The sequence below is a fragment of the Thamnophis sirtalis genome, unplaced genomic scaffold, assembly GCF_051295495.1.
Source record: "Thamnophis sirtalis isolate CommonGarterSnake01/CBP01778 unplaced genomic scaffold, rThaSir2_p1.2 scaffold_9, whole genome shotgun sequence".
Taxonomy (NCBI): domain Eukaryota; kingdom Metazoa; phylum Chordata; class Lepidosauria; order Squamata; family Natricidae; genus Thamnophis; species Thamnophis sirtalis.
Genome location: NW_028261389.1, coordinates 27,030,162 through 27,102,250, shown reverse-complemented (window position 1 = coordinate 27,102,250; position 72,089 = coordinate 27,030,162). Strand labels below are relative to the sequence as shown.

At 39.5% G+C, this 72,089-nt stretch overlaps 2 protein-coding genes across 2 annotated transcripts; both read right to left on the bottom strand.

The window, feature by feature from the left end:
* Nucleotides 1-16,340: 16,340 nt before the first annotated feature.
* Nucleotides 16,341-37,676, bottom strand: MCM5 (minichromosome maintenance complex component 5). The gene is made up of 17 exons (XM_087723129.1): nucleotides 37,570-37,676; nucleotides 36,116-36,291; nucleotides 33,789-33,915; nucleotides 32,652-32,780; nucleotides 31,060-31,232; nucleotides 30,061-30,216; nucleotides 29,549-29,715; nucleotides 28,409-28,580; nucleotides 27,207-27,318; nucleotides 25,685-25,828; nucleotides 23,230-23,295; nucleotides 22,127-22,303; nucleotides 21,282-21,394; nucleotides 20,534-20,662; nucleotides 18,812-18,954; nucleotides 18,026-18,153; nucleotides 16,341-16,502 (listed from the first exon to the last, which is right to left on the bottom strand). Exons 2-17 carry the CDS (start codon nucleotides 36,280-36,282, stop codon nucleotides 16,401-16,403), a joined length of 2,205 nt encoding a protein of 734 aa, XP_087579255.1. The 5' UTR covers nucleotides 36,283-36,291; nucleotides 37,570-37,676; the 3' UTR covers nucleotides 16,341-16,400.
* A 3,827-nt stretch (nucleotides 37,677-41,503) lies between these two features.
* Nucleotides 41,504-50,008, bottom strand: HMOX1 (heme oxygenase 1). Its single transcript, XM_014053000.2, has 5 exons — nucleotides 49,861-50,008; nucleotides 49,299-49,419; nucleotides 44,493-44,984; nucleotides 42,938-43,046; nucleotides 41,504-42,176 (listed from the first exon to the last, which is right to left on the bottom strand). Exons 1-5 carry the CDS (start codon nucleotides 49,878-49,880, stop codon nucleotides 42,049-42,051), a joined length of 870 nt encoding a protein of 289 aa, XP_013908475.2. The 5' UTR covers nucleotides 49,881-50,008; the 3' UTR covers nucleotides 41,504-42,048.
* Nucleotides 50,009-72,089: the final 22,081 nt, after the last annotated feature.

Sequence of the window (72,089 nt, the reverse complement as noted above, 5' to 3'; positions counted from 1 at the left end):
GGTTAGAGTATCAGTAACTTGCATATATGTGAGGCCCTGATTAGTAGTAAGCAGATTCATAAAATCTTCCCAAACTGAAGCTGGAATAGGAATATTGAATGGGAGTTTATGTTTTTCAGTAAATTTGATACAATATTCCAAAAGAAAATTAAATTTGTCCATTTCACTGAAAATTCCAGATCTGGCTTTGACAGTTCTGTGACAGTTTCCCAGCCACTCTCACAATTCTTTACCCCATCCCACACTTAGCAATACTAACCAGGGCCTCCCATATATGCAAGTTACTTGCATGCCCAGAAGGGAAGGGAAGGGAAGGGAAGGGAAGGGAAGGGAAGGGAAGGGAAGGGAAAGGGAAGGGAAGGTATTTAAATCTCTCTGAATTTTTTTCATTCTGGAACAGTTTACATTGGTTAGATTTTATAGTTTACCTTTGATCACCACATTTGTTCAAACTATAATGGATTATTCTAGTTTTCTATGACTGCTGAGAAATGATAGGGTTTTACTTCCATCCTAGGTTGTATGTGTTTCTTGAGTTGTTAGAGAAACAGTGTGTTACATAAATGCTCACTATGGTCTGTCCATATAATACTGTTCTCTGCCCAAGGAACAACTGCTGCCATGGAAGCAGGACTGGGCTTGTGAGTGAGTTAAATTCTGCACCAGCACCAGATGCTCACGTCAGTCTCAGCTGAATAGCAGCTGGGTATAGAAAGGATATTAAGACTACCTTAGATTATTAAAGGCAGTTTGCTTCTGGATTTCTTGTTGTATAATATGGAGATTGATAGCTGGTTAGTCAATTCTTTGGCAAGGCTGAAGGCTGAATAAACATTATGTTATTTTGGGCTAATTTTTTTCAGCCCATCTGGCAATTTTCAGATATATGAAGACCAGAAAGGGATTCTGGCTGGATCACACCTGTCTATGGGACCAGAAGTTTCAATGTTTCCCCCATCTGAGCTTGAGGAGAGCTGTAGCATTTTATTTGTCTTTAAAATTGTGCTATGCTTGCTTGAAGGTAGTTTTGGAGTTTTCCCTACCTCTAAATTTGGAGGCGCAATGTAGAGCTGGAACTATTGTTTGTCTAGCTATGATACAAATACTCAAATACTTGTAGGTCTGGAATATATGATCAGCTTGTGTCATTTTGATAATATTTGTTAGCATTAGAATTATCCATTGACAATTGGCAATATAAATAAATTCTATAAATAAATAGCTGCAACTTTTAGATAATTATATAAAATATAAAGCTGTTATAGTATTAAACTTTCCAGTGGGAGAAGATAGAAGAATTAAAATCCTACCCACATACTGCTATTCAATTCCAAATCTCCCACTCACCCCCAGTTACTACTTCATCTTTTGATAAAAATAATAAGATATGAAATTCATTCATAAATATATTACCTACATTGGGCTGGAACAGGGGTGGGTTACGGCAATTGCTCAGGGATGCGCTTGATGTTAGCTATGTGTGTGTGCTTGAGGCATGCCATGCGTGCATGCACAGTATGGGGAAAAGCTCCTGCGCATGCACAGAAGCAAAAAAGAAGATGGTGGCACCTATGGCACTACCAAGAGCACCGGTTTGGGGCAGGGCAGGCCAAGTTACTACCTACTTGGCCAAATGGGTCCAAACCAGTAGGAACCCACCTCTGGGCTGGAGAGATTTAATGGCCTTCTCCTTGCTGTCTTCCAAGGTGTGGGGGAGGTTGTAACACCCCTTGGAATCTGAGTTTGAGGAGGGTTAGGATCAAATAACCCAAATCAGCATGGCTGTTGGCTTTTTCTGTTGGGAATTCTGGGAGTTACACTTCCAATATATCTTAAAAACATCAGGATTGGGTTATTTATGACATTGTCTGCTGTCTTGTGGTGATTGAGGGGAAATTTCACATGTTCAATACATTATAAAAAGATCTGGCTGTCTTGAGAATTCTCTGATGCTGGGAAAGAAAACCTAGCAGTGAGATGGATGAGCTCACCACAGTGATGAATGTAGTGTTAGAAGACCTAAAGCCGGGATGGTGAACCTATGGCACATGAGGAGTTGCTCTGTCAGCTGGCCAGCACGCATGCATTCGCTGGCCAGCTGAGTTCAGCCTTTTTTAAAGTCATTTTTCACCTTCTCCAGGTTCCAGAGGCTTTATAGGAGCCTGGGAAAGGCAAAAACAGCTCCCTCAACCCAGGAGGCCCTCCGGAGGCTTCAGCAGCTTCCCTGAAGCCTCCAGAGCACAAAAAAATGGCCCGAGAAGGGACTTCCAGTTTGCTCGAAGGGACGTTTTAAGCCCTCTGGAGCCTTCAGGGGCCTTCCGAAGGCTTCCCTGAAAGCTCCGGAGGACGAAAAATGACCCAACAGACAAACCAGAAGTGACTGAAGCTTCTGGAGAGCCTCCTGGGGGGAGGCTGTTTTCACCCTCCCCAGACTCCTATAAAGCTCTGGAGCCTGGGGAGGGGGGGGGAAAGCATGCAAAAAATGGGGGGTTGCACCTGTCATGCGTGCACGCACGCTGGTGTGTATGTGTCACGCATTGTATTATGGATGCAGCATGCCTACGCACGCCTTCCCTGCGCTCTCCCCGCTTATGGCATGCGGGCCAAAAAAGGTTTGCCATCGCTGGTCTAGCAGGTATTGGGCACTTGCTGTGACAAAAGAGGGAAATAATTACCTAATTGGGGTTACAGCAGAAAGCTTGTCATCTCACAACTGTAAGAGTAAATAGGAAGAGCTAGCTTATTTAAGCCAGCGGTCACCAACTGGTGGTCCGTGAGAAAATTTTGGTAGTCCACAGAAAAATTATTTGCATTTTTTATATTGCACTAAATCAGGGGTCCTCAAACTACGCCCCCTAGGCCAGATATGTGCAATGAACATTTGTGTTGCTGCAGAGAGTCTCCCCGTCTCTCCCTGCAGGGTCGGAGAGGGGGCAGAAATTCCGACTTGAGCTCTGTTTCAGCCTCTTGGTGTGGGGCTTTGGCGAAGGCTGGAGGCAAGCGCCGCTGGCGATGAGGAACCGAAGGTCCTTGTTGCAGTGGGACTGCATCATGTCTGGAACTGGCTGACCATCTCAGCCTGCTGAGCCTCCAGGCACCGATACTTGGCCTTCTCTCTGCTTGGAAAGCCTCTGCTCGTAGTGCTCAGTGAGGTGCTTCTACTGAGCCTCCTTATCGGTCAGATCCAATTTGAATTGAGCTGTTTTGACAATTCTTTCTCATGGTGCTGCATAGCTCCAACAACTGCTTCCTGTTGGGGCCCTAAGGAGCCTGGGCAGGAAGGCAAGGAGTGGCTGGGAGGGGAGGGGCGAGTAGAAGCCGTTGAGGCGCACCTCAATGTGAGTGACATCAAGTTGGCCACACCTACCCAGTCACATGACCATCTCGCCACCCCCACCCAGCTGGTCATTAGGCAGATCATATCAGTGGTCCGTGGGATTTAAAATTATGAATTAAGTGGTCCTTAATGTCCGAAAGGTTGGTGACCCCTGATTTAAGCAGCCTCTCTTCCAGATGTTGATGAAAAAAAATACAAGTCTATCACAGGACACCCTGAAAACAAACTCTTGAGAAGTTGTTTTCAAGGTGTCAAAAGCCAACAACCCTTTGGGGCTTTGGGGGGAAGGAGGGGTGGACTGAGGACATCTCTGCAAAAGTAGAGATGACAATTGCAGTGAAGACTGAAGAATTGGTGAGTAGATCAGCTCTTCATAATTCCTCCTTGGACAAGGAAAAGACTTGTGATCACTCAGCAGTGAGGTCACTCTCTCGGGTTGCTTTGTGATAAAATCCAATGATGTTGTTCTGTGTAGAACAAAGGGCAGTTTGCCATTTTGTTATGATCTAATCTTCCCACCTCCTTGCTCTGATAAACACTGTATTCAAATTGCCAGTTTCTCTGGGATTGAAATAATGAGTAGAGCCACACGTGAATCTTTGAAAAGAGCAAAAGTGTCCTGGGATTCAAGAAAGGCGTCCTGACAGTGAGGGACCACTCTGGCCTCAGCTAGCATTCTCTCTTCTTCTTTCCTTCTTTATTTCACAGTATTTATTAGGTAATGGTTTGTTTTTAAAAAAATCTACACAACGTTTAAATCACTGCCTATTATAGTTTGTGACCTAGATTTCCATGCAAATCTATACATATATCAGTGTTGAACTGAACATAGGGTACAGATCAGTTGTGAAATTCAATTTTTTTTTACTACCGGCTCTGTGGGCATGGCTTGGTGGATGGGGCAGAGGAATGATACTACAAAATCTCCATTCCCACCCCACCCTGAGACCAGCCAGAGGGGGCATTTGCCAGTTCTCTGAACTACTCAAAATTTCCGCTACTGATTCTCCAGAACTTGTAAGAACCTGCTGGATTTCACCCCTGGTACAGATGTAGTTTTCTTTTTTGATATGTCCACTTCATTTTAGCTTCATAACAATATAACAATATGCTCAACATGCCTGAGGTATATTTCTGGACATTTTAATTACTTTTATAGTCCACTTTCTGATGGCATTTCAAGACTGCATGTCATTTTATCCTTGTGAGGTACTTGGACTTTGAGGTACTAATTGGATGAATTACAACCACTGAGGTAGGTGAGGATTTGGTCTCTTTGATCCCATTCCAGTCCCTTAAACCACTATAATCTTTGAGGCAGATTTGGATTGTTGTGATTTTAACCTGATAAGATTAAGTAGGAATGGCATGCTCCAGGCCCCATCAATGCAACAATGTTATGGCACCCAGGAGGTACACTTTCCTTTTCAGTCATCAAACCTGCCCTGTGGAATTGCCTCCCTACTGAAATTTGGATGGCTCCGATCAGGGGTGGGTTCCTGCCAGTTCTAATCTCTTCTATAGAAGAGGTTCCACAAATCTACAGTGCCGTTTCCAGGTCCCTCCGGTTCCAGGTCCCTCCCCCCACCCATCCGCACATCATCAAGATGAAGAGTGAGAGGAGGAATTCTGGGAATTGAAGTCCACAACTCTTAAAGCTGTCAAGTTTGAACACCCCTGGTTTTTTTTTCTAAAGGGTTAGGGGTGCAAGGGTCTTGCAACTTGACAGCTTTAAGACTTGCGTGCTTCAAATGCCAGAGTTTCTGAGCCAACATTTTGGTTGCTGAGCAAAAGCATTGTTAAATGAGTTTCACATTTTATAAGTTGGCCATGCCCACCCAGTCACATCGCTTGCAAGCGACTCCCACCCAGTCACATGACCAGCAAGCCACTCCCACCCAGTCACATGGCCAGCAAGCCACTCCCACAAAGCAGGCCACATCTACAGAAGAGGTTCTAAAAAAAGTTGAAACTGGCCCTGATGTAGCCAGCTGTGAGGAAGGCCTTGAAAGTTTCATCCTTCCCCAAGTCCTAAAGAAACCCGCTTCAGCCCATGGGATATGAATTACTGCCTCTAGTGTATTTTTATTGTATTATTTTATTTTATTATGATTTCAATGGTTTAAGGCAGCATAGTGGCTCAGGTTCAAGATCCAAGTGGCATGTAATGGGGTGAGCTCCCATCCTTGCCCCAACTCCTGCCAAGCTAGCAGTTCAAAAGCATGCTAATGCCAGTAGATAAATAAGTACCACTTCAGTGGGAAGGTAACAGCACTCTGTGATGTCATGCTGGCCAATGTCTAGGGACAGCATTGGCTCAATGACCTTGAAACAGAGCACCACCCCTTATTGTCAGCAACAACTAGCGGAATAAAATCTGCAAATCAATAGTTTTACAAATCACCTTTAATTGCCCAGAATGGCTTGGGAAGTGTGTGGCCATACAAATGAATAAATGCATAAATATAAAAGGAGTAAGAAGAGGCCTAATGTACAGACTTGATAATATACAAAGGAATCACTTATTAAGCCTGCAGTAACGGCAATCAAGGTTTTGTGGACCTGAAAGTTAGAACTGAGCTAAGAATCATCTCAGAAAGCATCTCTTACTTCACTATTCAGACATTGGCCATTATAGGGAAAGAAAGTCAAGATGGTGACCGTAACGGAACGATTAATACCCTAGCCTTTTTGTGTATACATTTGTGTACATGTAAAAACGGGGATAGATTTCAAACACATGGTTATGACTGCCTTCTTGTTTTTGTTTTTCTTAACCCTCCCTGTATTTAGAAACAGACTAGGCCAAATAATGATAGCTAACCAAGTTAACCATCTCAGCAGTGACTAGAAGCTGATTCTAGAGTCATCCCTCATATTTGAAGAGAGTCATCTATTTGGTTGTGTAAGTATGGTTGAAAGATACAGAACTAGAAATATCGAGGATAAGGTCCTTGTTTATTGACAATGAACATCTGGACAGTAGCTGGATAGCAAGAAAGACAGGAGCCTTGAAATTCAGAAGAACAAAGAAGTTACCAAGGCACAATGAAAGACAGGGCATCAACTCATCTAATTCAAGTGCAAGAATGCAATATCATCAATGAGTATTCCTCTGAATTTCTCATGTGTGTTGAAATAAATTACAAGACCAGATTCTCTTTCCCAAATTGGTTGATTAAAAAAATGGTTAATAACAGGTTTGTAGGGGAATATTCTCTAGAGAACTTTACAGTTAACTATTTCTAAAAGTGAATTTTAAATACTAATTGCTATTTAAATATATTTAGCATGTAAAGATGGCATGAGGATGGGTTCCAGCAAGAGTCTGAAAACTCGGAAGACTGAACTTCTGGTCCTACCGTTAGTGATCGACCCAGATTGGATACTGCATCATTATTCTGGTACACAGATATTTGCCTTCATTCATACATCTCATTTGGTCTCTATTTTGGACATTCAGAAGTGATCCATAGATTTGCTACATCCAGCAACTTCTAATCCATAGTTCTGATACTCAATTTCTTTAATGTGACTCCTTCACATACAGATACAATTCACAAAAATGTATATTCTCCATCTCTGCCATCCCACTGTATTTAAAAAAGTTAAAATCAGAAGGAATAAGCTGTTTATTCCCCTCCTATGGACAATGGTCATAATAACTTTATTCATAAAGTACGCAATTTAAAAACTTTTAAAACACAAAATCCTTGTTCCCACTGTGAGTGCATCCTTTTGTTAAAAAGACAAAACCAGTTGGCTTCTTAACATAAAAGAATGGTACAGAACAACTGCAGAATTATACATAAGCTGCTCAGAAGACTCAAGCTGTATCAGAACTTCGACAATCGAACAAGAGAAAGGCAAAAATGAGAGTGCAAAAGGGCTTCTAGATCCCCATGACAACCATCAGCTTGGCAGAGAGCTCCATTGTACTCTCAAACACCCAACCCTGCTGGAAATTCTGCCATACTGGGCTCCCTGGAATGGGCAGTTCACATTCATATTCATGACTTATTCATCCTATCTGACAAGGAGCAACGTTCCCTGCAATGTTCGTACTATTTGTTGATAATAGAAAGGAGAAAGACTCTAAAAAAAAACCTTTAAGTTTGGATGGGCAAAGTTTAGGCTGGCAAGAGCCATACTCAATATTAAATCCTGGACTGATTGAGGAGACGTGAGATGGCTGAGGTAATTAGAATAGCGTTTATTTTAACAGAACTGGACAACAGATAACTATATACAAGATTCAGCACCTTGCCCTGCTTGATACCCGAGCTGTCAACTAGGGCGACCAATGGGAATAAAGCAGACCGCCCACGCTTAGCCAGCCGCGCCTTAGCCAATCAGGCGCGGTTGAGCTGTTGCCGGCTGTCAATCGTAGGTCAAGGACTTGCGGCCGGTTGTAAGTCAAGGACTTAGGACCAGTCGCAAGTCGAGGACTCAGCACTCGAAATTTTAGGAACAGAAACCTACAAAGTAGGTATGTGGCCACTTCATACATGAGGAAAGAACTGCTTCTGGTCACTCATTTCTGCCCTGAATTTGGACATGGGGGGCAGGTTGCAAAATACAGATTAGAAATTATAAGGATAACCTGAAATTGAATTGCAATCATTTTTTATTTCCTTCAACACATCCTTCTTAAACTGAATATGTTTACCTGTAATACTAATGAAGGCCAAAGCAGAGACTACTCCATCAGTTCTTTTAAGAACGCAGTTGTAGTTGACATTTAGTACTGCATAAATGCTGGCACCTAAAAATTACTTTTGATAAGAACAGGAAAGGGAAAAAAATCACAGTGCCATTTTTATTCTCTCTCATCCTGGCTTTTGGTCTTTTGGTTTATACATTTGAGGGAAGGAGCTGTCTTATTTATACTGAAAACATATAAGGGAAGTATCAAATAAGTATCAAGTAATTAAAATATTCCACATGTCCAATACATGGCACAGGATACAGAAAGCCTCTTTAAAACAGAATTATCATGTTCTGGCGCAACATCAATTAGGGATTTGGTTGTTAAAGAAAACTTGAAACACTGAGAGAGAGCCTGTTGTTTGGGTTCATTAGGCTCTGAGCTGTATCTTAAGCTGTGAATCTCTAAGAGACGAATAGGATGAAAGAAGAGATGATCGTATCCCATAGTTGTCACTTGACCACAATGAACAACCTCTAAATAGTTAAATGGATGCATTTCTTGTACTATTAACAAGTCAGAGTCAGTCTACATGAAAAGACATTGTCCAGCTCCCCCAAGTTAATGCCACTTCAGAATCCATATAGCCAAGCATTTTATTCCAGGGGTCCCCAGCTCCTGGGTAGTAGCTCACTACCAAGCCGCATGAGTGGCTGGCTGAAGTGCGGACCTGTAGAGCTCAACTTCCATGAGCAGCAGGCTGGCAGACCCTTATGTGCATGCACACCAGCGCCCCGCTCACACATCCCAGTTTCCCTCTCCTCTCCCCAGCTGGGCCACCAAGCTGCAAAAGTTGAAATTATTATTCCATTCTTAAAAAGGTAAATGTTCCTGTCACACATATGTGCTAGTCATTCCCAACTCTAGGGGGCAGTGCTCATCTCCGTTTCAAAGCCGAAGAGCCAGCGCTGCCCGAAGACGTCTCTGTGGTCATATGGCTGGCATGACTGAACGCCGAAGGCGCGCAGAACGCTGTTACCTTCCCACCAAAGGCGGTTCTTATTTTTCTATTTGCATTTTTACATGCTTTCAAACTGCTAGTTGGCAGAAGTTGGGACAAGTAACTGGAGCTCACTCCGTTACGCAGAACTAGGGATTCGAACCGCTGAACTGCTGACCTTTCTGATCTACAAGCTCAGTGTCTTAGCCACTGAACCACCACGTCCCTATTCCATTTTTACCATGTGGTTTAAAAAAAAAACCCCAAATCCTACACCTTTTACACAGAAAATAAGTTCACTGGAGGGAAACACTTCTTGCTATATATGCTATCCTTACAGGGTGGAAAATTTGAGTATCCTTGCAATCTTTCCATTTTTAAAAATAAAATGAGAATAGAGCCTTACCACAGTTCAGGTGACTAATTTGAAGCATGCAGTTTGAAGTATGAAGCCTGTCAGGGTATCAAACCTCTTTCTTTGAGGACCTTCCTGATCGTCACATTCTTAACTCTCTGTGCCTCTGCTGTGCCTGCTCTTTCCTGCCACATTCTTTAATAAGCATGTTTGAAGTAATCATTTCTCTTGGGAACCAAGCTGCATAAGCCAGGCTTAGACTTTGACTACATTTGACCTCCTGTCCCCATGCAGAACAAGAGAAAGGAAGCAATAAGCACTCTTTAATTGCATTAGTTACACACATGCTCCGTGAATGCCAGACCAATTAGTGATGTTACTTTCCCCTTCAAAGAGCCAAAAAACATAGCCTGTCATTTAGGAAATGTCAGCAGGATCAAGTGTGCTGGTCTGGATGAAACAGCATGTCTGCCACCACCTAGCCTACCAAGACGGGAGCAGGCAGGTAAATGGATGGAAATATTTGGTGTTCCAGCCGAATAAATATGCCTTAAATGTGCTTAAAGATGTAAGAGAAATCCGCAATAAATTTAAGCAGACTGTCAGTTCTACCTCCCATGGATTCTTTTCATAGATGTGAATGACTCTGGATGCTGCTGGATCATCTTCAGTTTGGGAAAAGCATCGATTTGTCGGAGGGGGGGGGAAACCCTTATGGTTGCTTGGAAGATATTTCAGAAAGGGCTGTGTAGGTTTGTGTTGTACATAATAAATAAAGATTTTTTAAAAGGTAGCATAATGCTCATTCACTCACTTTACATATGCAAAGTTCAGATTCATTTAGCATCATACCCACCTATCGTATGGGCACTGATATATTTTACAATTAAAGATTGCATGGAGGAGGTGGCGGGGAGGACAGTGAGAAAATTATATTGGGTAGCTTTTTTTTTCTCCCTAGGAAAGATCTCAAGATCACAAATTGGTCAGTAGAAGGGTGAAATAAAATGGTGGGTATGTATGTAAATCATCCAAGAAGCAGTTAGTTGTATCCTCGCTGATCTTGTCTGGTCTAAAAAGCCCATGGTTAAATGCTTGGATAAGCCACCCCGCTGTAGGTAAGGCTGAGATTAAAAAACAAAATCATGCCAGAAGAGAGAAATGACAAACCACTTGGGCACTTGTGCCAAGAAAAGATCTTGGCAACATCTATGTAATGCCTAGATGAGCTTGAAAAATGAGACACGTTTTTCAAAACATGCTTCAAGTTTTAATGAAGCATATTCCCAGGTTTGCAAATATGGATTGTCAGGTACCTCTTTTGGCAAGAGCCAGAAAGTACAAAAATTAATTCTGGCAGCATTAAAAGACCAGTAATCTGACAAAACGCACAGACAATGGCAACATAGATCCCCCACAAGTCCTACTGTGCTACCTTATTGTGACTGCAGATGGGGGAGAGGAACAAATGCTGGAAGGATATGCCGAGAGCTGCCAGGATCTCAGCAGGATCACCTAATCTGCTGACCTCCTAAAGCAAGGGGCATTAATATCGGGAAAAAGCATTAAGGGAAGATGCTAAAGTCATATTATTTTAAGTGACAATGGCAATTTCAAACCTTGTGGGAAACTACTCTTGTATTTTACAAAGAAAACCATAGGGATAGAGAAATCTATGCGCTCACTTACTTGATGGCACATAATCAATCAATCAACCAACCAACAGAATAATGATCCAAACTTCTATACCTGTAATTGGGTAAGAAAGATCATTTCTAGTTTATAGACAACAATTACATTATTTAACCCAGTGGTTCCCAACGTGGAGCCCATGCCCCACAGGGGGGCAATTTGATTTTTAATGGGGGCAATTTGAACTTTGTTTAAACCGTTAATGGCCTTTTATGCTTCCTCTGCGTGAGTAGAGTTCACTTTTTGAGTAAAGTAAGAATTATATGTTATGGGGGGTGGGAGGATCAGGATTTTAGAGATGCTTAGGTGGCCAAAAAAAGGTTAGGAGCCACTGGTTTAACCCCTTTCTTTCATCCATTTCACAACAGCAGAGCCGTAATGGTGCAGTGGTTAGAATGCAGTACTGCAGGCTACTTCTGCCAGCAGTTTGAATCTCACCAGCTCAAGGTTGGTGACTCAGCCTTCCATCCTTCCGAGGTGGGTAAAATGAGGACCCATATTGTTGCGGGCAATATACTTGACTCTGTAAACCACTTAGGAAGGACTGTAAAGCACTGTGAAGTGTTATATAAGTCTAAGGGCTTTTGCTATCCACCTACATAGGTTGTTTTAATTGATATTCACAAGTTTTTCTTAACTACATCCAGTAAGAGTGCGGGTTTTTTTCCGTTTGAAATTGATATTGAGATTTACATAAGGCATTTTTTCCATTACCTTGTGGATCCTCTTCTTGCCTTCTGTGCTTATATATGAAGAACATGCATAGATGAAAATATATCTTAACAGAACAGCTCAAGGACAAAAGAATGCTAATATTCTTGCTGAGTGCTAGGAAAGGTTGAGCTATCTTCCGATCTGCATCTTGCATTTCTATTTAAGGAAAGGTTCGGTGGGGGACATGGAGGTGTGAATGAAAATCCTGCTGAAACACACTGATGGTGGGCTTTGTATGCAAAGTCCCTGGTTCAGTATAGGAGCTGTGGTGGTTTAGTGTTTAGAATGCAGTACTGCATTCTGCTGACTGCCAGCTGCCAGCAGTTTGGCAATTTGATTCTGACTGGCTCAAGGTTGACTCAGACTTCCATCCTTCTGAGGTGGGTAAAATGAGGATCCAGATTGTTGGGGGCAATAGGATGACTCTGTAAACTGCTTAGAGAGGGCTATAAAGCACTATGAAGAGATGTATAAGTGTGCTATTAATGTCCCTTGTATTTTTATCTCCTTATGTTGACTAATCTCTTGAGTAAACTAATTTCTATAGCAACTGCATTGTGAAGCGGTATATATACTGCAAGTTTGAGTGCTATTGCTACTCCCTCTCTGTTCCTTCACAAAAACTATAGGTAATCCTTGATTGCAACCATTTTTTAAGTAACCGTTTGAAGTTATAACAATGAAAAAAGTGACTTATGATTTTTCACACTTACAAATGTTGCAGAATCCCCCTAGTCACATGATTCAAAATTCAGATGCTTGGCAACTGGTATGTATTCATGATGGTTAGTGTCCTGGGCTCATGTGATCACCTTTTCACGAAAGCCAAACTCACTTAACAACAGTGTTACTAACAACTGCAGTGATTCACTTAAACAACTGTGGCAGGAAAAGTAGCAAAACTCACTTAACAACTGTTTTGCTTAGCAATGGAAATGTTTGGCTCAATTACGGTAGTAAATTGAGGACTACCTATATGTAGCCAAAAAAACCCACAAACCCACTGGGGGAATTGCTGCTATCCCAAAGTACTGGAATGGATCTGGCTTGTATCAGCTGCACAATATACCCATGAGATCCATTTGTTTTTGCATAAGCATTTTTTTTAAAAAAACCAACAACTTGTCACTGCTTTACATATCATATTGGAAATGGGAATGATGATCAAGGTTTTCCATTTTTATAGCAACTTGCCTCATGCAATATTCTGGAGAACTCTAAAAAGTCTATTTTTGTGCCTGCATGGTTGCCTCTAATAAATGTACAACTAGATGGAAAGGACCGGGTGGTCCAAATGGCCAGAGCCATGCAGTGTATCTAGGATAGGGGTGTCAAATTTGATTTCATTGCACATCAGGGTTATTTTTGACCTTGGGGGGCTGAGGGAGTGTGACCAGGGTGGGCGTGGCCAGATTGATGGCAATCAAGGTTCCGTTTTAGGCCACACAATAGTCCTCCACTGCTCTGTTTTCAGCTGCAAAGGCCTCCTGTAGCAGTCTGCCAGCAAAAACAGAGCTCAGGGATGCCGCGCATAGCCCGCCTGAACTCCATTTTTGGCTACAATGACTTCCTGAAGCTCTATGCCAACAAAAGCGGAGTGCAGGGGCACTCCCTTTTCGCTGGCAGAGGCTCCACGGACCCGTCCTTCTCTATTTCTAGGGTGGGTCCGTGAACCAGATCTCTGTACCCCACGGTCCAGATCTGGCCCCTGGGCCTTGAGTTTGACACCCCTGATCTAGGACACAATGGATGAAATGTTTAACAGGAACCTACAACACTGAACAAATTTTCCCCTTTTACATTTGCTCCAGTTGAACCCTTTTCTTTTTCTTTTTCTTTTTCTTTAGACCATATGCTGGGACCATGCCATCATACAGGATGTCTTTACTCCTGAATGGGGATGCATTTCCCCATTTGGAACAGATAGGCAATTTGGACTTTTTTTCCTGGGCTCACAGCACCCGCTTGAAAAGGTGATAGATGGGGACTAAGGAGAATCATCTTGTGCACCAAAACCTCGTTGTTGTTCCTGGACTGGGGCTATTCGTGGTCATCTCACATGCAGACTGCTGCAAAGTGTTCTACATGGGGTTGCCCTTGAAGACCGCGGAGAAGCTGCAGCTGGTTCTGTATGCAGCAGCATAGGCAGTAATGGGAATGCTATGATTTCATGAACCAGACTGATTGCTTATTAGCTTCTGGGTACAATTCAAGATGCTGATTATCATCAATAAAGCCCTTCATGGCGTAAGGCCTGGCTAAAGGAGTTTATGTCCTTCATGTAGAATTGTGTGCTCCAGGTTCCACTGATGAAACAGTGTCATCAGATGGGACCCAGGAAGTAGGTCTTCTTTGTTGCAGCACTTATGGCCCCTACTTTGTCAAACAGACCTTGAAAGCGTGCCCCCCACCCGGTTCTGGGCTATGGTGGGCCTCTTATGGAAATATATTAGCTTGTGTATTCTATTGCATATCAGCACTGTATCCTTTTTATATTATATTTGTTCTATTTTTACCATTGCATGTTGCTCAGAATCGCTACGGAGTCAGACAACCTTTAGTTTGATTAATAAATAGAAAATATATCATAAATTTTTAGAACAAGTGCTGGCAACAGAAGAATGGCTTTATCCAAAAATCTATCAGGCAGAAATTGCCACACACCTCACACATCAACCAAACCTTACGCTTCTGTAGCTGCAGGACAAGACTGGTCTATTTGCAGTGCTCAGTCAGTATCATTTCACGGAGGAGGAAAAAGCACAGGGCAAGCTGTCTCTTCATCAGCCAGTTATTCTTTTTTTTTAATGGTAAAGTAATGAACCTTCACTTTGTTTATGAAGCCAGCAGATTTTGGGTTTCTAGCACCCTCTACTGGTTGCTGAAATTAAGGAGAAAGATTTTAAAAAAGCATAAAAGGCCAGCCTGGCTTTCTCCATAAAGCTATATATATATATTGAGAAGGGGAAATAAAGGCTCACCTCTGAATTTCCATATGGAAGCCCTGTGGCCCAGGTGATACATTCTTGGAGCATTAATAATTTGCAAACAAAACAAAAACAAAACCCCAAACAGAGGACAGTTTCTGGTAGTGATGCACAGAATTCAAAATTCCAGGGTAATCCATTGAGATACACCGTGGTTTTAATGCATACTTGATTAAGCAACTATGGTTTGGTTCACAAAGTCAGAGTAAATCTTTAAAATATGTGCTTTGGAACACCTGGGAGTACAAACAAAGCTCTCCATTTTAAACTATTAAACACCTGTATCTTTGTTCCATCCTTGGGATAAAGGCTTTGGAAAGTTTATTGTGTGTGAACTTTCCAAAACAGTGTCCAAGAGTCCAAGCTGGAAAGTTGAGCCTGCTTGAATGAAAGAGATACTTGGTACGTACTCCAGAGATTCTGAAGTGCTCTTACACTGGCTTTGAACAGTTATAATAAGCATAACGCTAAACTGTAAGCCAAAATTTACAAGTTGTAACAGCTGGGTGTGTTCGTTCAAAAACAAGAGAAAATATGTGGCTTTGTAGAGTGTCTCATTCAAGAGTGAAATGGATATTTCCTAACTGCAAATCTTCCTAAGGGGTTTTGGACAGAAATAGCTTGCATCAATTAAGAGAAAACTGTTGGTGCAAACAATTTCAAGCCTTCAAATAGTTGGGTACACTGTCTTTGCACTAGTTTATTTTATTTTTAGAATGCAGTGCAGCTGCTTTAGTTATTTCATTGTTAAATATTAGCAAACATAAAATGTTTATGCAATTTCTCCAATGAAGTATTTATTGCTTTATGCACTCTTGTGGAAAGTATGATTTAGCATGTAATAAAATCAAATTAAAATGAACCTGGCTGGGTTTTTTGGGTCATAACTAAAGGAGGGGCATTTCCACTATACGGTGGGATTGCACTTCAAAAGGTCAAAGGAAGAAAAAAATACAACTATACTCTTGAGGAAAGATTATTAACTAACATATTCAAAGAAAGAATGATGGTGGAAGTAATTTCTTTCGGTGACAGATCTTTCTACATATTTGTTTCCTGGTCTCCTCCACTCTTGCTCAGCTAACTTCTATTGAAGTATCGCCACCTAAGCACAAAAGTCAGGTTGTGTAAACATGCCTTGGAACTCTAACTTCTCAAGGGAGAGATCTTATTTTTCCGTATGTTCTTTGTTTTTCCCGGTTATCTATCGTTGACCTCAGTGGCAGTCACAAGAGATCACAATATAATTTTACTACACCAAGCAATGAGGCTTCCATTGGAGGGAGCAGTTAGCAGAAACACATTAGAGGATATTAGCTCAGTACTGCTTAACAGCTTTATCTTACCTCACACCCTTAACAAAACACTTGCTATTTGTTGCAGACATGTTACTTATTAAGTTTTAGTGTGGATAAAAAAAGGTTTTAATATTGTAACAAAATATCAAGGTGACACTTTAACAGGGAAATTGCAACAAACAAAAGCAAGAGCTATTATTACGCTGTCTCCATTTTGAACTTCCTGAATAGGGGAATACTCCAGATTATTGTTCTTTGGACTGAAAGATGTGTTGCAGTTGTTAGAGGTTAAGAAAACAGTAGTAAAAATTTAGTTCCAATTACACAGAGAATGAATCTATTTTAACATTCCAGGAGATGTACAGTATTTTACTTGATGCGATAAAGGACTTTGCGTTGCATGCGATGCTGGATCTCACCGCGACGCATCATAAGCTGCAGCACCTTGTAGATGGCGTGCTCAGGATATTTCTGAGAGGGAGAGAAAAGGGGAAAAGGCATTTTGTGAAAACTAACACACCTAAATGTAACAATGACAACCTGAAGGAGAATGATGGACAAATTATGGTGCTAAATTGGAGAAGCAAATAAGACAGCTTCATTGTCACCTTCATTTTGAGTTAAGCACAGTAGATTTGTTTATTAGGGGATTTTCTAGGTACATCTCAACTTCTACCCTTAACTGTAAGTTATGCTGGTCATTAAGCGGACCATCACGTGATGACCCAATTTTAATTTTTTGTGGCAGTCATTAAACAATTGTCTGCAGTGGGTGTTTTCTGCTGGAAAGTGGAAGTAAATGCTGGTTTCCAGCAAAAAACATAAATCATGATCATGTGACTGTGGGATGCCGCAACCAGTCATAAATGTGGGCTTGTTTGCCAAGGACCCAAATGCCATCATTTGACTGCAGTGGGGAGAGGGTCCAGCTGTCCGAAGTTTAAATCTGGGTCATGAATACCCTTTTTGCCGGCAGGGGGTAGTGGTAGTGGTGGGGTCTGTCATAACTTCAAATTGCTTCTAAGGAACCAGTTACAAATTGCCTCTAAGGAAAGACTAACTGTATCTTTCCCAACATGGAAGTACATCTTCTATGCTAAGGGAGACCTATTTCTCCTTCTATGGTATTAAATCAGCTGTTGATTTAATACCATATATTTAGGAAGTGAAAATTCTGTGCACTCCACCTGTAGCCCTGATCCCTTTGCATCCTCCTTCCAAATGTGTGGAAGTCCACTTCTCACAATCTTTGGGCAAAGGACAGGAAAAGCTGTTCTAGAACAGTGATGAATAAACATTATGGTGGGCTGAAGCATACTTCCTTCTACTAAAACTACTGTATTTTTTGTACTAAGACGCACTTCCCCCCCAAAAAAGTGGGTGAATACCGCTGATCAGCTGTTCTAGGTGGGGGGGATCACCTAGATGGTGAATGGTGGTGACAGGCGGCAGCAGCGATCCCTGCTGCCTAGAACAGCTGATCAGCAGTATTCCAGGAGGCCGATCCAACTGCCAATCAGCTGCTCAGCAGCAAAGGCTCCAGTGTTTCCCAGCGGCGGTGGCAGCTCAGCTCAGTTGACTGGTGGTGGGCGCAATGGAGCAGAGCCCTGACAAGCCACTTTCTGGGGCTGCGATGACCTGCTGAAACTGACCAAGCTGTTTGGCGCAAGGACGTAAGCCAGAATAATATCGGATGGATGCTGCGAGGCAGAGGCAGATTCCCCCCCCCCCCGCTGTTTTCCTCCTCTAAAGCTAATGTGTGTCTTATGGTCCGGTGCGTCTTATAGTGCAAAAAAAAAAAAAGGTAATTAGGTCTGCACATCTTGCAACATGGTCAGACAGCCAATGCCACATGTTCCAGGGGTTTTTGTATCTTCTTGATAAACTGCACATAAACTTTTTCATTCGTGTTACTTTCACGGACTGTAAGTACAGGTGATTTGTCAACAGGTAATAGAGCACTTCCAACTGCCCCCCCCTCTCAGGTAACTTACTTGCTTCACAAAATCCTGGATGATGCTGTGCTCAGATACTTGGGAGCCAATGGCAAAGCGACGCTTGAGCTGCTTCTCAATGCGAGACAGCATCTCTTGGTCTTCCTGAGTAGTGAAGCCTTCTACTCCTGCAGAGAGGGCATATTGCAATTAACACGAGACACAAATTTCTTTATAGAAATAAATTATTCAAATCTTTGATATCTGATCTAGTCAAAATTTATAATAGTACATTTTGTATCAGCATGAGTTGTTCTGTTGGATTTCAACAGTTTAAATAAACTGGAATTTAATACAATTGAAGTGGAAGGTTCATACCATTTATTTTTTGTCTCCTAAGAGTTCCTTTATTAAATTCAATCAGATATAATTATATGTTCAGCATGTTAAGTGTCTCTAAGCTATTTCATATATATTACTGCAGACTTTTTCCTTACAGCAATGCTTAAGGTAAAGAAAATATTGCAGATGGAGATGACAGCAAAGAAATTAAATTTATTTACATCATTACACACTGCCTCAATTGTATTCAGGCTCTTAGCCGCTAACAAAAAAATCACAGCAGAAGGAAGATTTGAGGCAAATATTCCATATCTCATTCTCCTATATACTCCAAAGTTGAATTCGTAATCTTAATTTTTCAAACTCCAGCTAGCCTGAATGCTGAGAAAAAAAATAAGCAATCTACCATTACCTTTGAGAGCCAGATTATCAACAGATGTAATCTCTGGTCAATGAACTCCCTTGTACTGCACAAGCCACATGCATTTCCTTAGTGAAACTCACCTGAGAGGTTGCCTGACAAAGCCGCATCAAGTGTAGACACCTGGAAGAGCCGCAGGGCTTCTTCAATGTCTGCCTCAGTAGCAAAAGGTTGGAGCTTCATCTTACTCAGGGATTCTGCTATTCGCACAATGGCCTCCAGCTGCCTGCATGGAATGAATGAAAAAGCTCCATTAAAATAATATAAAAGAAATGGAAGAAATAACTACGAGAAGTCTTTAAAAACATAAAACAAAAAAAAAAGAGGGTGAAGCATTAAATCAATAGAAATATTAACTGGAAATTAAATTTGGACAAGGATCATTTCAGCATGTCTATTCAAACTCAAGTTCTTTCCCTAGTCTTTTTTTTCATCTCAGAAAATAATCCCAACTTCCTGAATCAAGGCAAACACCTTCTATTTAATCTGGATTTTATATGCACTTTTATTAACAAGACATCAGTGCAATGCAGGTCTCAAAAGTGCTGAAACAAGAAGATATATAGTTTTTGGAAAAATATTACAACTCATAATGTAAGTTCAAATGCTCATTGTATTCAAATTTCCAGTGGTATTATGTGAATCCAGACATTGCAGGATACATCAGATAGGAAAACCTTAAGTTCATAAAAGTTTATGCCTTTTAATGACATTTGTTAGTCTGAAAAGTTGCACCCAGACTTTCTGATTTATGTGTATCTAGCAGGGTGCACAAAATGGCAAAAATGTTTTGAACCTGGAACAAACTGTTTTATTCTTATGGTTCTGCATTATCTGCTGTGATTGCAGATGAAACAGAATTGAAATGAGTAGAGCAAGGCTATTATGTGCATCCCCATTTTCTCCTCTCAGCAGATTTTAATGTGACCTATCTCCACTAATCTATTCACCTCAATATTCCCAATGCAAAATTCTAATGTAATATATAGTCCATCATGCTTCCCCTCCATCTTTCTAGTATCTTTCCATCATCCTCCCAGCTGCCAACATTCTTCACTTCCTCTGCTCTCCAAATACCAAAACCACTCCTGTACAGATCAAAACACTCCTAGTGTCAGGCCTGCAGTCATATTCCTTTTAGGATCTTTGGCCTGCCACACTCTCTCTCTTTCTTTACTATGCTATTTCATTAGTGGGGAATTGAGCAGGGGGATAGTAAGGAGTAGAATGTGTTGTTGTTAAAATAAAACATTCCTTTCTAGAAGCCCAAGGTCATTCTTTATCTCCGCACCTCTGCACCTGACTGGAACTAGATGGGTGGAAATGCCAGCGTGGCAGAGGAAGGTTGGATCATGTGATGGACTTGTGGGTGTGGGGACAGGATCATGAACTTTCAACTGGGTGGAAACCCAGGAAGCTTTCAGATTCGGGTTTCCACAGTTTGTACCAACATGTCTCTGATTAAATTGGAACTTCGATGAAAGCTATGCCTTGAATTCTGATTGACATTTAGTTTATTATCTTGGCAGGCCAATTTCCCCCTCTATCCCTAGACATGCAGGTTTCAGTTCAGTCATTGGCCAAACCAGCATTTTGTGCATGGGACAGTTTGTGCATAGAAGACTTTGCACATCCTTATGTATGCTTACCGGCTAAACAACTGTCCTGAAAAATAACATGAACCTTCTTGCTGAATGACACGAGAGAATCAGAAACTGTACAGAGGGACTTTTCTGTACAGTATCTGTACTAAATAGCCATCATTTAGTTCCTCACCTGAAACCCAGATCAATATTTTCCCTTACCTTACTGTAATGGGAATGTTGGAGCGATGGTCGCTTTCTCTTTCATGTTCGCGGGCACCACTGCGCATAAGGATATAGCGGTTCTTCAATTTCTCTGCAGCTTCTGCAGAGAGGCGAGGACCACATTTCCTATGGGAACAAATAAAAATCTTAGCACACACACACAGACAAATACGCACTGTACAGATACACCACATAAATACGAGATCATTTCGTCTCACCAAATTTTTAATTCTTATGGCACAGTCACAAACCAAATTTGTTAACGCTAGCAAGTCATAATGTAGGTCAGGATGTTGTGTGAATACATTCACTGTAGCTTATTAAACAAACCACTGTTAGAGCACCTTAATATAATATATGAACTTAGTCTCCAGGCTGCTCAATTTACAAAATCAAAATGGATGTTCTAAAGTGATTTCCTAATGATATGCCTTTTCCTCTAGCATCTTCTGGAAGCTTATAGCATCATGAAACTTATTAAGAATAGTTAAGTGGGCTTCTCTCCTAAATTCCTTAATGTGGAACACTACATTAGAGGCACTTGAGAGATGGCATTTTGCAGCTGAAATGTCACAATGGCCCTCAAGTCAGAGTGAAGGAAATGTTGATTTTGCTTCAGCACTGAGCTGAAGACCTTTTGAATCTCTAGAACCAAAGTGAAGCCTAGCTTTTATTAATCTGAAGCATGCTTGAAAGGTTTCCACCACTCTTTCCATGTAATCATTGCTATAGTCATTTTACTCACGCTCTGCAGTAGGCAATCAGCTTCTTCAATTTATGAAGCTCAATCTCACCCTCAACTGCCTGTGTCTGGGTTAAGGCACTTACATGTAGTGACATCACATGCTTGGCCAGGGTCTAGGAAACAACAAATAACAAATTAATCAGAAGGGAAAAAAATCCACTTAAACTTCCTTCTGCGCTTACTATTAGTGCAATGGTTTTATCACTTTGGCATGCTAACTTTTTTGAAGCTTGCAAGAGATCTGCCATTATCATTCCTTTAAAAAGCACTGACTGCTCTTTTTACAGTAGTAAAGGGTTATTATACCTTATTCCACCCTTTATATAATCTTTGAAGAGCAATTTAGTGTATGTTTATACAACAAAGAGAATCACAAGCTAGGCAATCAAACTTTATTGGACTCATTCATATGTAGTTAGGAACTATATCATGTGAACATAGAAAAATTGATTAAATGGATTATGCTTATGCTAATCTTGAATAAGCATAATATGAAAGCACAGTCTATAAATCTTTTAGAATTTATAAAGTTTTACAACACTTTCCAGGGCAGATAACATTTGAATACAATAGGATCTAAATTTGCAAAATATTTTCTACCTTCTGAATGCTAGCTTTGTTTTATAAGGAAGTGTAAAATATTGGCTAAATTTTCTAGAATGGTTACAGAGAGTATAGAATTGCACTCGTTATCTAACCCTTCTTTTGGAAGTATACTGTTATATAAAAGAAATAGAATATAGGCTTTCACAAAATCAAGCCTTTGTGCCATTGTTTGCACAGTTTAAAAAAAAGAGTTTCCCACACACCCTCCCACGTTGTACTGGGCTATTCGAACAACCCACCATGTCTCTTTCCTCATTGTGCTCATCTTTGACAATGAAGATCATATCAAATCGGGACAGAATGGTGGGCATGAAGTCTATGTTTTCGTCTCCTTTAGTTTCATCCCAGCGTCCAAACACGGAGTTTGCAGCCGCTAACACAGAGCAGCGTGAATTTAGAGTAGTGGTGATACCAGCCTATATGATTGCACAAAGGAAAAACCTGTATTAACCAGCATGCAGTACAGTCAAAATGATGGGACTTATGCAGATTCCTACAGTACTGGGCCTAAGGTTTAGAAAACTGAAAGTTAAAGTAAGACGCAATCAATTTACTCATCATTTTCTATAAAAAATATGTAATAGTTTATAACCAATGGCCCACAGCGAGGCACTCTATTCAAAAGCTGAACCTATTTAATTATTGTCAGTGTTAGGGACCAAATGGGAACCTTAAGCCTCTGTAAAACGTTAAAAATACTTACTTCCTACTTTAAACTTTATAACACAAGAAAGAATAAACATTTTTTTTCTCTGCCCACTGTTGCAATTGCATGTTACAGTTATGCTCACTGTAGTCCTGAACATGATTAACAAATGAAGCATTTTTAGCACCAAAAATGCTGTTTAGTCCTGATAAGGAAGAACAAACGCAATCTTATTTGATATTTTAAGGCTGACTTGAACAGCCCCCAGCCTATTTGTTAAATAAAGCCTTTGGACACATTGGCTTCTCTTCTAACCCTTATCTTTTCTGATAAACAACTTTTCATCTTCAGTTCCTTCGAGTTATTTCTCACTGGTAAAGTTTTACAGTTATTTTCAGGTAAGATCAACTGAGAATCTAATTGCTCTGCAATGGATTTCCAGAAGCTTGTATGAATGCATAAAAGGCTTCAGGCAAGTAAGTCAGAGGAATGGTCCATTTCATGCTTTGGAGTCACCTACTTGCTACTGTGCATTCCTCCACCCCCTTTGCAATTTATCCAGAGTCAATGTCATCCTTGGTCAGAAATAAATAGTTCCTGGTTTAAAGCCATACTCATTTGTAAATGAACAAAAGAAAATGCACTGGGAAAAAAATAACTGTGAGGATTTCTCAGAAGCTGGTATGGTAAGTTCACCTTGGCAATGGAGATGGTCTGCTGCTCCATAGCTTCATGGATGGCCACTCTATCATCTTCACGCATCTTTTTCAAAGAAGAGGGGAAAACTACAGGTCAAATTTCCATATATATATAGAAGAAAATAATACCATTTTGTTAAAAGTTTCAAAATAACATTCAAAGCAATAGTCAATAGTATGTTTTTTATGAAAGTTGGTATTCACAGTAAAGTTGGTAGCTCACTTTCAGCACAAATTAAATGAATACATTTTTGAGGTTAAGCTGGTTTGGGATTTCTTGAATTACAGGAGTTTTACTATTCTCCATTTTTTTAAAAAAAATGAATGCATATGTTTATATAAAGCTGTCTTCTTAATATAATGTAAACTTACCATGCACAGTCCTAGACTGATCACCATAATTTTGAGCTCAAATACAATCATACGTCATAGTGATTGTTAAATGGGTCACCATGTAGCTACATCTGATTTTATGACCATTTTTCAGCAGTTGTTAAAGCAAACATCATGGTCATTAACAAACCTATTATACAGAGTGAACACTTTTTGTTGAAAACCAAAGTAAATGCCAGAAACTGACATAAAATGTGGCCATAGGATGTTCCAAATGCCTGGAAATGTGAGTCAACTGCTGAGCACCATGGGTGTGCAGGTGTACATGACTGTTGGTACTTCAAAACTGGGTTATAAATAGCATTGGGGAAGTCCATTGTAACTTTGAACTTGTTAGGAATATAATCTAATGGTTGGGTTGGCAATATATAAATCATGTAACAATGTTGTACCTGTTTCTTTAAATCATGCTGTAAAATGTGATTGGTTGCTGTTTCCTCAATTGGCCATAAGAGGGAGCCAGAATGACTGTTAGCTCTCTGTTTAGGTGCTGGGCTGAACTGATCTAAGTGTTTTGGAAGCTGGCTGTTAGAAAGTGCCGTGAGCTATTGTAAGTTTTGCAACTGCTAGCAAACTTTGAGTACTGAACTGATTATATGATACTGGACTATGTTATTTGGATTATCCCTTAACTGAAAGACATTGATGACTGACTGTCTTATCCGTGTATGACTTGGACTGTTTGATGGACTCTGATACATCTATTTCCACGAAAGTAAAAGCCTATTTAAACTGCAGTGTCTCTGTATGCTGGTTTGTGTGTTCTCCAACACAACTCTCATAATGCTTCGCTGAACATACTTGCTCTCCCAATAGGGAGCTTACTTAACAGATGCTACGATTCAAAAATCCTAACCTACAGGTAATCTTTAGGACTGCAAAGTCTCTCCTCTACAGTATTTTATCTCACTCATGTGAATGGGTTTGAAAAATATATAATCTTGTTTTGTAAATCATAAACTTCCTGGATATCCAAACTAGGAAAGCCTGAGCTAAGAGAAGTGTCAGGCCTGGAAGCCATCTTTTGCATTGGGCCTTCTGGCCTACCACAATTAAGGCTGTGGGAAACTGGGAGGGGGGATTGTGTGGTGTATGGTAGATATATAGTCAAAATAACATTCCTTTCTCAGAGACACTGATACCTCTATTTCCATGACAGTAAACGCCTATTTAAACTGCAGTGTCTCTGTATGCTGGTTTGTGTGTTCTCCAACACAACTCTAACAACGCTTCTCTGAACGCATTCGCTCTCCCAACAGAGAGCTTACCTAACAGAACTGTTGCTAAGTGACTATCCCAAGGTACTTTTTTTCCCCAAGAGACAACTGGACTTTGTGGTTTTTCTTTGAAGATGTTTCACTTTTCGTCCAAGAAGTTCTTCGGCTCCAATTGGATAAGCTAAAAGTCTTCAAAGAAAAATAAAGAAGCCCAGATGTCACTTGAGGAAAAAAAAAAGAACCTTTGCGACAACCATGACCTGGTGTTCTGACTTAGGCTTCCCCTAAACCACTAAGCTGACTCCTTGTCCCGACAAAAAGTCCCTTTTTATTAAGTTACCATGAATTCTTCTCATTCATATCCAGCAAAGTCTTTTGAGGGAGAATTTACAGTCACAGACCTTATCTGGCTTGGAGAGCTGCCAGGCTGATATCTTCAAATTTTGGCAAGGAGTCTCGGAGAGTCATGAACCAATTAAGCAAAGAGAATTGTCTCTTGCAAACTCCCCTCCGCTTTCACTCCTCTTTTATTCCCTATGAGAGGGGCCATTCACCGTCCACATGTGGTCTTACTCCCAAGTCGACCCTGGTTCCTTAGCTGTTCCATTCATCTGGCAACTCTGTGCATGTGCACAGGGAACAGGCTCCAGCTGTTTGTCTGCTGGCAGGCGACAACACTTGGATGACTGAGAATCTCCAGAAGACATTTGCTAAGTGACTGATTGATAAGCAAGAACCAACTGTATTCCAATCTTAAAGCCCCATCAAAACACATACACACACCTCACACACATTTCTTGGCAGTATTAAAAGAGACGTTTTTGCTAACCCTTCCATCTGTACCTTGTCAAACTCGTCAATGCAAACCACTCCTCCATCAGCCAAGACCATGGCTCCACCTTCTACAAAGAAGCTCCGTGTAGCTGCGTCTTTGATCACTGAGGCAGTCAGACCAGCTGCACTGCTGCCTTTCCCTGAAGTATAGACCTGAAAAGGGGGTAGGAGGAGACCATGTAATGCTACTCAAATATTCTACAGGCCAGAACTTCTGCTTGACAGCAAAAGGAGAAAAAAGCTGCTAATTCTGAAATGATTTCCCATTTAAATTGCTCCATTAATGTGGAATGTGCCTTTCTATAACTTAAATTTATATTATGAAACATAATTCAGACCTTGACTTTCTTCTAAGGGACAAATTGTAGACTTGTAGATTCAAGCTGCTTTTATGTATAACTCAAGTTGATAAGCATAACTAATACACTGTGTCATACTTTCCCCACAATAACCCTATGAGGAGGGCTGGGCTGAGAGTGATAGACCCCAAATCACCCAGCCAATTTTCAGACCTAACAGAAGACTGGAACTGAGTCTCCTGGTTTCTTGGTCAGTCACTTTTAACACTACATCAAACTAGCTCACTATGTAACATCTGTGTCTTCACTTTTACCATTTAAGGCACTACAATTACAAAGGCCTGGAGCTTCCACATTAGCCAAATAGAAATTCTTGACTTAAAACATAAAATTTACCGTATTTTTCGGTATATAAGATGCACTTTACCCCCCCCCCCAAAAGGGTGGAAATCTGGGTGCGTCTTATACACTGAATACAGCATTTTTGGCCTACTGAAACCCCACCTCCTTTGCAAAAATGGACATGCAGAGGGTTTGTGAGGCTTGCAAAGTGTTCCTGGGAGCTGGGGAGGGCAAAAATGAGCAAAAATATGGCTGCAGTCCCCAGGAGCACTTTGCAAGCTTCCTAAAGCCTCTGCACACCCTTTTTTTGCCTCGTTTTTGCCCCCCCCCCCCAGCAACTCTCTACAAGCCTCCCAAAGCTCTGCACCCCCCCCTTTTTTTTGTGTGCAAAAAACGAGGTATGCAGAGGGTTTGGGAAGCCTGCGGAGTGCAAAAACTTTTTTTAAAAAATTTACCTCTTCAAAATCATGGTGCATCTTATACTCTGGTGCATCTTATAGTCCGAAAAAAACAGTATTAAGGATTCTACCTTCAACTCTTCATTCCTCTTGTATTTGACATACATTATTATTAGTCTTTGATCACTCAGCTATAAGTAACTCAGTCAGGATTGTTATCAATCTTAGAAAGGCACCATGCAATCAGCAGTTTTTCCCAAGTTTATCTTTTCAGTCCCGCACATCATACCACCCAATTTTTCATGGACAAGTCAATAAGTAGACTTCTGAAATAAAACAAACTCTAATATCAGCATTATTTAGAGTTTATGCGACAAAATCAGAAAACAAGATGATTGAGCTTTTAAATTTGTGGAATGACGAAGTATAATTTTAATAATTAAAATGATGTGCCTATGGATCAGGTACATAACTGCCCTACAAGTTACTTACTCCTATGGGTGAACATCTTTCTACAAACTTTAAGAGCTGAGACTTGGCAGTTCCGGGGTCTCCCATCATGAGCAAATTAATATCCCCTCTACGTGTTAACCCATCTGGAAGTCTGTAAATTGAGAGAAAGAGATCAGAGACTGAATATGAACTGTTTGTTAGAAAGCCCCTCCCTATGAAATTAAAATATCACTGAAGTGACTAGGAAACAGCTGGGGTAATTGCTTGGAGCTTTGCAAACAGGCATTCTGCACCCCTTATTAACATTTCATTAATCCGCAAATATCAGACAAGCCTCATCATGAATTGAACCTGCTGAGATTTTTCTAGCAGAACTTCTCCTATCTGATTCCAACCAGGTATACTTTCTTCCAGCACTCTACAAGTCATAACAGCAGAGGTAGGAAAACTTTGAATCTTCAAATGTTGCTGATTCTAACATCTCATGGCAAGAGAAGCAGGGGATTCACTTCAGAAACATCTAGGTCACAGAATTACCTATCTATTAGGGAATAATGTTTATCATTCTATCCAACAAGCTTTCATTGTCTAGCTCAGTGATTCTCAAAGGATGGTCTGGGAACTCCAGGAAGTGCAGAGACCCTTCATGTGGTTTGCAAAGCCAAATCAAATTTCAAAATTGTTCTGTTTAAATTTCTAATGCAGTAAATAGTGATTGTTATAACCCATAGAAACCAAAGTTAGTTTTGAAAAATTAGTTTTAAGAAGGTTAAGGAACCCTGAGACCAAAATCTTAGAGAAACGGTAGTTAAAAACATAAACAAAAATTCTGGTGCTCATCCAATCATGCTGATGCACCTTTCTCTGAAAGACTGTTTTGGGTCCATTTGCCAAAAATAATCACTCAAATTTGCTATTTTGAGATATTTTTCCCTTTAGAGGTTGCCTAAGAGTAGTTATTAAGAACATCAAAGCCCAAAGGGAATTGGAAATGGAGCAGAGGTAGAAATACTTTTTCCCTTCCATTCTAGCTCAATAAAAGAAAAAAAAACATGTAAACAGACAGCTGCTCTTTCCTTTTCATGTACTGCTGAGTAAACAGCACTATTTTCTTTCCCATTAATAGTTATGATAAAAGTAAGGAAAATCTTAAGTATATGAAAAGGCTGCTTCACAGTAAGATAAAACAAGCACAAGCCTGTATGACTTCCTTTCTTAATGATACCTCTCTTGCCAATTACCTCTTTCGAGAGCCTCCAAAAAGCATGCATGCAATTGCCTTCTTGATATCATTACTACCGTAGATGGAAGGAGCAATGCTTTTGGCAATCATATCATAAATATTGGGCATGGAAGCCAAATGCCGAAACTCCTCCTCTTCCTGAGGTGTCACGGAGCCAGTGACAGTGCGCCCTAGAGAAAAACAGACAAATATTGAAAGGTTAGGGGAAATTCTCTCATCACTATCATAAGCACACAAACTAGTTTGCAGGGTTGTTCTTGTGGCCCACCAATGGACAGCGGAGCTGGCAACAGATTCGGACAGTGAGGAGGGCCAGTCTTGGACTCCGGGGAAGGCTGTGATGAGTGCTCTGCATCGGAGGTAGAAATGGGGCCAAGGTCGTCTGAAGTTATCAGCTGCCTCAGTGAGGCATACAAACAGCTGGAGTCTGTTCCTAACGTGCGCATGCGCAGAGTTGCCAGATGAAGGGAACAGCTAAGAAACAAGGGTCGACTTGGGAATAAAGCCACAGGTGGATGGTGAACGGCCCCTCCCATAGGGAATAAGAGAGGAGCGAAAGGGGAAGGGTGTTTGCAGTAGACAATTAGTTCATTCCTGCATTCTTGCCAAGTACTGCGGCATCTGAAAGATATCGGCCTGGCCACTCTCCAAGCGTGATAAAGGTTGGTAATTGTGAACTATCTTGAAAGACTGTGGTCTTGGTCTTTGCTGGAGAAGAATTCACTGTAAATTAAATAAAAAGGGTTTATCGAGACTAGGACTTAGCTTCGTGCTGCTAGGGAAGCCGAGGTCAGAACGGTTCTGATATAATTCTAACAACAACAAAAAAAACTTATGTAATACCTTATCAGTAATACTAATAAAGTACTGTTGACATTAGATATGACTATTTTGAGAAATGCCACCAATCATTTGTATTAAAAAGTCTTTAAGTCCCCAGATTAATATTGGTTTCAATATGATATGGAATACATTAGAAAGGCAGAATAGATAAGAGTCAGAGTCCGTAATTCTCAGGTCAAAACAACACAAGTTCTCTTTTGACCAGCATGTTCCTTAATCAAATGAAAAGGAGTGCAAAAAAGTATGGCATGACTCAAAGTCTCCTAAGTCCGAGGCTTCCAAATTAAAGCTTCACCTGAGCCTTCGGTGTCTACTTGGATTCCCACCACACGGATGTAGGAGCTCCGGATGCCAACTCCAGCATTGTTCCGGCTCTTGATCTTTGTGAGGCCTGCTTTTTTGATTGAGTAAACGCCTATGATGGTAGCTCTGTTCCCAGGGACAACTTTGTCACACAGATATCTGGAAAATTAAGAGCAATGAAGGAAGAAAAAGCAATTTAAAATGGAACAAAAAGGGTAACTCTTGAACGCTGTCTGTGATTATTGCTAATAGCAGGTGCCTTGAGGACCACATAACGTGCATAAGTGCCACTAACAACTGCATTTATGCCCACATATATTTTTAGCTAATTCAGTTGTTCATTTCCATGTATTGAAACAACCAAATTCTATCTTAAGCATGAGCATGAACGGTCACACCAGCATCTAAAGGTTTTAACAACAACATATTGGGTTTTTCTACTCGATTGAGTCTCTTGTTGCACCACAACAAGTCCTATCCTGCTGAAGAATCCAGACGCATCACCTGTCACAATAGAGCTGCATGTGCCGAGGCAACTCTCCATGAGGAACAGCATCAGGAGACTCTTGAAGCTTCAACGTCTGGAAATCCACACATTTACACTTGTCTGGAACAATGAAATATGGATCCAAAGGACATTTTGCTAGGTTAGTCTGTTCCCTGAAGTGAAAAGAAAACAGTGCAGGTAAAATGGGAAAAGTTTTACTATTTTATAATGTCTGTCGCAATCATTCTCTTCAGTGTTACAAATTTTGGAAATACCAATACTATGGATATCTAATTTGTCAAATGATTATCTAAAATAAACTCTGAATCTGTGTAGCTTAGATGCAAATGGAACACAGTCACTAAACTTTAACCCAAATTCCTGCAGTTGTATTAAGATTTGGCTAATTAAACAATACCAGCCACTTCACTGCCAGTGCTGTAGTGTTCAATCTCATATTTCATCACTACACTGCATTAAGACCGAACAAAGTTGCTTCCTTGCTCTTAGTTTTCTTTTGCATATCATCTTGTTTGGCAATTCAGAGTTCAATTTTTTTAATGAACTCAGTTTAGGTATTAGATACATTTTAATCTTTCCGGAGTACAGAAAAACATTGTTTTTAACTGATCTGTGCAGACTTCAAATCAAATTACAGGTTTTATCCAAGAATTTTTTTCTCTCAAAGCTCTGTATAATCTTAACCAAGCAAGCACCTTCTAAACGTTTTTGCACTAGAACTCTCCCAAACCTTTACTAAGTTGTTTGTGGCTAATAGGAATTAATCTAAATATCTGAATGGCATGGAAACAAATATAACAAAGGCTATAATCTTAGGCAAATTATTTGAGAATAATTCCAATGAAGCTTAATAGGGCATGCTATTGAGAAAGTACATATAAGAATCCTTGGTAAACAAGTGCGAAGCAATGTAATCACATGTGTCGTAATTATCTGTGTCTTACTCAAAATAAATTTCACTAAGATATGAGAGGAAATGCAACCCATTCCCTTACGTGCTGCACTTCCGAGGGAGAGCATATCCTTCCAGGCCTGGACGTAAGGCTATGTTTGGTATTATATTCCGGCAAGTGCGGCATTGGATAGTGATCTTGGTTGCTTTGGCTCTCACAGGAGTTGCAGCAATAATGATTCCTGGGATCTTCACCAAATGTGACATCTGTTCAGACTTCAAAACAAAGGAGGAGAAATGACAACCGTCATGACATATACATACACAGAGCATTCAAAGATCCAGAAATCCAAATCTCTTTTGCACAGTCACTACAAGATGTTCATAATATAATATTCCAATTTGTAGGAGATACAAAAATACAGAATGAGGCACATAAAAACATGTTACACGTATATTATTTATTGCAACCCAAGATCATAGGGCTCTTAGGATCTACATTTAAATGAACTTCAGAATGAAATGTTCCTTTGAATCTGCTCTCTGAAGCCACAAGTCCCCTTTGTTTCCTACTGAAAAATGTCTGCAATGCTTTGTATTTCACTATGGTTTCATCTGCAGTCACCTCCTCCAACATCTGGAATAGCCAGAAGATTCTATGTGTGCATAAAGGCCTCTTCCATAATGTCCAATTAATTACTTTGACGTGTTCTGATTTTTTTCAAAGGATTGAGAGGCACCTGGAGGCAATTAAATTGCCCTCACAAGAAATATGTGTTCATACTTTATTGTAATTAATAGCTAGGTACAACAAAAAATATATTATTTTTGTGGTACAAAGCATCTGACGAGAGGAAAGTTGGCGTTGAACTAGTTTTTAAGATTTTTATTCTACTTTTAAAAGAAATTCAAGGCAGCAAACATTCTCAATACTCCTTCCTTCTCTTTTTTCACACAGCTCTGTGAAATGGGTTGGGCTGAGAAAATGACTGGTCTAAAGCCATCCAGCTGGTTTTTATGTCTAAAGCTGGACTAGAACTCAGACTTCTGGTTTATAGGACAGCATCTTAACCACTATATCAAACTGTCTCTCCACAAAAAAAGGGTAGTTTTGATATAACTTTTCTTTAAAATGTAAATGGATCATAGCTAAAAGATTCCTTAAGGCCGCCATCAATATAAAGAAATTCTATACAATAAACTGGAAAGACAAATCATTGTATCTTATTGGCAAAATTAAGCTAATAGATATTTTTATTACAATTCTACAGCAATGCTGGCAAATGCAGAAGGAACCTTCATTAATTTGACAAGACTATAGCTCCAACCTCAATTTAAAATAACCTATTTTAAATTGAGCTTCTTGCAACTTTTCTTAGAAACAGAATTGAAATGGTTTGCCATTTGGTTCTTCCAGGGTTTTCTTAATCTCTCAAACTAAACTACAAACAGGGGTTTCGGCAGGGTATAGTAAAAAAATTAAAGATGGCGGTCTTAAGAGAAATGCACATAAAAATTGGGTTTTTGATTTCATTATATCTATGTGGGTGCCATTTTTATTTCTGATTTACCACACCCTGTGGATATCCCTGGCTGCAGTTTCCTGGGACCTTTCTATTCAAACACTAAGCCGGTCTGATCCTGTTTAGCTTTATGAAATCAGCCATAGCTCATAAGGCTGAGGGTCTAACTCACCTTGAGATTTCGGATGTTGGATGGATTTGCATCTGATCTGAGCATAACTTGAATATCCTGAAGAGTCTCTTCTCCTGCTGGCCGAGGACGTGTTACTTCATCAGCTACCTCTTTTGCAGCTTCTTCCAGCTAAGAAAGAAATGAAATTGCTTAAAATATAGGAAGAAAGGCATTTGCCCTTTCTTAAAGAAGAAAAGAAGAATGCCCAATTGGATAGAAATAGCTGAAAAGCACTCTAATCATAGAACATGGCGCTCTACATGGGGCTGCCCTTGAAGAGTGTTCGAAGACTCCAGCTAGTCCAGAATGCAGCCGCGCGAGCGATTGTGGGTGCACCAAGGTACACCCACGTTACACCTATCCTCTGCGAGCTGCACTGGCTACCCATTAGTCTCCGAATTCACTTCAAGGTGCTGGTCGCTACCTATAAAGCCCTACATGGCATCGGACCTGGGTACCTGAGAGACTGCCTCCTGCCGATTACCTCTCTCAGACCAATTAGATCTCACAGGTTAGGTCTCCTCCGGATTCCATCTGCCAGCCAATGTCGGCTGGCGACTCCCCGGGGGAGACCCTTCTCTGTTGCAGCTCCGGTCCTCTGGAACGAGTTCCCTGTCGAGATCCGGACCCTTACTACCCTCCCGGCCTTCCGCAAAGCCACCAAATCCTGGCTATTCCAGCAGGCCGGGGGGTCTGAGAAACATCTACTTCCACGGAAATTGTGAATGTTGGCTTTGTTTTTAATATGTTGTCTTTGTCTAGTTTCCCCCTTTCCCTTGTCTTTTGTGAGCCGCCCGGAGTCCTCCGGGAGTGGGCGGCATACAAGACAAATAAATAAATAAACAAACAAACAAACAAACATTAAGACATAGCTAGTTAATAATACTGTTGAGTACTTATACATAAAAAGGTAGAAAGGGGATAGTTCAGTAACATAACAGTCTTTACAGGCAGAAAGCCTCAGGGATAGTAGTCCACATTTCTAACTGAGCAATAAAAGATTCCAGTTTGAAACCCAGAAGAGTTGCTGTCATCGATATTAAGCTAGATGGACCAGCAGTCTGAATCTCTACAGGGCATCATTCCATAATCTAACTGCAACCTCCCACATATTTCTCCCATGCTGTATATAGGTACCAGCTGAAGATGCTCCACAGGCTGCTTGTATATGTAGTTTGCCAGATCTTCATCAAAGCTTGCCAAATCTTCCATCTCCACCTCAATCCAATATTGTCCAACATTATAATGACGTTTGAGCTCATCTCTTTCAATATAGTGGGAGAAAAAAAAGAGACCAATGAATATATTTATTGGAATAACATTCACAACTATGTACAAAGCTACAGAACTCTAGGGTCGTGATGGTGAACCTATGGCACGCGTGCCACAGGCGGTATGTGGAGCCATATTTGCTGGCACAGCAGCCCTCAGCTCTGCCCCACGTGCGCACACCGGCCAGCTGCTTTTCGGCCTTCCAAAGGGCCAGGGGAGCCTGTTTTCACTTTCACCAGACTTCAGGAAAGTCTCCGAACTTCTGGTTAGCCTGCTGTGCCTGTTTTTTGCCCTCCCCAGGTTCCGGAGGCTTTCCTAAAGCAGCGTACCCCTGCTCCCTGAAGGAGGCCGTTTTCGCACTCCCCAGGCTTCAAGAAAGGCTCTGGAGCCTGGGAAGGGCGAAAATCCCCCCCCCCCCTGCAGGGGGTTGTGCATGCATGTGCAGGTGTGTGGGCACGTGCATGCGATAGCATGCATACAGACACACTTTTGACAAACTTTTAGAAAAAGGTTAGCCATCACTGCTCTAGGGTAAGTTATCTTATTTTCTTATTTGCCGGCACAGCAGCCCTCAGCTCCACTGCACAGGTGCGCGCCAACCAGCTGATTTTCAACCTTCCAGAGGGCTTATTTTCTCATCTTATTTTTTTTTGCGTTGAAAACTGTTTTATTTCATTTTCATTTTCATTTATACAATCACTTAAATACTGTGCAATTAAAAAAACAATAAACACAACTCATAACACTTCTATCCTTCATACACCCTTCCTTCTCCCCCTCCAACTTTCATTTCTCCCCTCCAGCATTCCCCTCTTCTACTTCCCCTCCCCCTCAGACATTCCTTTCTCCCCTTCCCACCATCTCACCCTCCTTACATTCCCTTCTCACTCCCTCTTAATTCCTCCCTCTTCTTTCCCTCTACTCCTCACTTCGGTGTATTTCTACTATTCATTAGTCTATTCATTTTGTAATTTACACTAAAATTATAAGAAAAGAAAAAAATAGGAAAATAAAAGGAAAAGAGAAAAAAAAAAGAAAAAAGAGCAACAGTATACAAGTGCATTCATTGTTTTGGAAATTGAATCTATATTTCCACCCTCCACCCTCCCCCCCATGAACCCCCCTCCCTAGCCCCCTTCCAACTTCCCAGATCCCATTCCCGACATAACTCTTTATCAAACACAGTCTGGAGTATATTGAAACCAAATAGATTAGAAGTTAAAAAATAAAAAATAAAGGAAAAAAGAAAAGAATAAAAATAAAAAATAAAAAACCCCAAAAAGAAAAATCAATAAACTCTCTATCTTAAGCTTAGCTTCCCATCATTATTAACACTTAAGCAATGTGCATCATTCCTAATCTCAATTAATTTATTACTTGCAGGATTTCAAACTATGTTGAAACCAAGTGAGTTAATCAAATAAAATTCTACTCTAGCTAGGGACCTTATCTCTTTATCTAAATATATGTCCATTTCCAAACCTTTAATTTATCCCTTTTACCTCTTTCTCTATAAAGCAACTTAAACACCTCAAATATTTCTCTCGGTTTCCGTTCCAACTCCTCTCATCCTGCCTCTACCCGTGTCCATATATATATTTTATTATCATCCGTACTCCTCTCATATTTGCTCTGCCTTCCTTCAAGCTCCCTGAGTATATCCTTCCAAACATTATATTCAAATAAAAATTTCTATAAAAATCAACTTACTTTCTGGCTCAAAATAAGCTCTAATTGAACCTTCACTACCCTCCCGTCTGCGCCACCCTTCCCAACTCCATTCAACCTAAACCACAATCCAGAAGCATCACAATCTCCGCCTTCCTCACCCTAGAGAATAAAACATAAACAATTTATATAAAAATTCAAAGTTGTCCATCAAGTCTTTTTTAAGTCCCTGGTGCATGTGCAGGTGTGTGGGCACGTGCATGCGATAGCATGCATACAGACACACTTTTGACAAACTTTTAGAAAAAGGTTAGCCATCACTGCTCTAGGGTAAGTTATCTTATTTTCTTATTTGCCGGCACAGCAGCCCTCAGCTCCACCGCACAGGTGCGCGCCAACCAGCTGATTTTCAACCTTCCAGAGGGCTTATTTTCTCATCTTATTATACTTAGCAACACTTCAAAGGTATTTCAATTTAAAATGCTATAAACAGCTGTTTAAGTTTTCCAAAAGAGAAAGGGCACCTGTATTTGAAGGAGAAGCCAGTCCGGTCTGTTCCAATGCGATACTGCCTCAAAAATTCTTTGAAACGTTTCTGCAGCTGGGACTTTCGAACTTGCCCTTCATCTGTGACGGGGTCTCCACCAAAGCTATCACTATAGAAAATGCCAGGGTCATCAAAACCAGACATGCTGATTCTCTGGAGTGGGAAAAAGGAGAATGGAGCTGAAAGATACTAATAAGATACATTACAAATATAGAGTTCATAACTTAAGTCCAGAGCAGCTGGAAGTTGGCAATATTTAATTTAATAAGTACAATTAAGCTAGAGATCCAATTTAAAATATCAGGAAAAAAACTTCTGAGCATGTGCAAAATGTATACCCTTCAGGTTTTATAGAAGACAGAATCTTTTGCATCATTTCCCCCTTTCTCTCTGGCAGAGGTGGGTTATGATTTTCTGTTGCAAAGCAATAACTCCCAATAATAATAATTAGAGCCATATGAACATGAGACACCTTGCAGATGGATGTATAGGCAGGCAATGTAATTCAGCAACAGGATGAGAGCCCAAGTTCCCTATAACTGATAACGGGAGATCTGTGAAAAATATAAAGCCTATCATCTCATTTCCGGGTCATTCCATGAACTATGGAGGATACCTATTATTAGTAACCATCACTATCCCGTTCCAAGTGTTGTCTCATGATCTAGTCCTGCCCGTGAAATCCTCTATCCTTCCACACAGTCCTGCGTTTCACATCCATATATTGTAACTCCTCTCAACTTGCCTTTTAAGAGGCCACTGGTTACACCTTCAAGATCATCTCAACGGCCCAGAACCATCCCACCCAACTTGCTTTTTCTGCAGGCAGGAATTGTCCTTTAACAGATTAACAGAGTTGGAAGGGATTGTAGAGGTCATCTAGTCCACCCTCCGCCCCCCCCCCCCATTCAAGCAGGAGTCCCTACACCATTTCTAACAAATGGTAGTCCAATCTCTTCTTGAGATTGGTCTCAAGTGATGAAGGCCCCACAACTTCCAAAATGCAAAGCTGTTCCCTTTGTTGATTGTTCTCACTGTCAGAAAGTTCCTCCTTATTTCTAGGTTGAATCTCTCCTTGGTTAGTTTCCATCCGTTATTCCTTGTCTGGCAATCGGGTGCTTTGGAAAAAATAGCCTGACTCCCCTCCTCTCTATGGCAGCCCTTGAAATATTAAAGGGCACATTATAACCAGCCAGCTTTGATTCAATCGACCCAGCCATCTGTGATACTTCTACAAGTTACCATCATAGTTGGGAAAGGATGGGAGTTGTGCAAAAGTTGACTTTGGGATATACAAGAAATGCTTGGAGAAACATTGTTTCAGAAATGACGGTTCGCTAATGAACATCGCTTCTCCTGAACTCTGGTTAAGCAGCAGCCCAAGATCGACCCAAAGGCATACAAGCAGCCCCTGCCCCCAGCGCCCCTCACCTGCCTCTGCAGCTGTAGAGAGAGAGAGAAACCCCTCGCAGAACGACTCGGTCGCTCGCTAGAACTCTGGGAGGCGTTTTCGCGGCAAAAAGGAATAAAAAAAAATTCTTCTGGATTCGCCGGCAGTTACGCGCTGCGCTTTGCGCGCTGTCATTGGCTCAAGGGCAGCAGGACGTGTGACGATTGGCTGAAAACGCTGTCCTTTAAAGCTCCCTCTCTAAGGGCGCGAGAGAGCGGCGACGGCAAGAGCCGAAAGCGATTGGAGGCGACCTAATCAGGGCCCGCCTCTTTTCCTGTACCGAATTGGTCAGAGGAACTTTTTTTTGGCGCCAAAACTTTTTGCTTGCAGCGAAAACAAGGAAGGGAGGTTTAAAATGGCGGCTCCGGCTCGAAATGGGAGAGATACGGCGCTTTTTGCGAAATTCGCCATCGCGTTCATGTGTAGGTTTATTGTCCTTGATAGCTATGGAAGAAAGTAGTCTTGCAAATAAAACTTGCCTTTTCCAAGCCAGAAAGTATGAGAAGTGTGTCTGTGTGTGTGTCTCTCTCTGTGTGTGTGTAAAAAAAAGATTGAAAGCAGACTTGGAAAGAACAAAAAAGAAATATCAAAGTAAGCTAAAAGTGCAGGACATTTTTTGTTTTTTTTAAATTTTAATAAAATTATTTTTAAAAATAAGATTTTAGTAATAAACCAATGCATTGGGGATTTAAGTATTATGTAAGATCAAATATTAATATTAAATTAGTAATGTTTAATATTAATAAATTAATATTTATTAAAACTTTAATGCCAAGTTTAGATAATATTTGTAACTTGATTTCAGACCTTTCTAGCTATAAATAAAATTGATTAATTAAAAGTGTAAGAAAGGGGAAAAAATAGAAAAATAAGCAAAAAGATGCAAAGTGGCTTCTGATCTTTACAGCACAATTCTGATCTTATAAGTACAATTATAAATTCTCCGATTTGTCTAAAGTCACAACTGATGTCTCTATAGTCTTTGTCTAGTAATCAAAACCATAAATCAAGTTATTTACTCAGTCCATTTTTCTGTTTTATGCAAACAATTAGACAAAAACAAACTTTCCAGCTCTCTTTCCATAACTTACTCTTCAGGATTTCCACTTCATCATTTGTTCTAAATTTACAGATGCTTTTTTTTCAGAATTTCCATTTTATTGACTTATTGTTTAATCTTCTTTTTTAATTTTCCAAGTCTTGGATTCATTTTTCAGAATTGTTAATTTAGTAGGTAGTTATTTAGTCAACTAGGAACATCATTTTGGTTAACTTATTGTACAATTCCTTAAAACATTTTCTGAAATAAATCTGGTATAAGTCATCTCTCTAAGGTTGCTATATGGATCCAGCTTTTCTGGTGATTGTCATTGTAATATTGTAATCCAAAAGTGAAAGTGTCTCTATTTTAAGGGAGAAAGTAAAAGCAAAGCTCTCCCTTCCCTCCTTTTGTCTTTCTGTGCCCTTAATATACTACTTTCCTCTCAAATGTCACTCCTTATTTACAGTTAGCATCACCACTCTGTCTCCTATCTTTATCTATTGTTCTGTAAATTTCACCCGTTAACATAATAATAATAATAAATAATAAATCATGGATTTATTATTATAAATTGTATAATGTATAATAATAAATCCATGAAAGTTCAATTTGTCTAGTTTAATTCCAATTTATTCAACAACTTTCATCAGAAAACAATATTAAAAACCTTTCTCCATTTTAAACTTTCTTACATCCATTCCTTCTTAAGCTCTTTGCTGAAAGTATTTAAATCTTTAATCCCTCTCCCTCCCCTTCTAAGTCCAAAAAGAATGTTGACTCATCAAGTGGAATTCTCTTATCCTTCCATTCAGCAAATATCTCTAACTATAAATTAATTACATCCCAAAGTGTTTATGTGAGGCTTGTGCAAACCTTGTGTCCAAAAGGCTATGAGCTTGGTTGAGATCCATCCACATCTATTTGCTCAACCCACAAATCTACTGCAAAAACCTGTAGTCTTCTCACAAGCAGCAAGTATGTGGAATGCAAATGGGCAATCTCACACACTCTTTATGTTGGAAGGCAGTGCCAGCCAGAATTCACCATTTGGCTATTGATCACCACAATGCCATTTAGGAATGTCTAGTCTGGCATAGTTCTTCATACAACAGTGTCAATTTGAATTTTTTATGTGGTAAATATTGATAAACCTTACAAATAAAATCTTTTGGAGGCTGCTCTATAATTTTTAAAAGTGGGAATGGGTCTTGGAGGACAAAAGTTTAGGAAACGCTATTAGACAAATATGATAGCACAGCAGATTGGGAACCTTGTCTCAGTCCACTTTAAAGACAAGCTTAAGGTAACGACTTTAACAGGAAACACTCTGCATATATTACATACATAAATGCTCCTCATTGATAGTTTTTGGTTTTTTGTTTATGTATTATGTATTTATGTATTTATGTTGTAAACTGTCTGAACTGAGCAGCCTTACAAGTCTTGAAATAAACTGACCAGCACCTCTTTCACTTTCACATGGGAAAAAAAAAGATAGGATGGGAAAGAAAGAAGGGTAGTGAGTAGAGGATAATGGCATGTGAACCTCTGCAGAATTCCATAGATGTCGTAAGTGACTGTTAAATTATAGATTCACCTGGAAGCATTTTCCATGGGAAAACTCATTAAAAGACTGCAAGGCATTTTCTTCAGTCTTTTGCAACATGAGATTTTTTAGTTTTCTGTATAATAATTTGGGAGCACTTTCATTGCTAAACAAGTATTCTGATTTTCCTAGGAAACAGGGTTTGTGCAATCACATTGGGTTGTTTGTATAGTTGTGTAGTTTGCTGTGTTCTGTAAAACCAGATATGGATGCATAAATTGATAACTGCTTTGCATGAATTTGGCCAATTTAATCAAACGAGTACAGACCTTTTTAGTGATCATTTGATGATGGTTTTGAAAAAGTAACTTTATGGTTAGCCTTTATATTTATGACCATTGGAAAGACCCATGGCTATGTGATCACCATTTGTGTACTTCACAACTGTTTTCCAACAAGTAGATGGAAAGTTAAAGTACAACTAAGTCTTGATCACATGATATCTCACTTAATGGCATGTGGTGACTCATTTAACAAGTGATGTGAATCATTGCAATTCAAATTTAGTGAAAAGTTCAATATAAATATAATAAATAATACAATCAAATTAGTTTTTGAAGGATGGGAATTAAAGTTAGCATTTGATATTGAAATATATTATTTAAAAAATATAAATTCACTGAAATCAAAAATGTACTGAATAGCTAAAGGGGCTAGAATGAAATAATTGTATTCTATGTCTGTATACTCCTTATTTGGGCCCAAGAGAATTATTATTATTATTATATTTCATGGATGTATGAACTGGGTGCTAATTTGTATTTAATCTAGATCAAGATCAGTATGAGATTTTAGTAATGTATTCTTTTTAGGAAATAAATTTTTTCCTGTTTTTAACTACATATATTACTAATATATTTATTGCTACCTGAGCAAGTGCTCCTACCTCATATGTTTTAAGCTTTATTATAATTTTAGTAAATATATTCTAGACTTAAAACAAGCCTTAACAAAATGCATTTTTCCTCAATTTGTCTAAAATATGATAAAGTAACCCTTTCTAAGTTAGCCAATAATATTAAGGTAATAAACCGTTGATATGTGTGGACTGCTGAGCTCTAAAACATAAACAGCTGTTATAGAGATCACATGTTAGGTCCTTCCAATGAACGCCTTTTCAATATTGACTTTTAAAAGATTTTATAATAACTGTGGTACTGAATGATTTAATTATCTTCCCAAATACAGGGATTTCTATCAGTTATATAACTCAGGTAGAAAGGCAAACGTTCTTCAAACAATTTGATAAACACATAAAAGTATATAGTTGAGTTAACTTACAAGAGCTTTAATGAAAGTACATATAACTTAAAAGTACAAGGTACAAATACAAGAATATTTTGTTCTGTTCCTGAAAGGTCATTGGTAAGGCACATCTACTTTAAAGTTGTAGAAGTATGTCACATAATGTCATAGTTAAGCAATCAATTGCATTTTAGGACAAAGAAAAGCAAGCTATGCAACATATACTGTATAGAAAATATTGTACACAAACTCTGGACAAAATATCACAGCTTAATGTATTCCTCAAATATCCCAGATAGCAAGTTATCATTCTTTTCTCATCTTGGCTTCTTATTGGTTTAATGGCATGTCATAAATGGCATTTCAGGTTCTTTAGAGAAATGTATTTGACACCCAACTTCTTTTAAAAAACTATTAACAAAAATACCAAGACCTGGAGAAATAGTCAAACTCAGTGCTTCCATTATGCCAGATAATCTAAATCTGTAACTCTCATTTTTTCTTTAAAAACATGCATTAGTTCAAGGATAGGTAAGTAGTAGTAAAAGTGCTTAAGTTCTTTTCAGTTCATAGAGCATACAAGCCCACACCAACTGTTGCTGCTAATAAGAAAAGAGCGAGAGTCCAACGCAAGAGTGAGGTGCTGGGCAGCAGGTCTGTATGCTTCATCTGTGCTTGGCCATTTTCCTTTAGCACTGTATTAAGAAAACAAATATTGTTCAGAATAAAAACCAGCTTGAAAGGTTGCATTAATAAATTATTAAGCACAGCAATGTTTTAGTCACAGTCATAGCATCACTAAATACCTAGTACCTAGTAGCTCTGCAAATAAAGCATACTGCAGTAACACTGCAAAGTTTATGAGACCATATATTACAATTGTGTGGACTTAAATTGTGGGATAGACAACCAATTGGTGGTTGTAGCTTTCAAATGAATTAACTATGTGGGATGGGGAGGGAAATGAGGAAATGCACAACTTGTAAGCAAGAACAACCATGAAAAGTTAACTATAGTCTTATAGTTATACAATCAAATATATGATCATAAATCTTTAAACAGCCATAACAAGCCATGGAGATATCAACATGGTAAATATGTGCATCGTGATATCACAAAAATGATGAAATTATTCAATATATGTGACAAGATGCTCTTGTCATTTTCTCCTCTGTGGATTATTATATGAAATATTTGGATATGCATTCTTTGGTAGAACTTCACTTGTAACTTATAGTGTAGCCTATACCAAATTTAGATATTTTAGATGCACATGGGAAGGTAGATGACAAAGGGAGGTATGAAAAAAAATTGACCATATTTTATAATATATACTGATTTTTCAATTATCCAGGATAAAAATCAATAAGAAAATAAATTGCAATAGTGAATATTAATGAATCATTATTTTTATTGTGGTTGAAAAAACAATCTGAAAGCTAAAATAATTGCTTACGCTGTGTTCTGTTTCTTCCTGTTGTGTGAAAATCTAATTTGGATTTCCCAAGATGATTGTTCTGTGGAGGCTTGCTTTGATCCACTAACTTTTGCAGCTCCTGAAACACCTGAGAAAAATGAATCATAGAGTAGTTTAATTGCAAAGAAGTATTCTTTTTCTTCGTTCCTGAATTTAGAATTTGAGAGATCCATTTTAAGGAATTTAGAAAGTCTCCTTATCTTCCAGTCTTCCTGCTTCAGTATAACTTTTGGTATGGAAAGCAACACAAAAATGGATGTTTAATATGTTCAATGATGGCAAAGTAGAGCTTTGCAATAATGGATATAATAATGAATATAATTTGAATATGAAATGCTATAAATCTAGTGCATAGGTAAATATGAAAAATTGGTTCTTCCTGTAGATATGTTTCTATCTATCTGCAGGTAAAGAAAATGTATTTGCAATACTAGTAACTTGGGAGGAGAAAAAGAAAGAGGGCTCCAATTCATATTTCCTAATCAAATACATAATACTTCATTTGTATTGATAGAATTTGAACTTTCTTCAGTATGGAAAGTATTGGTCATGAGATCATCAATCAATTACACATACATTTAATTTTGAATTCTATACTGCTAAGTGCCTCTATTGTTGGAAATAATGCATAAGTATAATGAATAATCTAATTATCTTTTTAAAATGTCCATGCTAATGACCATGACCACATCTTATAAAAATGAAATTCAATAGTTAACAATACATAATATGGGGATGTATTTTTTTAAATATGTCTTGAATCATCCCAATTTCACCTTCATTGGCTGACTTAAGTTACTGGTATTATGAAACAGTTTTATAAAACAGCACTATGGTTTTCTCTATTCAATTTTTCTTTTGAGATAAAGAGGCTCTTATACTGTAGCTTTTACTCAATAGAGCTAGCTGCTATAACTCCTTTGTCCTTCCCCACAATGTTCTTTGAGATACAATAGCCTAATAGTATCTTAATAATATTCAATTGATATAAAATGTTACAAAAATATAGTGAAAAAACCCAGGCTAAATGCTGAGATAAGCTAATTATAAACAGATGTCAGGAAGCAAGGATTTTTGATAGATTTGAATACTTCCATGTATATTTTCAAAGGATTCCCCCCCTTTTTTTCTTGAAACCTGTGCTCCTTTGTAAAAATTAACCAAATCAATTTGTAGGGTCTTGCTTGAAGCATCTTAAGAATATGGTAATATGTTAATTAGTTATTATTATTTACACTGGTTGATTCTAATAGAGCAGGTTGTTTTATTTGAGAGGGTCATCTTAAGCTTTTAAAATGCAGCACAATTATTTCTAATACACCCAAACTCCAGGATCATAATAATCTTTATGATTAGCCAGAGGAAAAGTTCTATGAAAATCACCCCATCGTTATTGATTGTTTTTGATAAAGAAGGAGATATTTCAGTATACCAGATAAAACAGCAATCAATGTTTAAGTAGGAGAATTGTACTTCTTAAAATTACTTATTTCTTTGCTTTGCAAAAATTAAATATACGTGACTATTTACTCACTTCAATATTCAAAAGAAAAGATTTTCTGGCCTCTTCAACAATTCTCTCAATAGTAGAAGAATCCATGGGGATGCTGTTCATCCGAGCTCTATAAAGCTGTTTGAATTTGCTGATGTTGGTGATTCCAGGGAAATTGAAGAAAGACAGCCCTTTTCCAGTATTGGGCAAATTGAGAGATTTCTGGGCAATCTTCTTCAGAATTTGGCCTCCAGACAGATCTCCCAGGTATCGAGTGTAAGCATGGGCCACTAAAAGCTCAGGCTCATGCTGGCCCACGTGATGTATCCTATCCACATATTTTTGAGTTGCTTCCTGACACTGGATGTCTTTCTTCCATGTGGGACCATAGAAATACTCCAGGTCATCTTCCAGTGCAGCTGTGCGATTCAGTTCATTGGGGAAATAAACAGGCTCATATACTGGGTTGTCCTTGTTCCTTTCAGACTCTTCCTCCAGAGCCACATAGATGCAATACAGAGAACCCAAATAAAGCTAAAACAAGGACAGGGAGGAAAAGAAAAACAGTTATAAAATCTCCCTTTAGTCGTAAATGTTTCTTATTTATTTGATTTGATATTTAGATTCACCTTCCTATTAAAAAGCCACAGTGTTCATGAGTTTTGAATTCCAATTTTAGGTGGAAAAGGCTCCTAAGGACCAATTCCGTTTTGATAGCATTTGATGTCTGGGCAATTTTATTTGATTGTCTACAAATTGTGTTCAACCCTTTCATGTCATTTGGAATGGTTACGATGTGACATTTTATATTGGCATTCAATTATCTAACAATATGTAGGTTTCAAAATCTTCATTAAACCCAGTAGGTTGAATGCAGTAGTATTGCCTCATTGATGTGAGAAAAAGGTGTGGACACCATATGTATTAAATTTGATTGGTCTTCATTTGTTGACCATTTGAATCCCAATTATATACATTCTAAAAGAAATAGAATTGATTTCCTAAAACTGCATGTATAGTAACAGATTTCAACACTGAAAAAGACTCAACCTACACTGGCAATGTTCCTGATAAAATCAGTGGGTTGTAAGTAGTGGAAAAAAGTTTCGAGTGATTTTCCTTATCTATCGTGACTTTCCATGTAAGAGTTTTACTGTTACAAATGCTCATCCACCCCCATATGGAGAACTTTGAGTTGCTACAGTGGCTAAAACAAATAAGAGAGAAACTAGGCCCTCATTCCAGCATTATTTTCCTACAGTGCAACATCACCGCTAGATACAACCAAACTTTTAAAATTGACAGAAATAATTTTAAGAAAAAAGACTTTAGGTGTTATTTTTCCACTGCCATTTTTTAAAATGTTTTTTTTTATAAAATACTTTGTGTAATATTGGGTCTAAATACATTTGATCAGAAAAACAAAACTAGATATCTTTTAAATATTAACCAAATTCCATGAAACATTTGCTTAGATTCAATAAAAGAGCTAGTTTCACAACAATTTGAGGAAAATACTGTGTTTAGAGGCTGTAAGAAAAAATAGGACTACTAGAAAATGGCTTAAATATGCAATGCAGTCAATATCCATGCAGTCATATAGACCCTGGTTAGTAGGATGTCTACATAGCAATTTCCTGGGGTCTTAGATTGGCCTCTAAACTTGCTAAATTTTTAGCACTGTTTAGCTGTTTTCATTTTTCACCCCAGGTTTTGGACAGGTGGGCTTCAAAACTTTTAGCAAGGGGTTCTCTGCCCAGTTGCTGGGTGGGTGTGGCCTAGTTGGTGGGTGTGGCCTAGTTGGCCTCCTTCACCGGGGGGGGGGGATTTTGCCCGCCCTGGATTCTGGAGGCTTTTCTCGAGCCTCTAGGAAGGCGAAAATGGCCTCCCCAGGCTCCTGAACTTCCAATAGGCTAGTTTTTTTGTCCTCCCTGAGCCTCCGTGCACATCTTGCACTTACCTGCATTCAAAACAGGCTGCGTGAGGACTCCTGGGAGGTATGGGGTGGGAGGAGCCAACCAGGGGTGGGATTTGGGGGTTCTCTGAACTGCACAGAATCTTAGCTAGAGATTCTCCTGAATCTCTGCAAACTCCCAGAAGCCACCCCTGGTTTTGGACCCTTGTGTGGCTTGAGAGTATGGGAGGAGCATGAGTAGAACAAAGTCATTAGAGAATGTAGATTGAGTTTGCCGATCATAGTTGTTGTATTTAGTGATCTACAATTCTACCCTCAGCTAGCAGTATAATATGATACTCTCAGACTGCATCAAAATACATATTTAGAATATAATGTGTTAGAGCTTTGTCCAACACATTTTAGAATCATATGCTTTCTTTTATTCTCCTGAGAACTTAATGTGATGGAAATTATTTTATATATTTATATTATTAAATTTATATGAAAAACTCACTTTCTTAATTTAGCTATTAGAATCCTTTTTATATTCAAAGGTTGGTGCCCCTTGCACTAGCATTTTCAATTTGGCTACACCTTGATGCCACTATTTCACACTTGGCAGATCATGCAGTATTATGCAGATTAATGGATTAAACCTTTAATCAGGTGTCTGAAATATGATGTATTTGTCTTGAGGTTAGTGTTTACATTTCAAATCTGTAATTTGGTCTGTTGCACTTTTTTTTAAAACTCTGCTTTCTTTTTATATTGTCTACTTGTCAAAAGCAGCATGAAATGTTGATAATCCTAAACAGTAAAACAGCCCTAGCCAGTTGGGATGACTCCTCAAAGGATTCAGCTCCTATAATTCCCAACTTGCATAATTGCTATAGCTGGATGAAGATGAAAATTAATAGTCTGATACAACTTGAAGATTCTCCTTTGAGAAATGTTGCAGTAGATACTAGGTGAGAATTAGGGAAAGGAAGAACTGAGAGACATGTTTGATGTTGCTGCTTAATCAGCAGTTTTAGAAAGGGAAGTAAATGTTTGTCAGCTTCAAGAGATTATTCTTAGAGAATGAAATGTATTACTATTTTTTTTCCAGGACCTCTAAAACCAAGCAATTTTTAAAAATATAATAATTGTTCCTTTTCCAGATTTTTTTTTACTATTACTATTAAGAAGTCTGGGTGGAAATGACAAATTGTAGTGAATCACTGAAACTTCCCTAACCCATTAGCTGGTAATCAGCAACTTTGGGCAAAAATTCATTGAAGAAAATGGAATGTACCGTCTTGATTCTATTTGTTTTCTCATTATTTGTTCTTACACCTAAAAATAACAACAGAGCCAATCATAATAAACTTGCATTGTATGTAATTTAGACCTAATGTTACACAACCATACACACATATCAAAACTTATTTACATTTTCTCTAGGTAATAATGGAGTTTTGAATAATTATATTAGTTATGATGTTTCTTGTTTGTACTTGCCTCTCATTCAATCTAGCTTACTGGAGACCAGCCAATCAACAAAGAAAAGGAATCTGAGGAAGTTCTAACATTCCATTTGCTAGAAGTATTTTGGTCAATTGAGGTTAATTTTATTTGTAGTGCCATCACTTCCATTTTACTTTAGTAAAAATGTTCTACCTTATTTTTCCCTCTGTTGGTTTTATTAATTGTGTCCCTACCTCCTAGCATCCATTGTCCATTCAGCACTTTTATCTAATGACTATTTCTAGTGGAAATAGTCTAACAGTTGTACTGGAAAATGAATATTAAGGTATTTGCGCATTTCTTTGGTCATCTATATGCAAAAATGCATAATATGTTCCCATCAAAAAATGAATCAGGGAATTGTGTCTTCCCATCTTCTATACTGTAATTCAACATAAAATTGTATACTATGATTTACACTATCAGTTTCCTTTCTTTTTTATTTTAAGAGTTCCTCAATTCACTTTAAATATATAATGCAAATATAACAAACATATAATGTGTGATTTCTTGTTGAATATGCATTCTAGGTCTATATGTGTAATGCTGCTATGGTGTAATGTTTTTGTTTCAGAACAACAATATTTACCAGCACAGTAGACTTGTCTGTCAGGTTTATTTTTTTTTACTTGCTTGTTTTCTTTTTGTTAATGTGTAATACATGTATTAATTATTCTATTTACAGAATTCTATATTTTCAATCTTTTATAAAGTTGTGCATTCTGATGAAGTTCCTCTTCTCAAGCAAAATCTATATATATATATCTCAAGAATAACTTGAATTAAGTATTTGGATTATGCCTTAACTTTAACAAATATTATATTCCCACGTGTACTGAGGAACAAGTTCTAGTGAAAATTATTTCTGAATAAACATATTTAAGATTGATATAGCAGTGGAAACAAAGCACAAAATTGCTTACACCAATTGTAATTAAGGAGAAGAGGGTCAAAATCAGAAGAAGAATGACTAGGCTTCTGTCTCTTATTTTATTTTTAACATTTTATTAAAATACTAAGGTCCATAAATTCAAACCAGATCAAATGTAGTTATTGGCAGAAGTTACTGTACCATTGAAGTTAATAAATAGTAGAAATTTAAAAATACATAATTATCCTGGGAATTTATTTTCAGTTCCAAAACTGAATTTGGGGGAGGGGATTTCCCTCACACAAATCCTCCCACTCTTTTTTTCTACCTGGTACTTTGTCTTCCATGGAAAGCCTGGAGCCTTGAAGGATCTACGGTTCTAAAGTAATCTGAGTTGTCCAATTTCCTGTGCCCAGGATAGTAAGCTAGTTCAATTTCCTTTTACATCAACTTACATTATATTGTACCTACAAATCTTTATTTCCTTTACATCAACTTACATTATGCTGCATCTACAGCTTAATTTACAATTTATCCATAAACCATTGCTCCTCCAAAACCACAAGACATGTACCTTAAATTCATTAAGTGACACCTGTCCCTTTTGGAAAATCTTCATGAAGTCTGTGTTTTCTGCCTCTTCATGAACATCTTTGGTGTTTTCCTTCAGGGCTTCTGAAAGGTCCTGAAACTTCCTATTGAAGATATGAAAGAAAGGGAGTGGTTTAGGATATAATTGGTATTAAAGAATTTCTCATTAGTCCTTTAACAAAGAAGTTAAATTGGCAATCTTAGGAAACCAGAGAAAAAGATGAACATTCTTTCTAGACAATAGTGAAAGGACCTCTCCATTCTTCCAAGGACAAGATATGTTCAAACAAAAAGTTACATTTCTTTGGACAAAAAAATAGTTTGGGAAAAATTACAGATGTCAAACTAAAAGATCACATATCAGGCTGACATTTAGAATGGAATCAGATTGGTGGGATTACAATCTATTTATTCATACGAACTTTTCTGGGATCGCAGAGATCTGTTAGCGAAAGAAATGCCAAGAATTTTAATGTAGAACATCTGTGAATGAGAAAAGTACATGCTGAATATATATATATTAATGTCTTAAAACCAACACTCACCCTTCAGTGTGCTGAGCCATTCTTCCCTTTTTCTGTTGTTAGCTATCCTTTCGTCTTTCTGTTGTCCTTTTGCTTTGTTCTTTCCAGAGCCTGAGAGGTTTCTGAATGAAGCAGTCCTCCTCCTTCATCATTCTCTTTATACGTTTACTGTGCAATCACGTGCTCAGCCAGAAAACATCTAACCTCGGAAAACATAAAGTTCTCTTGCGACATGTACACTTTTTTTGCCACACCTCCTCACTAGAGAAGTTCAGCCCTTTCCTTTTTTTTCTTTCTTCTCTGAGTAGGGAGGGAGGAAGCGAAGTCATCTGATGCGGCTTTATTGACAACTAAGCACAATAGGATGTCAAGAGACTTCTCTGTAAAGAATGTTGGGCATTAACCATTTCATTCCACAGAGCCAACCAATTTCTTTTTTCAAATATTAGGGTCTCTTGATAGCATTTTTTAAATACATATTGGATATACAGTACAAGCAATTCAAAAGAGGCAGACAATATACTGTACACCATATTTTTGTTCCTTGAGCTAGGGGATAATCTTATTGGAAGCTTTGATATACATGTGGCAGTGGGAAATTTATGTTGCTGAAGTTTCTGTCAGCCTACTGGCAGAAAGTTCCTGCAGTGTAGATCTGTTGGTAGGATTTGATCAGATGTACATGAGAAATCCAGAGATGCTTGTTGGTGACTGAATGTGAATCCACTAGAACCAAATCTATCTTGCCCCCCCTCTATGTGGTCTCCAACTGGGTAAGCTTATTGTAGGATAAATTTCTCCCCTCTATAATCAACAAGAGGGGGAAATAATGCTCTTCCCTTGATTATAGTGCCTCTGTAATCCATTTTGCATTATATTGGGAGTACAATCTTATCTTTGTGGCAGTTTCATTGGAATACTCTGGGCGGGTAAATTAATTGCCAGACTGAAATCAATAGTTCTATTAATGGTGTACTGAAATAAAACTGTTTATCTGTGGGAGAGCTAGCCAATCTGCAACCCTCAAATCCTTTGTGAGTGACCTTTTTATCTTTTGTCAACTCTCTGGATGGAGAAAAAAGGACAATCTCATAAAGAAAAAGGTCTAGAAACATTAAATAATGGGTGACTGTCAGGTTTTGGCTTTGTCTCCCATCCTGGAAGGTGGCATCTGACAATTGCCCATAAAGAAAGAAAAAAAGTTTCTGTGATTGATTTACTGCAGCAATTCTTTGGGTGCTGAACAATAGGAAATGATCAGCGCAGAAATAATCCATTTTCATTTGTTTTAGCTTGGGAGGCAGACACATGGAATCCAGGAAAGAGGACTTACTTACTCAGCTCAACTTCTCAAAAATATCACTTTTCTTCAACTAGCCAGATTATTCCAGAGCATGGTGACAAACGGCTGCCACTCCCCCCCCCCCGCTTAATCTGGCTACATCATCATTGAATTTATTCTCACATGTATATAAAACAATTATATAACAATACAGAGACAGCTCACATTATCTACCACACTGGTGAGTCTCCTTCGTTACAAAGGATGATTAATTGTTAATTAACTGTCCCTTGTGATTTGTGCTATTTGGGCAGCAGAAAGAAAGAAAGAAAGAAAGTCCAGTCTAGGAAAGGTAAAGAACCAGAAATATCTAAATGATAATTCTTCCCACAGGCCATCAGAATCAACCAGTAGGCAGTTTTAAGCAACAGGGTTGCTTCGTAGAAAGCATCCTGCTACTGAAGTAACCTGTTGCTAATGTCTATTTCACCATCATCATTTTCTCAAAATTCTTTGATATCATAGTGGGTGCACTAGTTCAGTGCATATATAATAGAACTATAGAACAGTGCATATAATAAGTTCAGTGCACCCACTATGAAAAGCAGCATTATAGGAAACTTGGGTAAGCCTGTGCTGTCATAAGACTCCACATATATAAACCAATAATAACTGTGTTACCATCAAGATGAACTTTGGGCAGGAATAGAATTTTTTGGATCATGGGACTTAACCTATCTACAAAATGGCTACTGTGGGCCAAGACACAAAATAATTTTCTCAGTAAGCCATTTTTGGACCTTATTTGTTTAATTAAATAAAAGAAAGAAAAAGGAAAAAAACAAGGGAAGGAAAAGAACCATTCTCCTCCAACCCATCTAGCTCCACATAGTTCTATTATATCTGTCTTTTTTTTTCTTCTTTCAGTTGGATAGAGTATTTCCAGTTAGATACTGGATGCAGCCACCTCCTATGGTGGTTGTACTTAATTTAAAAAATAATGATTGAGAGATCTTTTGGTAAATTAAGGTGATTCCAGATGCTCAAGAAAAAAACACACACATTTTCTCACTAATGTTACCAATATTTATAAAATAGTGCTTTGGTCAACGTACTAAACCTCCATTTAATGTTTTAGAAAATACTTGCATTTGAAACTATTGGGACACCTCACAACTGATGAAACCTCTTTTTTGTATATGTGGGCCATGCCATTTTGGCAGTATCAGCAAGGACAAACACTTTTGCAGACTGAAAAAAGGGGAGAAATGACTTTCCTTAAAGTTATTGACACAGAAGCAGAGACAACCCTAGGTTGGGGAAATCTGCACCTCACAACAGGATTTTTTGTTGTTGCTACAGGGCATTTTTATTTAATAGTTCTTCTAAACCAAGGGTATCAAACTCACATTGTCACGGCGGCATCACGTGACGTATCAGGACTTTCCCCCCCCTTCGCTAAACTGGGCGGGAGAGGGGGCAGCACATGACACATCTGGCCCGTGGGCTGTGAGTTTGACACCCCTGTTCTAAGCGATAACCTTTTAACCTCCTAAAATTATACTCTTCTTAATTTTTTTAGTGGTACAAGATTCACCACTAGCCCTTATATCTGAAATTTTGAATGGCCAGTTATTTAGCACATGGTGTGAAATCATGCTTCAGTTCCTACCAGTAATGGCTGCTTCTTTTCCAACTGTTGGTAAGAAACAATGCAGGAAGCTAATCTTAGAGAAAGACACATGCATTACTCAGCAACAACAGTGCCTTTATTGCAACACTCCAACAATGACACAGCAAAATGTTCTATGTACCTCAAAAAGAAATAATGACTCAGGGAGCACATTGTCATGCTGTACAACAGGAAACAGCAGCTGGGTGCTGCTGGGTGGAGTGGAGAGAGGAACTAGCAATTATTTTGTGAAAGCTCCCTAGCTGGGAAAGAGAAGGTAGCGTGGAAAATCCATGAACAAAGAGAGTTAAGAATAGAGCAGTTTTAATTTCACAAGTCATTTTGATTGTACAGTTTAATTTAAATGAAATATATTCTTCATCTTTTGACATTTTCTTGGCAACATACAAAGATGGTTTGCCACTGTTTACTTCTAAGATGTATTTCAGTTTTGCATTTAGTCTAAATTAATACTCTTACTCAAGTATTAAATCAGTCCCATCTTTGCTTAGCAATTTTCCAAGCCCAGATAAGATGAACTAGCTCAGTGTTTCTCAACCTTAGCAAATTTAAGATAGATGAACTGCAGTTCCCCAGAGCTATGTTTAATTGATCATAATTTATACTTCTGTGTGGACAAAGTATCAGTCATTTAACTCTCCAAGGTCTGATCAACTCCATAAATATAACATTTTGCATGCTTCATATGCCAGTAAGATAGAGAAAAATGTTACAGATACAGTGTACACAAGAAAAGAAAATTGTATACAATTGAAGAGCAATTTTAAACAAAGAGCAAATTATATTAAAATTAATGCTTGTCCATGATAATGGACAAATGTTATGTCCTGTGTTGGCAAAGCAAAATGGCAGCTACATACCAAATACTTGCTTCCTCCATTATATTAGAAACAGACAAAACTATTCAGATATACAATAGCAAACCCAAGATAAAACAATATATGCCTGGAAATAAAAGTATTTGATAAAATAACAGACAGTGTTTACAAATCAATCAATCTATAGTTAGATCAAGAAATTTTTCATGTCAGATCTTTATATTAGTTGAGCTTCCTGGTTCTTTTTTCTCAATGTATTGGCTTGATTATCACTTCATTATTATTTTTTTGTATTAATCAATGCTTCAAGCTTCATGGGCATGATTCAGAAACATGCACACATTGCTAATTAAATAGGAAGGCACATGTGCTTCTTCTGGAGTCACAGTGCATTAAGAATGCCAAGTGCAACACTTTCACTAAGTCATTGGCTTATGATGCAAATATAGGCTGAGCTCATTTTAGCCTCATGCGTGAGATCAAGAGCATCAACCACATGGATAGAGTGTGATGTATTTTAAAGACAACCTTCCTAACCTCTGATACTTTTCAGATATTCTGGACAACCACAGCTTTTATGGCTGACCAGCAAGGAATGGGAGTTTTATTTTACACATCAGGCAATCCCTGGACTGTGAAAATTCCAAGGATGGCCAATAACTCTATAAACTGGTGACAGTTTTCTGGATTGAATATGTGTCCTTTACCTATTGCTCATTCCTGCAAATCCAGGAGCTGGATCAGTCATCTCAGCAAAATCACTTGGGAAATGTTCTATGAACTTGATGCTAATTACTTTATCACATTATACCAGTATTGACTTAAGGTAGTTTAATTGCTTAGGTGTGACAGAAATGCACAATAGAATTGGATTGTGCACTACACACCCTTACCCAGTGACTCATAATATGAACAAATGAGATATTAGCAATGCAGAAAACCATCACCAGCATTGTAATCTGAAAAGATAAATACACTCTGTTCTTTAGGATAATGAGAGCCCTTTCATTTAAAACCATGCCAATTTACAAATGGCTCCGTTATTCTTTGATATCTTAGTATTGGTTATGTACAACAACCAAAACGCTTTGATTCTGGTGTATTTGAAAACACAGTGAAAGGAATGATATGCTGTATCTTTGGACATGCAGAAACTCCTGCCATACCTGTTGCTCAGTTCCTGGACTTAAGACCTTTCAAGTAGAAAGATACCTAATAGAAGAGAACGTATGAAGTTCAGGTTTGAACTATGGGGTCCTTGATGCTCTCTGAGCTTGGTTGTTTTCGGGGCACAAAAAAAACAAAACACCCAAGCTCAGAAAATATCAAGGACTCTACAGAAAGATAACGATATCTTTTTAGCTTCCCCTCATGGAAACATCTGGAATTCTTTTGCATGTGAGGGGGGAAAAAAGGCAAGCAACATGAAGGTCAAGGGGAAAGAATCAGGCAGGAAAATGGAACAATAAAAGTTTTGCATGGATTTAATTCACACGAGGGAAGCACATTTATTTAAAAAATGTTTGGATTTCTGTTTGCTTTTTACTTGCTATAATCACATTTTTTCATGTAATGGTTGGATATCTCTTTCATGGTTCAACTCACATTTGTTTCTTTTACTCTGTTTTCCCTATATTTTTCTTGTAATGGCAGCAGAACAGATATTCTGACCACTTCTTTGAGGATGTCATGATGACTTTTTTTTTAAAGAAAAGTGTCATAGCTATTTATTATGTTGATTATAAACACACACACCCCAAAAAAACCAGAATTGTAGCATATAAGAAGATGTCCATGTATCAGTCTAGTTAGTAGCAACCAAATTGGAATAAATAAACTGTACTGCTGAGGAATCAATTACCTAATGAGTATTACCAAAACCCCACATCCCAATCAGCTTTCTATAATAAATATCTAAATGTTTATTAATAACAGTTCACAGTCTGCTTCAAAGAAATGGTTACTATTTTTATTGCTTTGCAATATTTGCCTTTTATACACTTAACCACGGTGGCAAGATTTCTTCCAGAAAGATTATTTTCTTTCTGCAGAGAATGAATTGCAAAATGGCAAACAATATAAGGCAAAGATCAAACCAAAGAAAAACCAAACTAAACCAAACAAAAGGATCCTTTTGTAACTAATAGTTCGGTGCAGCCTTTTAAAGTCCAGTATGTTATGAATTTCTTTCTTTTTCCTTTCATTAGCTGTTAGTTGGGCCAGAAACTGTTAAATGATGTTGAACCCTATTGCTTATGAGAAAATTGCTTGCAGTTCATCCAAAGAGCTGTTTTTTCCCCAACCAGGATGTGAGCCAACTCAAACAGCTGCAATCTCAGAACAGCTAACAGGAAAATACATGCAGCTGTGACTCAGCAAAAATAGAGATTGAAACCTTTACTCAGCAATGTCAAGACACAAACAAGTTCTACCATGACACAGCAGAATTAGAAAAAGGCATATGACTTGGGACCCCCCCCTCCTCCAAGATTAGTCAGCACTTTTCAGACAAAGGGCTTTTTTTGTGCAAACGAAAGGGCTCATTTGTGATTGGAAAGAATCCAGAACTCAGAAAAGATTGCCAAAGGCAAATGAACACACACAACCTTTACATTATTCATTGTCAATTGTATATTTCATTATGGTAATAATGAGTGTGTAATTAGTGAGATAGAAAATAAGTATGTTTAATTTCTAACCAGGATTAAAAATATCTGATTTCTGATTTAAAATAAAAACAGTTCCCAGAAATGGATATTGTTGAATGTATTTTTAGTAAACTTTGGGAATACAAGGTCTTACTTGTATATATCTTAGTATGGTCCTCTACCAGAAACACAAACTTGCAGCCTATTAGCTGTTGATCAAACAATAGTACAGAAACAGTCCCATTCAATAATCTGTTAGTGGTTCTATTGTATTTCAAATATAACCAAATATGCATGGGAATTTTTCAAACATTTTTGATCAACCAATTTTATTTAGTCTATTTTCTTTGCTACCCACAATGACAACATCAGCAAGTATTGTGGGCCCAATTGATAAAAGAAAGCTCAGGACCGTAATGGTTGGAAACATGCAGAAGAGGACTTCATCCTGCAGTGGATAGACAATGGCTTAAAAGATTATATATACGTGTGTGTGTGTGTGTGTGTGTGTGTGTGTTTAGTTTGCTTAAGTATACTAAATATGTGCATATACATATATACAGACAGACAGACAGATATATATGATAGGTGCAACCCAGTCGTGGGTTTCAAAACTTTTTAGAACCTCTTCTCTAGGTGTGGCCTGCTTTGTGGGAATGGCTTGCTGGCCATGTGACCGGGTGGGAGTGGCTTGCCAGCCATGTGACTGGGTGGGCGTGGCCAACTTGTAAAATGTGGTAAAACTCACTTAACAACGCTCTTGCTTAGCAACCAAAATGTTGGCTCAGAAACTCTGGCATTTGAAGCATACAAGTCTTAAAGCTGTCAAGTTACAAGACCCTTGCACCCCTAACCCTTTAGGAAAAAAAACTCTGGGGTGTTCAAACTTGACAGCTTTAAGACTTGTGGACTTCAACTCCCAGAATTCCTCCTCTCGCTCTTCATCTTGATGATGTGTGGACGGGCAGGGGGAGGGAGCTGGAACCGGTTCTAAACGGCACTGTAGATTTGTGGAACCTCTTCTATGGAAGAGGTTAGAACTGGCAGGAACCCAGCCCTGGTGCAACCTTCCTTTTCCTGAGCTGTGAGAAATACTATCAGATTTTAGTGGAGATATGAAACAACATATTCCTACTGATCACATCAAATCTCAAAAAAGAGGTTTATATCCCCAGATGGTATTATTTCCTTTTGTTACAGATGTACCTTCCTAACACATTTCCTCTCTGTGCTGATTAATACAGAGGTAATAATCAGAATTCATAATCCGGCATTCAAATTTACAAATTTACAGAATTAACTCAGTTGCCTGAGTGTGCATCCTGTGCTGAACTGTAAACTAAACACATTGACTGGAATTCTTACAGTTTACCAAGTCAGCAACATCTTAGTGTAGGACTCTGTTTAGAAACTACTTTCTAACCCTTTGTTCCCATGGTCATGCACTATCTGATTGGTGCTAGCTGGTATCATTCCTGGGCTTGAATTAGCAGAAAACAGAACTAGAATAATATTTGTCATATGTTTGTTTCAGATCACAGAAATCTGCTGACTTCTGTTCAAAGTAATGGGTGATAAAGCCTAACTGATTGCCCAGACCTCAAGGATGTCCTTGAATAGTGTTGGTACTGCAAGGCAAAACATCAATTTACATTGGTGCAATTAAGAATGGCTTAAATCTTTCTCATTTGTGGGTTTGTGTCAGATGAAAATAAGGACATAGGAACATAGCAGGGAAAATATTGCCAAGTCACATTTATGCTGTGAGTTAAGCGCGGGTGGAAAAAAGCCTGTTATATTAAAAACACTATCCAACAACCAACAGGTTGGGATAGCCTTACTCATAATAAATTCAGAGTCACTCTTCAACAGTTCTATGATCTAATTGATACATTACAAAAACTCAAGATAATTTGTTTGGTTTTAGCTTAGCAGATCGTAACTTATGCTAGTTCATTCACTTCACATGAACTCTGCCCATTCTTCCTTACTAAAAGAAAAAAGTGAAATGAGCCTATCTTAGTTCAAGTGTGTGAAACCGCAAGTGTAACCGTGGGCCACAATACAATGATCCAATACTGCCAATGACAAGAACTATCTGATAAAAATAACTGTCCTGAAATAAGATGGAATCATTTTTGCAGTGAACAGCACTATATGAAAACAAACAGGAAAAGTTCCAATAAAAATACAAACATTTCTAATTATCAGTAATTCTTGGTCAGTTCTCATTTCACTCAGAAGTTCTCATTACTTCTCATCTGAAAGTAAAAAAAAAAATACCCAGCATTTATGGAATAATTTATTCATGGAACAAATAAAAGGATAGAGTGGACTGTGGGGAGTGGGAAACATGGTAGGCTGCCGTCTGAATTAAAGTTGTGTTGGACCAGCCATGTCATGACTCTACCAGGAATTGAGAGGGCCAGATGCCATGATCTTAGTGATCTTTCTTAATGTTGAGTTTCAAGCCAACTTTTGCATTCTCCTCCTTCACCCGCCTCAAGAGGCTCTTTAGTTCCTCTTCACTTTCTGCCATCAGAGTGGTATCATCTGCATATCTGAGGTTGTTGATATTTCTCCCGGCAATCTTAATTCCAATTTGTGATTCATCTAGCCCCATCTTTCTCATGAAGTGCTCTGCATATAAGTGAAATATTATGTAAATATAAGTTAAATTTCTTGCCCTACTACTTAGTTAAATCACTCTCTCAAAAGAGACAGATTGTTTGAGAGTTCACACATCTTGGTGCCCATCAGGTTCTACATTTCACTGCCCCCATTCTTACTCTGAGAGCCTATATTTTTGTCGCTGTCTCTCTGTGTCAATGTTTGTTATTGATCCTCTGCTTCTGAAGGAGTAACAAGGCAACATCAATATCTGCAAATGTTTATTGATAATGGCTAAAATGGAGAATAGTAGCAATTACCATTGGCATACTCAGTATTTTTTCCCTGCTGAAAAGAGTGAAAGTCCATTATAGGAAAATAATATAATGAGGGTCAAGGGCATCTCTAAGCCTCATAAAGCATTGTCATAGTTGAAATTAATTACTTGCAACTATTTTTTCTACCTATTTTTGTCTGCCTTTTGAATAACCTCAAATATCATCCATAGTCATTTAAACAACTGACTATTTATAGAATCATAGAATGATAGATTTGGAAGGGATCTCAGAGGTCATCTAGTCCAACCCCCTTGTCAGGCAGGAAACCCTACACCCTTTCAGACAAATGGCCCTCCAATTTCTCCTTAAAAACTTCCAGTGATTTAGCCCTTACAACCTCCAGTGGCAAGCAGTTCCACTGGTAAATTGTCGTCCCTCTTAGGAAATTCCTCCTTAATTCCAGCTTGCTTCTCTTCTCAATTAGTTTCCATCCAACTAAATGCCCTCAAACAAGTCATCTCTGTCTTCTGCCTAAAAAATCTCTGAAGAAGTAGCATGTTTTGCAAAGAGAAAATTTTGATTTCCTAACAAAGGTGTAGAAGTCTCTTAATATCTAATGCAGAGAATAGGCAGTGTAAAGACTGCCCTCTTCCTTCCTCGTCTCTAGTGTATTCTGAATACCTCCAATCAATAGTTGCTCAGGCTAATAGCTTTGGCCAAATACATGCCAAAGGAAATGAAATAAGTCTTTAAAATAAGTCCTTTAGGCCACAATTCATATGGAAGATAAGTTAGGATGAAGGCGATAGGATCAGACAGATGACACATGACTATAGCAAGGCAGGATAATTTGTGGCTACAATGAAAAATACATCAGCAGAACACTCCATGTGCCACAGGGAAACTTTGGGGCAAAGAAACATGGAACCAGGTTCTGGGTGGGAAGCATGATAGATGAGATCAGATCAGATAGATAGATAGAATAACTTGTCACTTAGAATGTTCACTAATCAGCATACATTAAAATGAAATGTCATTGCATACAGCAACGAAGGGTCACAATCTCTAATATACACTACATAAACAGGACAAAATAAATAAATACAAAATTATGCATCTACCCACATATATTACATGACACAGAGAAACAACAATGGGATATTGTACTCTTTACCCTATGATGATAGTCTTGTGAAAGTTGCAGCTTTAGTCTGCCCTAAACTATTTTTGAAAGATAATTTCTAGATTACTGCTTTTTTTTCTTTTAAAGTTAAAACAGATCATATGAATGGTTCAACCCCTATTTCAGTATACCTCTTTTTAGGAGGTAGGCATGAGAATTTCCATCAGGAAATGCTTAAAAATATTAGTATAAGGTCATATTGGGTGCAATCTTATTAGAGTGGATTGTGGAAGGACAAACTATTTTTAAATCCTAATCTCCCTCCACTTTCTTTACACTAATGTATATTCTTCTCCCCTGCGGTTTTATCTTTTTCTCTATGGAAAGACCTGCTATATAAGAGGAGACCGAAATAATTATTGATTGAACAAAAATAACAAACCCATCTCATCATTTCAAATGTTGAACCATACTACGCATTGATGTTCTCCCACTGTGTAACACAAGGCAATTGCTTTTATTACCACTCTCCCACATCAGAGGCGCTTGCGAAGAACCTGATGACATGGATCACACTCACATTTCAGCTTACTAGAAAGACACCTTGATAAATGACAGTTTCTAAGGAAAAGATGCTATTTAAAAAAAGATTGTTGACTGTTTTCTTTCTTCATTTGTTCCAATGGTGATTATTATATTACATTTATCATACATGTAAGCATAAAGATGATGACTAATATTCACATTATTTTACAAAACATTCCTATCCTGGGATACTCACTTGACATATTTGGGTATTAAAGCTGCAGAGATAAACTTAACCAACAATAAGTAGGATAGATTCTTGCCTCAAGAGCAGTGGTGGATTCCGAACCCTGGCACAGCTGGTACGCTGCGCACGGGGCTGGGTGTCCTAGACAGGCACGCGTGCTGCACACACATGCACACACCACTTCCCTGCGACACCCAGCTGCTCGGCGGAGGTTGTGCAAGCACTGCATGCTGTGCGCACATGCGCAATTGGCCTGGTTGCTTCAAAACTGGTAAGGAACGTGGGCAGGCGAGTGGGTCAAATAAGCCAGGCGGTACATGTTCAGATGGTCGTGCTTAGTAAATGTTCATGTTGCAATGAATAAGTACATTTGTTTGTCTCAAAAATTTGTGGAATGATAGCTGTAGTTGTGAAATAATAAGATGTCTGCTATTTGGGAGAAAAACAATAAAAGATCTAGACAACAGATGAAAGTACAGGCATATCACACTAAACCACAAAGATACACTTTCTCAAGGCTATTGTTTGTCCATTTGCAACATTATGAATGGTGGATTGCTCGGAAGAGAAAGTAAAGCTGAACAAAGAAAAATGGATGACTTTTAAATTGTGGTGTTGAAGAAAATTGTTGAGAATAGTTTCAATCAGAGGTTCATAAACTTCTTGCCATCCCATCCTGCCTTAGTATTATTTTAATGTACATACCTACCTCCCCTAAAATTCCAAACACTACAATGAACACAAACAATGAAAACAATTCATTGAAAGTTTGGGAAAAGGTTTGGTTTGGTTTGGTTTGGTTTGTTCGACTTGTATGCCGCTCTATTCCCGGAGGGACTCAGGGCGGCTAACAAACCAGAAGGGAAGGGTCACAATACAAAAGTAAAAAGACAAAAACAAACAATAATACAAAACAATTTAAAAAGTCACAACACGCAAAGCAATTCGAGTAGGGGTGGAACTCAGGAGCCCCAGGCCTGCTGAGACAGCCAGGTCTTAACGGCTTTTCGGAAAGCCTGAAGGGTGGTGAGGGTCTGAATCTTCACGGGGAGATCGTTCCAGAGGGCCGGAGCAGCCACAGAGAAGGCCCTCCTCCGGGTGGTCGACAACCATCATTGGCCTGCAGATGGAATTTGGAGGAGGCCTAATCTGTGGGATCTGATGGGTCTATGGGAGGTAATTGGCAGAAGGCGGTCTCTCAAGTACCCAGGTCCAATACCATGTAGGGCTTTATAAGTGATGACTAGCATCTTGAAGCGTATCCGGAGACCAATAGGCAGCCAGTGCAGCTCACGGAGGATAGATGTAACGTGGGTGTACCGAAGCGCACCCACAATCGCTCGCGCGGCTGCATTCTGGATAAGCTGAAGTCTCCGAACACTCTTCAAGGGCTGCCCCATGTAGAGCGCATTGCAGTAGTCCAGTCTTGAGGTCACAAGGGCGTGAGTGACTGTTGTAAGAGCCTCCTGGTTCAGGTAGGGATGCAATTGGTGCACCAGGTGTACCTGGGCAAATGCCCCCCTGGTCACAGCCAACAATGGGGGTCTAAAGTCAGCTGCGGATCCAGGAGGACTCCCAAATTGTGAGCCCTGTCTGAGGGGCGTATAATTTCACCCCCCAGCCTGAGAGTTGGAATACATAGCCAATTTTGGGGAGGGAAAAACACCAGCCACCCGGCCAGTTTGTTTACCTCCATCCAGACCCTAACATCCTCCAGGCACTGACACATCACGTCAACCGCTTCACTGAGCTGGCACGGGGCGGACAGATACAGTTGAGTATCGTCCGCATACTTGTGGTATTTTACCCCGTGCCGTCGAATGATCTCACCCAGCGGCTTCATGTAGATGTTAGACAGGACCGAACCCTGTGGCACCCCATAGGGGTCGACCTCTGCCCTCCAACCAACACCGACTGCAACCTGTCCGAGAGGTAGGAGGAGAACCACCGAAGAATGGTGCCTCCCACCCCCACCTCTCGTAACCGTCGCAGAAGGATACCATGGTCAATGGTATCGAATGCCGCTGAGAGGTCAAGGAGCACTAGGACGGAGGGGTGGCCCCTGTCCCTGGCTCTCCAGAGATCATCGGTCAGTGCGACCAAAGCAGTTTCCATGCTGTAGCCAGGCCTGAATCCGGATTGAAAGGAGTCTACATAATCAGTTTCCTCCAAGGACCGCCGGAGCTGAGAGGCCACCACTTTCTCAACAACCTTCCCAACAAAGGGGAGGTTGGAGACTGGATGGTAGTTATTTAAAATGGCTGGATCCAAGGACGGCCTCTTCAGTAAGGGTCTCACCACCGCCACCTTTAGAGGGGGGGAAACGACCCCTCCCGGAGAGAGGCAGTCACTATCGCCTGGATCCAGCCCCGTGTCACCTCCCTGCTGTTCGCAACCAGCCAGGAGGGACACGGGTCCAGTACACATGTGGAGGCACTCACTGCTCCGATGGCCTTGTCCACTTCCTTAGGAGTAACAGACTGAAAATCAATCCAAGTATGCCGTTCAAGACCACCCCCAGTACCTCGGCTGGCTCTGTGCAATTGGAGTCCAGGTTTGCCCGAAGCCAAGCAACTTTATCCGCGAGAAATTGGACAAACTCCTCAGCCTTACCTTGTAAAGGAGTGCCTGCATCTCTCCCCTTAAGGAGGGAGTGGGTTATCCTAAACAAGGCGGCTGGGCGCGACTCAGCGGATGCAATCAGAGCGGCAATGTATGTATTTTTGAAGTCCGGATTGCCAGAATGTAGGCTCTGATGCAAGATTTTAACAGTGCTCAGTCTGACGCGGACTTACTGGATCTCCAGCGGCGCTCTAGGTGTCTCTTTTGGTGCTTCATCTCCCGGAGTTCCTCAGTAAACCAAGGAGCTCTCCTGGATCCACTGCCTCGGATCGGCCGTAAAGGCGCAATCCGGTTAAGAGCCTCTGACGCCGCCGAGTTCCAAGCAGCGACCAAGGTCTCAGCCGGGCTGCGGACGAGAGTATCAGGTATAACACCAAGTGCCGTCTGAAAGCCCAAAGGGTCCATAAGGCGCCTGGGTGGAACCACCTAATCGGTTCCTCCTCCCTACAGTGGGGGATTGGCCTCTGAAAGTCAAGCCTCAGTAGGCAGTGGTCCGACCATGACAGGGGCAAGATCTCAATACCCCTCAAACCAAGATCACAACTCTACTGCTCCGAGAGAAATACGAGGTCGAGCGTGTGGCCCGCTGAGTGGGTTGGATCCTGAATTACTTGGGTCAAGCCCATGGCTGTCATGGAGGCCATGAACTCCTGCGCTCCATCAGAGTGCTCGCCGAGCGAAGGCAGGTTGAAATCCCCCAGCACCATAAGCCTGGGGAACTCAACCGCCAGCTCGGCTACTGACTCGAGGAGCGAGGGGAGAGCTGCTGCAATGCTGTTGGGAGGCAGGTACGTTAACAGCAAGCCCACTTGACCCCTAGGATCCAACTTCACCAGCAAGAACTCACACCCGACAAGCTCCGGAGCAGGGATCCTACGAGGAACTAGAGACCTTCGGATAACAATGGCCACTCCTCCACCCCTTTCTTGGGGTCGCGGCTGATGAAGCACCTGAAAACCCTCTGGGCACATCTCGGTGAGGGAAACTCCTCCCTCCGGGCCCAGCCAGGTTTCAGTAATACATGCCAGGTCTTCCCCCTTGTCTATAATTGTGTCCCGGACGAGGGGAGCCTTGTGAACCACAGACCTGGCATTTAGCAACAGCAGCCTGAAACCAGGGTCCTGACTACTCATACCATTTGGCCTTGGAGTGGAACTAATAGGGCCGGAAGAAGGGATCTCTGTAACATAGCGAACCCTCCTTCCCCGGTAATGGCTAGTCCTAAAGTCCCCGCCGTATCTGCCCCTCCCAGTTAGGACTGCAATGCTCCGGCCCACTCCCGTGTCCATGGGCCCTCCATCCTCCCCCAGAGCCGCTGTAGCCCCCGGCAGGCCCTTCAAATCACACATTCTAAGGAAGGGGTTAAACCTAGGCTCCCCCCTAGCACTTCTGCAAAGCACTCAGTGTAGGGGGTACCCGGTTATAGTCTGTTTAAAAAGAGGATTTATTGTTAAAACGTACAGCAAACATGTTCTTTGTACATCCCTTGAACTATCTGGATCTTCACAAGGGAGATACACTTCATAGCAGTGGTGGGTTTCAAATTTTTTTAGAACCTCTTCTGTAGGTGTGGCTTGCTTTGTGGGAGTGTCTTGCCAGCCATGTGACCAGGTGGGAGTGGCTTGCCAGCCATGTGACTGGGCGGGAGTGGCCAACTTGTAAAATGTGGTGAAACTCACTTAACAACGCTCTTGCTTAGCAACCAAAAACTCTGGCTCAGAAACTCTGGCTCAGAAACTCTGGCATTTAAAGCACACAAGTCTTCAAGCTGTCAAGTTACAAGTCCCTTGCACCCCTAACTCTTTAGGAAAAAAAATCCAGGGGTGTTCAAACTTGACAGCTTTAAGACTTTAAGGTTTAGATAAGACTCTTAGAAGCGGGCAGGGCGATTGGTGAGCCAGCCAATCAGTGAGCAGCGGGCGGGACAAGCGTGGTGCAGATGGGCGGAGCGAGGGAGCTGGAACCAGTTCTAAATGGCACAGTAGATTTGTGGAATCTCTTCTACCCACCGCTGCCTCACAGTTTGGGAAAGCCTGCCTTAAACTATAAGAATTACAGTTCATATAGTCTATCTAAACTGCTCAGTGGAAGCCATAACAGTGAAGTTAAATTACATATTTTAGGTACATAACATGAAGGCAGAAGTTATTGTATAAGACTGCTGCTTGTGAAAAAAATAAGGCAATTGAAAAATAAGACATGATAGCTAGATTTTATCACTGATAGCACACAGATAAGCATATTAGATTTAAAGAAACTGTTAAGGACAGACAACTCAAGAAAATGATGTCCATTGGATCACAAAGTCAGAGGCAATTGAATAACTGCAGAACAGCTGTACACACTATTACCATTTATTCAACATTCAGTCAATTTTCTAGGCTGAACAGTTTATGAAACACTTAATGTAAAGTTAAATCTTGTTTTTAGAAAATGTACGGTAGCTTATATTGAACAATTTAAGCTACTGATCAAGTAGCTTAAGACATCCATCTTTAAAGTTAAGAAGGTTTTAAAGTAAAGCTTTTGCTGTATTACAAAATGATAAATGTCCTCAGAAATATGAGTCATGTCTTCCAATTGTAAAATTGCTTAATACGCTTTTAAAAAGAAACGCACAAGCAGTTTGCTTCTGCTTCCTGAAATTCTAACTAAGTTATATGGTTGTAAATATTAGCAAAATATTAGACTGGCGACTACACGGAGGAGAGCCTTTTCTGTTGCAGCTCCGACCCTGTGGAACGATCTCCCCGTTGAGATTCGTACCCTCACCACCACCCAGACCTTCCGCACAGCCCTTAAGACCTGGCTCTCCCAGCAGGCCTGGAGATAGGTTCCAATTTACCCGCCCGAGTGTTGACTGTTGAATGCATGTTGTGGTTTTACCATTTTATTTTTGGTCACTTATTGTTTGTCCCTTGTTGCTGCACACCCTTCCTTTATGATTGTAAGCCGCCCTGAGTCCCCTTAGGGAGAAGGGCGGCCTATAAGTCTTAATAAAAAGACTAAAAAAAAAAAAAAAAAGCAATAGCACTTAGACTTATATACCACTTCACACTGCTTTTACAGCTTTCTCTAAGCGGTTTATAGAGTCAGCATATTGCCCCCCAAAATCTGGGTACTCATTGTAGCCACCTGGGAAGGATGGAAGACTGAGTCAACCTTAAGTCGGTGAGATTTGAACTGCTGAACGGCAGCGATTACTTCTTAATGCCACCTGAAAGGGGGAGGATGGTGTGTGTGTGCAGATTTCTATATGTTATGCATTTTTAAGCAAAGACATCTCCCTCACTTCTCAGTGCTATGTGGGATTAGAAACTACTTTGGATTTTACAAAGTTTTTGTGGAGAATGATTTTAAAAAACCCAAAGATTTAAAACTGTGAATATGTGCATTCCCCAAATATAACGGCATTACCATTTAAACTTAGCTTGGTGGTTGCTAGGAGTCAAAAACAACATTTACATACTTATTCAATGAACTCCTGGTAATTTTATGGGTAAATCTGTGTTGTTTTTTTCTTGAGAGCAGTGCGGAAATAGTTTATCACTGTCTTCCTCCAGGATGTACTTTTCTCTACTCCCTAGATTAGTTTGCAGCCCTGGTGACCATGAGGGGAGGACCAAGATGAAGATTAAATAACCGTTCCTGAATGAATGTTAGTCAATTTTATTTTACTCCCTTATCAGTTTCTTTTGTTTACTCTTCTGAATTTGAGAAAGTCTCATTGCTGAAACAAGGGACAAAGAACCTTCCTTGATAAAATAAGGACAAATGAAAAAAAAGAAATACAAAGGATAAGTGCTGGTACTCCAACTTTGTACAAACCATTTGATCATTCAAAAGTGGGTGACTACTTGCCCACAAGTAGTGTAAATAAAACCAAGTGTGTAAATAAAACCAAGATCTACAGCCCTGTTATTCTCTCCAGCTCTTCCATCCCAATCTGATTAGGTTCCAACTGAAAGTCAGCCTGCTGCTGACATCTACAGTCAAATAAGGTATTTACATTTATTTTTCCAAAGTGATCAAGCTTTTTGACGATAACAAAATAATAAAATGCAAAAGTAAAAAAAAATGCTCTTTTCCTGAATGTTTACAAGAGAAATGCTTCTGTCCAAATGTTCAGTATTTCGAGATTCTGTTGCTCTTATTTTTGAAGACTTGAATTGGCAGCCCTTGACTGAGATGCCTATAAATAGAAGATTGCGCTCTGTAAAGGAGGACGTGCCACTATCCTATTTAGACTTTCTGTAAGATATAGACAGCATGGTCATCTGTGCATTGCAGCCCTTTGCTGACCTCTGCTGGTCTAGTTGTTTCTGCTCTTTTCGTGGGAGACAGTTTGGCATATACAGTAGTTGTAAATTTAAATTGACCAACAAAGAAATAAATGGAGACTAATATAGCTATTGTCGGTAAATTTAAATTTAACATAAAATAGTTTGTTGTAAGAGCAGCTACCTGCGAAGGCTCCTGGATTGGGGCTGAAAGGCAAAAGCAGAAGCAGTATATTCCTTCCCATATTTGGGTAGACCAGTTTGCCCTGATAGATGTGTCTCATCAGAAAAACACTTACAGCAGTGGTGGGTTCCTACTGGTTTGGACCAGTTCAGCCGAACCAGTAGTGGTTTGGAGGCCTGGGTCGCTGGAACTGGCAGTGACCCAGGCCTGCCACACCCCCAAACCGCCATCTTGTTTTTTGGTTCTGTGCATGCACAGAATGATTTTATTTGCACTTTGCATGCCCGCAAAGCTCGCACACAAGCAAACTGGCAGTCGTGCCTGCCGGAACCCACCCGTGACTTACAGTAGTAGTAGTTTAAGGCATCAGACTAGAAACTGAGAGTCGTGAATTCTGGTCTTGCCTTAGGCAGGTAGCTAGCTGGGTAATCTTGGGCTAGTCAGTCTCTCTCAGACCTAGGAAGCATGCAATGGTAAAAATTTCTGAAAGCTTGCATAAAACTGCAAAGACTAGTCTAAGCAGTTGCCAGAAGTCAACACTGAATACACAATTTTTAAAAAACATATCTGTCTCTTTTGCTAAACTGTCTTTGGTTTTATATTTGGCGTCAATTCATCATTTTGGCACCAATTCACCATTTCCTACATAAAAATATACTGTATTCAATAGAGGTCCATAGTGCACAGTCAGCAATCCCAGGCATTCTAAGTCCTTGGAAGGTCCCTAAACCCTTCTCAAGTAATTTTTAGTAGAAAAGAGAAGGAAATTATTATCTACGTGGAAGTAATAATATAAACCACACTTCATTTAAAATGTAATTTAAAATTGATATCAAACATTGTTTTGTCCTGGTCCTGTTTCATTTTAGGAGGGAAGGCCCTGGTTGAAAGATTGAAGGCTGTCTTCCTCCTGAAGATGATTGTGCAGCCATGATCTATGGTCATTTTCAACAGAGTAAGAGCACACTAAATGCCTCCCCCCCACGTCAGGGTTCCTGATGTGGCCTGAGGGAGTGGTCGAAGGCAAAGGGTGGCCCATGTCTAAGAGTTGGACCCCTCCTTCCCATAAAGTGAACTTTGACAGAGTTCAGAAAGATTAAGAAAGGGTAGTGCTGCAATGTTTTGCATCATGGGACTCCATGTGACTGTGTGTCTAAAATGGGATTTGGAGGGTCAACTTGAAGACAGCTCCTGCTTCTCCAGTTTCCAAGAGGACATTTGATATCAACAAGCAGCAAGCACTAAGTAAAACAACACCTCTTTCATTTCTTGAAGGCCAAGTAGTTAGGTTATAATCAGGACTGCAAGGAGGGAAGGAAAGAGGAAACAAGTACGCAAATGGGCATCTGGAAAGCCTTTCTATATCTTTATATTGAAAGATCTGTGGTGGCGCAGGGGTTAGAATGCAGTACTACTTCTGCTGACCGCCGGCTGCCTGCAATTTGACAGTTCAAAATCTCACCAGGCTCAAGGTTGATTTCCAACCTTCCAAGGTCGGTAAAATGAGGACCCAGATTGTTGCGGGTCAATGTGTTGACTCTATAAACCACTTAGAAAGCACTGTGAAGCAGCATATAAGTCTAAAGAGCCGAGGTGGCGCAGTGGTTAAATGCAGCACTGCAGGCTACTTCAGCTGACTGCAGTTCTGCAGTTTGGCTGTTCAAATCTCACCGGCTCAGGGTTGACTCAGCCTTCCATCCTTCCAATGTAGGTAAAATGAGGACCCAGATTGTTGTCGGGGGGCAATATGCTGACTCTGTAAACCGCTTAGAGGTCTGAAAGCCCTATGAAGCGGTATATAAGTCTAACTGCTATTGCTATAAGTCTAACTGCTAAATGCTATTGCTAGTGTTATTTACAGGGAAAGCAAATACTCATACTGTTCCACTAAGAGAAGGGAAAGGAAAACAGTTCTATGAAGTCTATTGACTCTTGTTATCTGCAGATAACATTTTCTGGATGTAAAAGAGAATAAAAACTTCAAATATTTTCTAAATGTACATACATCTTTTATCTATAGGGTGCTTATTCAGAATTAAGTCCTCTTATTTCAGGGTAGTAAACTTCTTGGATTATTTTAAGATGCAGTGTTGATTTTAGTGTAGGGATCAGGAGAGTGAAGATGACTCATTTTTGTAGCCCACCCCTACAAAACCCTCAGTGTGCCTTGACCACATCATCAAAATGAAGCAGAAATCTGTCAATTTTTAGTAGCAAACCTCATCATTACCCCAAAAGGCCAGGAAATAAGTGAATAAATCACAGCTTCCGGATTGGAAAAAAAAAAGTGGCCTTCACATTTTCGTCAGACTACCTAAATTAAAAAGGAACTGCACACAGATATTACTGTGTATGAGTCAGCTTCTAGACGGTATGGTTGATGGTTAAATCGAGCACCTGAAAGCCTGCAGATTGTTCTCTGTCTTAAATGTGCATTTGTCAAGCTCTCAGCATTATGCCTCTGGTTTTAGGAACCAGTGTTTTTTCCCCCCAAAGATAGCAAATTATTTTGTTGTTGGGAAATGATCATTTAGCTGTTTGATCTACTGTTTACATGAGAAAACACAACTTCTTTAGGTAACCTGCTGCTTAAATATCCTTCACATATTAAGAATTCTTTTTCTAATACCAAGTCTACACACTTCAATCAACAATAGTTATACTCCTCCTCCTCAACAGCATGGAAAATCTGGGTAGCGCAGACATGGCCAAAGCCCCCTTTTCGGTTTCCACAGTCATCCTGCAATAGAGACCTCATCCTCTTAAGAGTTCTGCAAAATGGAGCAGCAAGATAGTCCATCATAAGATAAATGCTGGCAGAACATTCCAGATAAGTAGCAGCACAATTGAAGTGCTTTTCATTAGCGGCTTGGGATGGACATAATGATGAGACTGGTTGGGATAACAGAAGCAAAAAGTTTGGCCTGGACAATGGCAGCAGAGGAAATATGCCTATATAGCCAAACCCTTATTGATACCTTTTAGTGCTGACATAAATAACTCCCCCACCCTGATTTTCTTGATTTTTCCTGAAAATCACCTATTGGGTCAGTACCGTTCCATTGAAAATAGCAACTCTGGGCTGTAGCCCATCATCCCAATAAGGACTCCCATGAATTGTGAAATTGACCAAAACAACTAAATCCATTTGGAAATCTATTAGCAAAATGTGCTTCTTGTGGCACATCTGGTCATAACCATCGACATCATTTTGGGAGTATTCTTTCAGGAATATCTGCCTGTAACAATCTGGACATCCTTGAACAGCATGCATTTCTGTCATTTTTAGTATAAATTTTTTTATTACAGCAAGGAATTATCTACAATGGTCCCTGTCCTTAATTACCTGAAAATGCCAGGTTCTGCTATATTGTTTCTCAATCTGTAGCTGGTTCAGGATGCTATCAAAGTAGAAGTCCAGGATCTCATTCAGCAGAATAGAAAGTCCAGAAATATGGCCGACCTGACTGATCACAACTAGACGACCATTTAACATCATGAAGTTCAGCGTCTACAGCTTCCTATGTGCACTATAGCACTTATCTGATTGGTATCTTACAAATATAGTAACTGTGATGTGAATGGTATGCATAGGTGCAACTCTGGCATTTACCTGGACAATTTGTGAAGTTTTTCTGAGCTGCTAGGTTTGCCTAACTCTTTTCTCACGTTTAGACATCCAATTGAAATAAATATACTTCTCTCTTTACTTGTTTGTCCCTCATCACCAACAACCAGAAACATTTTTTTTTTAATTATCAGTTTTGGCTTCTTTATAACCTAACGGTCAAAATATACTAAAAGTAGAAAATTAAATCGGGGGAAACACTTTTAAAGCTAAAAACACTACGGTATACTGAACTTCAAAAAGAAATTATGATATGCCAAGATTTTAATATACAAGATTCCCAATTTAGAGCCACTGAAAAGAAAGATAAGT

What these genes read in the sequence shown, in the direction of transcription:
- MCM5 (XM_087723129.1), bottom strand. Translation starts at nt 36,282, where the DNA reads ATGTCTGGTTTTGATGACCCTGGCATTTTCTATAGTGATAGCTTTGGT. An exon ending in ATGCAGCTCTATTGTGACAG is followed by an intron (nt 29,716 to 30,060) that starts GTGATGCGTCTG and finishes TTAATTTTCCAG; the next exon opens with ATATCTGTGTGACAAAGTTG. An exon ending in AAAGATGTTCACCCATAGGA is followed by an intron (nt 25,829 to 27,206) that starts GTAAGTAACTTG and finishes CCCCCTTTTCAG; the next exon opens with GTCTATACTTCAGGGAAAGG.
- HMOX1 (XM_014053000.2), bottom strand. Translation starts at nt 49,880, where the DNA reads ATGGCTCAGCACACTGAAGG. An exon ending in TGTCACTTAATGAATTTAAG is followed by an intron (nt 44,985 to 49,298) that starts GTACATGTCTTG and finishes TCCTTGTTTTAG; the next exon opens with CTTTATTTGGGTTCTCTGTA. An exon ending in AGGAAGAAACAGAACACAGC is followed by an intron (nt 42,177 to 42,937) that starts GTAAGCAATTAT and finishes TTCTTAATACAG; the next exon opens with TGCTAAAGGAAAATGGCCAA.